Raw genomic sequence first — 72,089 nt, forward strand, 5'->3', positions numbered from 1 at the left:
GGAAGTGCTGGAGGTCTTAGAAAATGTAAGAGAAAATTCGTAAAGCAGAAGTACAAAGGGATCTGGGAGTGTTGGTCCAGGGTTCTCTAAAAGTTAACATGCAGGTAGAGAGAGAGATAATGGGAACTGCAGATGCTGGAGAATCCAAGACAACAAAATGTGCGGCTGGATGAACACAGCAGGCCAAGCAGCATCTCAGGACCACAAAAGCTGACGTTTCGGGCCTAGACCCTTCATCAGATGAAGGGTCTAGGCCCGAAACATCAGCTTTTGTGCTCCTGAGATGCTGCTTGGCCTGCTGTGTTCATCCAGCCTCACATTTTGTTGAACTTGCAGGTAGAGTCCGTGATTAAGGAAGCAAATGTAATGTTGTTGTTTATCTCAAGACGGTTGGAATATAAAAGCAGTGATGTGCTTCTGAGGCTTTATAAAGCTCTAGTTAGGCCCCATTTAGAATACTGTGTCCAATTTTGGGCCCCACACCTCAGGAAGGGCATACTAGCCCTGGAGCGTGTCCAGCGGAGATTCACACGGATGATCTCTGGAATGGTAGGTTTAACGTATGATGAACAGCTAAGGATCCTGGGATTGTACTCATTAGAGTTTGGAAGGTTGAGGGGAGATTTAATAGAAACTTACAAGATAATGTGTGGCTTAGAAGGGGTGGATGCTGGGAAGTTGTTTCCGTTAGGCGGGGAGACTAGGACCCGTGTGCGCAGCCTTAAAATTAGACGGGGTAAATTTAAAACAGAAACGAGACGACATTTCTTCAGCCAGAGAGTGGTGGGCTTGTGGAATTCATTGCCGCAGAGTGCAGTGGAGGCCGGGACATTGGATGCCTTCAAGGCAGAGATCGACTCCAACCTTAGTAATAGATGAACATTTTCTGAACATGTAAAGCTAATAGGCCTTCATTTACCTTTTTATTGTCTCCCTGTGACAGCAATCCTGTCATTCTGATATTCACAGTGACTGTCCCTGTGATATTGGTCAGTTCTGACGTTAATCTGACTTGTATTTCAATACATTTCCTAAATGAATTTTAACCGCAGCTCAGTATTGTGCAGGTGTCCTTTTTAAGAGATATGGGTTGTCTGTAACAGTGGATTATACAGGAGCATCAGATTTAATCAGGAGCAGCTATGTTCCATTCGGCCCTGCAATCTGGTTTTGGTTGATTTGCCTGTGGTCGAGACATCTCAGTCCTCCAGCATTATCCCTGAGTCGTTTCTTTGTGAACATCCTATCTCAATCAGACTGGAATAAAACCAGTAAATCAGTCTAAGATAATAAAATGTGAAGCTGGATGAACACAGCAGGCCCAGGATTCTCCAGAGATGCTGCTGGGCCTGCTGTGTTCATCCAGCCTCACATTTTATTATCTTGGATTCCCCAGCATCCGCAGTTCCCATTATCACAGTAAATCAGTCTGCATGGTTTTCTCGGGGATACAATTCCAAACATTAAGGCCCCTGTGTGTGAGAGAGAAATTGTGATCTCATCTCTGTCTCAAGAGGGAGGCTTCTTTCTGTTAAATGGTGATCCTCATAAAATCATCAATTCGGTCGGCATCCCCCAGCCACTGGGGTTCTGCATGTGTTTCAGTGTGAAAACATTGCTCATCTCGGTCTATAGAGGGAGGTGTGTTTCTGTTGGACAGGGCCCTGATGGTTACTCCCACATAGGAGGAAATGAACACCCATCAGCCCTTTTCCTGTATCGTGAAAGTGTTGTGAAGGTTCACTGTCAGATTGGCTTTTTCTTCCGGATGACCGTGAGCCTGTAGCTGGAGACGAGACTGAAGGTGAAGGTGCAACAAGGTGTAGCCACAGAGATGGCCCTCAGCAAACCCGTCTTGAGCCTGATGCAGGATTTAACCTGCTCCATTTGTCTGTCCCTGTTTGTGGAGCCGGTGCGGCTGGATTGCGAGCACAACTTCTGCAAATCCTGCATCCAGAAGTGCTGGGGGAAGCAGCGCAAAGCGGCGTCCTGCCCGGAATGTCGAGTGGTTCTCCCCAGGAATGGTTACAGCAGTAACAGGGTGCTGGCCAATCTATGTGAGAAAGCCCGGAAGATGGAGTTGAACCCCGGTCTGGAGGAAGAGGGCGAGAGGGCCTCGCACTGTACGGAACACGATGAAAAGCTGAAACTGTTCTGCGAGGACGTCCAGGCTCTGATCTGTGTCATTTGCCGAGATTCACCCGCTCATTCAGGCCACAGCTTCCTGCCTGTGGCAAATGCAGTGAGGAAGTACAAGGTCAGGGGGACTTTATTGTTGTTGCAAGAATGCCCTTTGTTACTTCTCTGTGAGTACGTTGCAAAACAGTTGACTTGCTGATGTTGCAGAAAACACAGTAAAAGATATGGCATTCCTCATTTGAACCTATGCACTGCAAGGTGCTGTAATCCCAATGCAAACAATACAGGTGTGGTGTAGGATAACAAAGTGTGGAGCTGGATGAACACAGCAGGCCAAGCAGCATCTCAGGAGCACAAAAGCTGACGTTTCGGGCCTAGACCCTTCATCAGAGAGGGGGATGGGGAGAGGGTTCTGAAATAAATAGGGAGAGAGGGGGAGGTGGACCGAAGATGGAGAGAAAAGAAGATAGGTAGGGAGGAGATAAGTCAGTCCAGGGAAGACGGACAGGTCAAGGAGGTGGGATGAGGTTAGTAGGTAGGAAATGGAGGTGCGGCTTGGGGTGGGAGGAAGGGATGGGTGAGAGGAAGAACAGGTTAGGGAGGCAGAGACAGGCTGGGCTGGTTTTGGGATGCAGTGGGTGGAGGGGAAGAGCTGGGCTGGTTGTGTGATGCAGTGGGGGGAGGGGACGAACTGGGCTGGTTTTGGGATGCAGTAGGGGAAGGGGAGATTTTGAAGCTTGTGAAGTCCACGTTGATACCATTGGGCTGCAGGGTTCCCAAGCAGAATATGAGTTGCTGTTCCTGCAACCTTCGGGTAGCATCATTGTGGCACTGCAGGAGGCCCATGATGGACATGTTGTCTGAGGAATGGGAGGGGGAGTTAAAATGGTTCGTGACTGGGAGGTGCAGTTGCTTATTGTGAACCGAGCAGAGGTGTTCCTCAAAGCGGTCCCCAAGCCTCCGCTTGGTTTACCCAATGTCGAGGAAGCCACACTGGGTGCAACGGATACAATATACTACATTGGCAGATGTGCAGGTGAACATCTGATTTGGAAGGTCATCCTGGGGCTTGGGATGGTGGAGGGAGGAGGTGTGGGGGCAAGTGTAGCACTTCCTCCGGTTGCAGGGGAAGGTGCCAGGTGTGGTGGGGTTGGAGGGGAGTGTGGAGCGGACAAGGGAGTCGCGGAGAGAGTGGTCTCTCTGGAAGGCAGACAAGGGTGGGGATGGAAAAATGTCTTGGGTGGTGGGGTTGGATTGTAGATGGCGGAAGTGTCGGAGAATGATACATTGTATCCGGAGGTTGGTGGGGTGGTATGTGAGGACGAGGGGGATCCTTTGGGGGCGGTTGTGGTGGGGGCAGGGTGTGAGGGATGTGTTGCGGGAAATGCAGGAGACGCGGTCAAGGGCGTTCTCTACCACTGCAGGGGGAAAGTTGCGGTCCTGGATGAACATGGACATCTGGGATGTGCGGGAGTGGAATACCTCGTCCTGGGAGCAGATGCGGCGGAGGCAGAGGAATTGGGAATAGGGGATGGAATTTTTGTAGGAGGGTAGGTGTGAGGAGGTGTATTCTAGGGAGCTGTGGGAGTTGGTGGGCTTGAAGTGGACATCAGTTTCTAGCTGTTTACCTGAGATGGAGACTGAGGGGTCCAGGAAGGTGAGGGATGTGTTGGAGATGGCCCAGCTGAACTTGGGGTTGGGGTGGAAGTTGTTGGTAAAGTGGATGAACTGTTTGAGCTCCTCTGGGGAGCAAGAGGCGTCGCCGATACAGTCATCAATGTAACGGAGGAAGAGGTGGGGTTTGGGGCCTGTGTAGGTGCGGAAGAGGGACTGTCCCACGTAACCTACAAAGAGGCAGGCATAGCTTGGGCCCATGCAGGTACCCATGGCCACCCCCTTTGTCTGTAGGAAGTGGGAGGAATCGAAAGAGAAGTTGTTGAGGGTGAGGATGAATTCGGCTAGGTGGATGAGGGTGTCGGTGGAGGGGGATTGGTTGGGCCTGCAGGACAGGAAGAAGCAGAGGGCCTTGATGCCATCTGCATGAGGAATACAGGTGTATAGGGACTGAATGTCCATGGTGAAAATGAGGTGTTGGGAGCTGGGGAATTGGAAGTCCTAGAAGAGGTGAAGGGCCTGTGTGGTGTCACGGACATAGGTGGGGAGTTCCTGGACCAAAGGGGAGAAAATGGAGTCCAGATAGGTGGAGATGACTTCGGTGGGGCAGGAACAGGCTGAGACAATGGGTCGACCAGGGCAGGCAGGTTTGTGGATTTTGGGAAGGAGATAGAAATGGGCCGTGCGGGTTTGGGGAACAATGAGGTTGGGAGGGAGGTGGGAGGTCCCCTGAGGTAATGAGGTCATGGATGGTGTTGGAGATGATAGTTTGGTGCTCGGGGGTGGGGTCATGATCAAGGGGGCGGTAGGGGGAGGTGTCGGAGAGTTGGCGTTTGGCCTCGGCGATGTAGAGGTCAGTGCGCCATACTACCACTGCGCCACCCTTGTCTGTGGGTTTGATGGTGAGGTTGGGGTTGGAGCGGAGGGCTGCCCGTTCTGTGGGGGAGAGGTTGGAGTGGGTGAGAGGGGTGGAGAGGTTGAGGCGGTTGATGTCTCAACGGCAGTTGGAGATGAAGAGGTCAAGGGAGGGTAGGAGGCCTGGGGGTGTGTCCAGGAAGAGGACTTGTGTTGGAGGAGGGTGAAGGGGTCAGTGGAGGGAGGGTTCGGCTGAAGAAGTAGGCATGGAGGCGAAGGCAGTGGAAAAACTGCTTGATGTCCAAACGTGACTGGTATTTGTTGATGTGTGGGTGGAGGGGGACAAAGGTGAGCCCCTTTGTATTTTGGTGATGAGGCATTCTCCCAATTGACTGATTACCCTGTGCCCAGGGAGCCATCTCTATCGAGTCTGTGGCAGAGGGATTGAAGGTCTGGATTGCTGCGTCTGGTCACGGTCTGGAACCAGATGCCTGTTCGCCCTGAGGATAACTGTGTTTCCTTTGAACAGGAACAAAGTGTGGAGCTGGATGAACACAGCAGGCCAAGCAGCATCTCGGGAGCAAAAAAGCTGATGCTTTACGCCTAGACCCTTCATCAGAGAGGGGGATGGGGAGAGGGTTCTGAAATAAATAGGGAGAGAGGGGGAGGTGGACCGACGATGGATAGAGGTGAGTGGAGGTGGGGAGGGGATAGGTCAGTCTGGGGAGGACGGACAGGTCAAGGAGGTTGGTCAGTGGAAATGAAGGTGCGACCTGAGATGGGAGGAGGGGATAGGTGAGTGGAAGAACAGGTTTGGGAGGTGGGTTGATCTGGGCTGGTTTGGTGATGCAGTGGGGGAGGGGGAGATTTTGATGGTTGTGAAGTCCACATTGAAACCATTGGGCTGCAGGGTTCCCAAGCAGAATGAGTTGCTGTTCCTGCAACCTTCGAGTGGTATCATTGTGGTATTCTGCAAAGTGACCCCCAAGCCCATTGGTTTCCCCAATGTGGAGGAAGCCACACCGCCCTAAGAGAATCCCCCTCGTCCTCACATATCACCCTACCAACCCCCGGATACAATGCGTCATTCTCCGACACTTCCGCCATCTACAATCTAACCTAACCTCACCTCCCAAGACATTTTTCCATCCCCACCCTTGTCTGCCTTCTGGAGAGGCCACTCTCTCCGCGATTCCCTTGTCCGCTCCACACTCCCCTCCAACCCCACCACACTCGGCACCTTCCCCTGCAACTGCAGGAAGTGCTACACTCGTCCCCACACCTCCTCCCTCACCCCCATCCCATGCCCCAAGATGACTTTTCATATTAAGCAGATGTTCACCTGCACATCTGCCAATGTAGTATACTGTATCCATTGTATCCGCTGTGGCTTCCTTTACATTGGGGAAACCAAGCGGAGGCTTGGGGACCGCTTTGCAGAACACCTCCGCTCGGTTCGCAATAAACAACTGCACCTACCAGTCGCGAACCATTTCCACGCCCCCTCCCATTCTTTAGATGACATGTCCATCGTGGGCCTCCTGCAGTGCCACAATGATGCCACCCAAAGGTTGCAGGAACAGCAACTCATATTCCGCTTGGGAACCCTGCAGCCCAATGGTATCAATGTGGACTTCACCAGCTTCAAAATCTCCCCCTCCCCCACCGCATCCCTAAACCAGCCCAGCTTGTCCCCGCCTCCCTAACCTGTTCTTCCTCTCACCTATCCCCTCTCCACCTATCTTCTCCTCTATCCATCTTCGGTCCACCCCCCCCCCCCAACACCCTTCCTATTTATTTCAGAACCCTCTCCCCATTTCCCCCTCTCTGATGAAGGGTCTCGGCCCGAAACGTCAGCTTTTGTGCTCCTGAGATGCTGCTTGGCCTGCTGTGTTCATCTAGCTCCACACTTTGTTATCTTGGATTCTCCAGCATCTGCAGTTCCCATTATCTCCTGTTCAAAGGCAGGTTGATCCTTTGTCAAGGTGCAGAGTTCTGGCTCCAGGATTGTACTGTTTCACTGTATTGGAGTCAGTTTGATTCCAGTGAGGCTCTGCTTGATGACAACAGTAGTGAAGGACTGGTGTCTCATTAGAGAGCGATGACCTCGCTAGAGGGATTTAACCTGCGGGTCATCAAGGGGTGAGATTGAGAAGGCATGACCTTCATGGTGGCCTCAGCCAGTACAATAATTGAACCCATGTTGTTGGTGTCACTCTGAATCAAAAACCAGCTGTCCAAGCAACTGAGCTGAATATTCATCCATAAGAGCAGAGAACTACTACATTACCCTGAGGAAGGGTCACTCGACCGGAAACATTAACTCTGACTTCTCTCCACAATGTTGCCAGACCTTTTTCTCACCTTTATTCACTCAGAGGATGAGGGCTTCGCTGGCTAGGCAGCATTTATTACCCATCCCTAATTGCCCAGAGGGTAGTTAAGAGTCAGCCACATTGCTGTGGGTCTGGAGTCACATGTAGGCCAGACCAGGTAAGGATGGCAGTTTCCTTCCATAAACAACATTAGTGAACCAGATGGGTTTTTCCCCAACAATGGATTCACAGAAAATGGATTCACAGTCATCATTAGACTCTTAATTCCAGATATTTATTGAATTCAGATTCCACTATCTGCCATGGCAGGATTCAAACCCTGGTCCCTCGAGCGTTAGCTGGGTCTCTGGTATTATCACTGAATTGTTAATCCATAGCCCACCCTGCTGTGCTATTCCGGATATTTCTGTTTTTGTATCTGATTTCCAGAATCCTCTGTTCTTTTAGTTTTTACTTGATTACAATGTTTACGTCAAATATTTGGGCAGTATCTATCCCAAGTTTACATGAAATAAATATACACTTCCATTCTAATCGCTATTGGGGCAGCACATTGGCTCAGTGGTTAGCACTGCAGCCTCACAGCACCAGGAACCCAGGTTCAATTCCAGCCTTGGGCACCTGTCTGTGTGGAGTTTGCATGTTCTCCCTGTGTCTGCCTAGGTTTCCTCTCAGTGCTCCGCTTTCCTCCCACAGTCTAAAAATGTGCAGTTTAGGTGGATTGGCCATGCTAAATTGCCCATAGCATTCCAGGATGTGCAGGCTCAGTGGATTTAGCTTTAGGAAGTGCAGGGTTACAGGAATGCAATAGGGTTCTGGGTGGGATGCTGTTTGGAGGGCCCAAGTGGACTGAAATGGCCTGCATCCACACTGTAGTAATAATACAACACTGTAATGGTTGCAATAATGACAATATATGACTACAGAGACACTTCCATTACATTTTCACATTATGTAACTACATGTGAATTGGTTGCATTATATTCCTTATCTTTGAATGATGAAATGGAATTAGTTTAATTATGATTATCTGTCCAGTACCCCAAGGAAGCCTTCAGCTGTTGGCCTGAGGAATGACAAGAGTTTTGCCTGTGGATTGCTGTCTCCCTTTTAGAGGCATTTGTTCTATTTGAAAGAAGACCTGAAAGCTTGTGAAATCTACCCTCCAGCTGTTCCTGAAAATATGGAGAGAAACTCTGGCACAAACCACTTGAATTTACTGAAAAAGTACTCCATTAATCTACCAGCTTGACTCCTTTTGGTGCATGCTGTGAAGCTGTGTTTGCTGACTTAGTGGGACTACACAATCTGTGCACAGCAGAGAGTGTCAGGCTCTGGCCAAACAAATAAACAGATGCAAAATCAGCCTCATGCGAAAAGCTTAGGCCTTAAAATGATAACTTCTATGAAGGTATAGTTTTGGGTGGGTTCAGAGAAGACATAAGAACTAGGAGCAGGAACAGGCCATTCAGCCTCTCGAGCCTCCTCTACCATTTAATACAATCGGGACGGGTCTTATCTTGTTCTTAACTTCATTTTCTTGTCTGCTCCCCATAATAATAAGCATTTATAGAATACAGTACAGGAACAGGCCCTTTGGTCCACCATGTCTGAGCCGACCATGATGCTATCCCATCTGCCTGCACATAGCCCATATCCCTCTATTCTTTGCTTGCCTCTTGAACATTGCTATTTTATCTGTTTCTACGACCTTCCCTGGCAGCATGTTCCAGGCACCAATTTCCTCTGTGTTTAAAAATTTTCCTCACACATCTCTTTTAAAGTTTCCTTCTCACACCTTAAACCTATACCCCTTAGTATTTGACATTTTTACCCTAGGAAAGAGACTCTGACTATCCATCCTATCCATGCCTCATAGTGTGATATAGTTCTTCGAGGTCACCCCTCTGCAGCCAACGCTGTCGCGAAAATAATCCAAGTTTGTCTAACCACTCCTTATAGCCAATAAACTCCAATGCAGGCAACATCCTGATGAAGAGTCAGCTGGACTCAAAATGTTAGCTTGCTTGCTCTCCATGGATGCTGCCTGACCCGTATTTCCAGCATATTTTGCTTTCAATACAGATTTCAATATCTGTGGTAATTAGCTCCACCATCCTGGTAAACTGCTTCTGAACCTTCTCCGAAGCCTTCGCATCCGTCCTAATGTGAGCTGAGCAGAACTACGTACTGTGCTCCAAATGTGGCCTCACCAAAGTCTTAGTTGCACCATGACTCGCCTTGACCAATGAAGGCAAGCATGCCATATCCCTTCTTTACCACCTTATCCACTTGGATTGCCACTTTCAGGGAGCTATGAACTTAGACACCAGGATCCCCGAGTATACCAATGCTTCTAAGCCCATTTACAGTATTCATTCCTGTTGAAATTGACCTCCCAAAATGCATCAACTCGCATCTGTCTGGATTAAACTCCATCTGCCATTTCTCCACCCAAATTTCCAGCTGATGTATGGCCTGCTACATCCTTTGATGTCCTTCCTTACTGTCCACAATTCCACCAATTTTGTGTCATTTGCAAACTTACTCATCAGTCTGCCGAACTTTTCATCTAAGTCATGTATATTACAAATAACAGAGCACTGATCCTTGAAGAACCCCACTGGTCACATACCTCCCATCAGAGGAACATCCCTCCACAACTACCCACTGTCTTTAATGGCCAAGAAAATTTAGTATCCAACTTGCTGACTCACCATGGATTCTATGTGATTTTGATCTTCTGGACTAGCCTACCAGAAGGGATCTTGTCAAATGCTTCAGTTACACTTCAATTCGTTACTAATTAAAAATCTGTCTACCTCCTCCTTAAATTTATTCAGTGTCCCAGCATCCACTGTACTCTGGGGTAATGAATTTCATAGATCCAAGCCACTTTAAGAAAAGTCACTTCTAGTCATCACTCTTTTAAACCTGCTATCCCTTATTCTAAAATATGATATCTCATTCTAGATTGCCCCACAAGAAGAACCATTCCCTCCACATCTATGTTGTCAATCCCCTTTAGCACTTCATATATCTCAAATAGTTCTTCCTCTCATTCTCCTGAACTCAATTTCTCTTCAGAGGTGCACTGACCCCTCTCAATCTCCCACTCCTGCGTTGTTAAATAGTCATTTAAAATTGAAAATGAGAAGTAATCTTGCCAGTTCAGTATACACTTAACTGTGTTCAGTTTAGTGAGAGAAATAAGCCCAGCCAGATCACTTGATTGAAAAGAGAAAGCATTAACTTTATTGCTAAAACATATTCAGATTAAAATTGAGACCATTATTTTAAAAAATGCTTTAAAATTTCACTGGAATAGGGGAGGTTGAGAGGTGACCTTATAGTAGTTTACAAAATAGTGGGATAGATTTAATGGTAATTGTCTTTTTCCTAAAATGGCAGATTTCAAGATTGGGGAGTACATTTTTAATGTGAAAGAGAGATTTTAAAAAACACAGGAGGGGCAAATTTTTTCCAAAAGAGGGTGGTTCACGTACGAAATGAACTTCCTGAGTAAATGGTAGATGTGTCTACAGTTACAATGTTTAAAAGATATTTGGATAAATACATGAATAGCGAAAGTTTGGAGGGATATCGTCCACGATCAGGCAGGTGGGACTAGTTTAGTTTGGGATTATGATTGGTATAGACTGGTTGGATTGAAGGGTCTATTTCCGTGCTGTATGACTATGACCTTGTACAAATATGTCCAACTCCCTATAAATGAAAAAATATACATGCATTTGTGCAGAAAGAAGAAACTAAAGTTTACAGCATATTAATTGTTTAAACTCCAAATATAGAAGGTGTAAAAACCAGATGATTGTCTGGAGATTTGTTCTCAGCTGAAGAAATCAATTTCCACAGTAGTTGCTGATGCTATGTTTTTGTTCACTGTAGCTGTTGCATGTATATTTCTTGGCTCCATTTTTCATTTGGAGATAGGCTTTAGAATCTGCTTTAAATGCCCCTGTTTGCAGCTAAGTAGAAGTGAAATACTGCAAAAGCTGGCCATCTGAAATGAGAACAGAGTCCTGGAGAAATTCAAGTCTGGTAGCAGACATTCTGAAGAAGAGTCAAAGGACTCGAAATGGTGACCCTGTTAATTCCTCTGGCACATCCTTTTTTTTAAATCTCTGTTTGCAGTGCTGATCTGGGTGGATTGCAGTATTTGATACCCCAGTTAAACAAAACACCTCTGGTTAATCACTTGAACTTCAGTCCTCATAATTTGTAATCTAAAAAATGACATTACATTAATAAGATCTGATTCTACTTTTAGGATCAGCTGAAAACATCCTTGGATTCTATGGAGAATAAAAAGGAGAGTAAAAGTGAATTAAAGCAACAACTGCAGAGGGATATTTCTGAACTGCATGTGAGTATTCCTTTATTTCCTCTCATATCCCATAATTCTTTACCTGCTGTTGAAAATGCTCTCTGTCACTCTTGCAGAAACTCACTGGATCCCTGGAGAAAGACATCTCTGCACAATTTTTCAAAATCCATCAATATCTTGAAAACAAAGAGAAACATTTAATCGAGGAGCTGAGGAGAAAAAGGGAGGAAGATCTGCAACCAATGGAGAGAAAACTAAGAAGAATCGAAGAGGAACTATCGTCACTTGAGGAGAAGATATCAAACCTTTGTGTAGACGTCAAACAGCAGGATAATATCTCCTTTCTCAAGGTGATCCTTTTGTATAACCCAAACCCTAGATTGCTGGTTTAATTGTAAACGAAAATTCACGATATGATCTAAAATTGGTGAACTGAGTGTTGAGTCTAGAGGCTGAAGAGAGCAGAATTGAAAGATAAAACGCTGCCTCACAAGCTAGCATTGAGCCCATTACAGCATTATAGCAGGCCTGGTTCAGAAATATTAGTGTCACAGCAAGGTGGAGAATTAGTGTCTGGAAGCTCAGGGACACTCATGTCTGAATGGGGGTGTTCTGCAAAGTAGTTACACAGTGTATGTTTGGTGTCCCCAGTACAACAGCCTGAACCGCAAACAATATGTTTGAAATTAAAATCAGAACAAAGCAATCACTGTTTATTTGAGGGAGTGTTTGACACATTACTTGGCAAAGGGAGGATGCAAAAGGTAAGTGTTGCACCTCTTGTGTTTGCATGGAAAATTTGCTTTTGGGATGGAAGAGGTGTTGGTGACAACTGAGGAGTGGACCAGGGTGTCTGAGAGGGAACAGTCCGTTTGGAGGGGAGGGCAGGAGAAGCTGTGTTTGCTGGGAGCACCATGCTGGAGGTGGCAGAGGACAGTCCGTTGAATACGGAGTCTGGGAGGTGGGAAGTGACAACAAGGGAAAACTTATCATGGTGCTGGGAGGGCAAGGAAAGGGGTGAGCAGAGATATGAACAATAGATCAGGCATCATGCAGGGCCCTATTATCCACAATGGCGAAGAGCGAGGGCAAACCTCAGTTGAGAAAAACAGGAAGACTTATGGTGGCACGGTGGCTCAGTGGCAAGCACTGTTGCCTCACAGCAGCAGAGGCCCAGCTTTGAGTCCACCCTCGGGTGACTGTTTGTGTGCAAACTGCACACTGCCCCATGTCTGCGTAGGTTTCCTCTGGGTGCTGAAGTTTCCTCCCACGGTCAGAAGGTTAGATGGACTGGCCATGCTGAATTGTCCGTTGTGTCCAGGGATGTACAGGTTATCAATGGGAAATGCAGGGCTACAAGGATGGGGTAGGAACAGTGTGTCTGGGTGGGATGCTCTGTTGAGGGTCACTTTGGACTAAATGGGTCAAATGGCCTGTTTCCACATTCTAGGGTTTCTGTCAGTGTCTTTTACCAGTCAGAAGCAATATTCTGGAAGCTTGTTCTGTCAGGACAGAAGCCACAGACTTGGAAAAAAACTAGGAAATGGGATGTGACAACATGCTGCCAATACAGCTGAGGGAGTTGATTGGCTTATAATGAAGTAGTAGACGTTCCACCCTCAGAAATGGGGACGGAGTAGTTCAGGTAGGGAGCAGAAGAGTCGGAGCTGGACTCAGGTGAAGATGAAACCATGTGGAAATTGTCAAGAGACTTGTGGAGAGAGTTGCAAGAGGCTCTGATCAAGTCTACAATGAGTGAGGGAGGGCAATTTAGGACTCGAATAATGAATATTCAACGTATCTCACAAAATGTTAGGTTTTGCTAGGGCCTGGGCAGATACCCATAGCAACACCTTCCACTGTAGAAGAAGCGAGTGGTGTTGAAGGTGAGGTCGTTCAGAGTGCGAACGAGCTCAGTCAGGAGGCTGATGCTCAATTTTGACTGGTTTAACCTCTGTTGGAAGAAGACACGGAGAGACCTCACTGAAAACAACAAAATTTAGCAATCACAGCAGGCCAGGCAGCATCCAGGGAGAGAGCAAGCTAACGTTTCGAGTCTAGGGCCACTCTTCGCTAGCTCGGAGATGAAGCGTCATCTATAGTCAAAACATTGCTTTCTCTCCCACCAGGAATGCTTCCTGACCCACTGTGATTTCCAGCATTTTCAGTACAGATTCCGGCATCTGCAGCAATTTGCGCCTGTAGAGAGACCTCAAACAACCATGATGGACATTCAATTGTCAAGGGGTTGAATGTCTCCATGGTGAAGATGAAATGGTTGCTGTATTCCTTCATTTAGGTTAAAAGATTGTCTTTTAGTTTTTTTTTGTCCCCGTTCTCCACAATTTCCTTGAGTGAGTGACATGTTACGGGTTCAGTCTGATAGTGACCAGCCATGAGAATAGGTCTTTGTATCTACAATGTCTTAAACAGCAGAGCAAACCCTATCAAATGCGTTTAGGGCAGGGGTAACTGATGTGGTATTAGCGGAGTGTGTCAATTTCGCAGGTCCGCTCTCATTTTACTAAAATCACTGCTTATTCATTTTTATAAGGTGCAACCTAAACAGCATCAAATGTCTATTAATGTGATTCTGATTCTTTATCCTGCAGCAAGTGAAGAGATGGGTAGAAAGGTGAGTATCTAATCTAAATGTATGCCTGAATTTTGCTGTCTGAATCCAACAATGAGTGATTATTCAATCTCATTTGAGCATTATGTAAATCATAAAAGAGTGATGAAAGGAAACATTGGCCTTCTCATCCTCTAAAGGACCAATTTAATAACTGGGAATGAGGAAATAGCCAAGACATTAAACAGTTATTTCGTGTTGGTCTGCACAGTGGAAGACACAAATAATACGCCGAAAACTAATGGCTAGAAGGTTATAGCAGGCGAGGACCTAGAAACTATCATTATCACTAAGGAGGCAGTGCTGGGCAAGCTAATGGGGCTAAAGGTAGACAAGTCTCCTGGCCCTGACGAAGTGCATCCCAGGGGACTAAAAGAGGTGACGGGGAAAATGGTAAATAATTACTAGTTTATTTGCTAAAATTCACTGGACTCTGGGGTGGTTCCTGCGGGTTGGAAAGCAGCCAATGTGATGCCACTGTTTAAAAAAGGAAGTAGACCAAAGCAGGTAACGATAGGCCAGTTAGCCTCACTTCGGTCGTGGGGAAAATGCTTGAATCTATCATAAAGGAAGAAATAGCAAGACATCTGGAGAGAAATTGTCCCATTGGGAACACCCAGCATGGGTTCATGAAGGGTAGGTCATGTTTAAATGTTTAATTTGGTGGAATTCTTTGAGGACATTACTTGTATGGTGGACAATGGGGATTCTGTGGATGTGATGTATCTGGATTTCCAGAAGGCATTTTGACAAGGTGCCATAAGATACAGTTGCACGGTATTACAGGTAATATATTGGCATGGATAGAGAATTGGTTGACCACTAGAAGGCAAAGAGTAGGGGTAAATGGGTGTTTTTCTGGTTGGCGGTGAGTGGCTAGTGGTGTGCCTCAGGGATCAGAGTTGGGACCGCAACTGTTTACAATTTACATCGATGATTTGGAGTTGGGGACTAAGTGTGGTATGCCCAAGTTTGCAGATGACATTAAGGCGAGTGGTAGAGCAAAGTGTGTAGAAGACACTGAAAGTCTGCAGTGGGAAATAGATAGTCTAAATGAGTGGGCAAAAGTTTGGAAGATGGAGTACAATGTTGATAAGTGTGAGGTCATCCATTTTGGTATGAGTAACAGGAAGATGGACTATGTTTTAAATGTTGAAAATTTGCAGCACGCTGCTGCGCAGAGGGACTTGAGTGCCCTTGTGCATGAATCGCTAAAAGTAGGATTGCAGATGCAGCAGTTAATTCAAAAGGCAAATGGAATTTTGTCTGCCATTGCTCGAGGGATGGAGTTTAAAAACAGGGAGGCTATGCTGCAGCTGTATAGGGTCCTGGTGAGGCCACACCTGGAGTACTGTGTGCAGTTTTTGTCTCCTTACTTGAGAAAAGATACACTAGCATTGGGGGGTTGCAGAGGAGATTCACTCAGTTGATTCCAGATTTGAGGGGGTTGGATTATGAGGAGAGACGGAGTAGACTGGGATTGTACGCATTGGAATTCAGAAGAATGAGACAAATCTTATAGAAACATATTAGATTATGAAGGGAATAGATAAGGTGGAGGCAGGGAGGTTGTTTCCACTAGCAGGTGAAACTAGGACGAGAAGGCATTGCCTCAAAATAAAGGGAATCAGATGTAGGACTGAAGTCAGGAGGAACTTCTTCACCCAAAGAGTTGTGAATTTGTGGAATTCCTTGCCCAGTGAAGCAGTTGAAGCTACCTCAGTGAATGTTTTTAAGGCAAGGCTAGATACATTTTTGAACAGTAAAGAAATTAAGGGTTATGGTGAGTGGGCGGTAAGTGGAGCTGAGTCTCAAAAAGATCAGCCATGATCTTATTAAATGGCGGGGCAGGCTCCAGGGGCCAGATGGCCTACTCCTGCTCCTAGTTCTTACGTTCTTTTGAACAGGTATCCGGCCAACGAGGAGGACAGGGAAGATGCCGAGAGCAGTGAAGATGAAGAAGATAACAATAAAAGCCAGGATTCCGAAGATGATGAAGCAGAAGGAAGTGAATGCTCAGCAGGAGAAGGAAAAGAGATCCTTGCATTTTTGAGGAGCAAATACACAGGATTCCGTGGCCCATTACTCTACACAGTGTGGAAGCAGATGAAACAGATCATCTCTCCAGGTAGGAAATCCCACAGATTTGTGTCCACACTCTGGAAAGGTTACTCTTCTCCACTCCCAAACCCATCTACGCCTTTTGAAAGTGCTGTTCTGTTATTGGGTAGTGGTCACCGTTGGCAATATCCACTAGGATCTCTCACTCAATCGGCCATACTTTATGTGGGACCTGAGATGAAGTGATACAACAGTGTTGGGGACAAGAGCAGCTTTGATTTCAGTTTTATGCCTAGACTTTTGAAAGAATTGGAAGTGGTCTGAAATTGAAAGACCTTTCCCAGAACATGGCATTTATCACATTTGTGGGGGTCTGTTCAAGATCCACGTCTGTATTCACAGTGGCTGTGAACATTTAAACTTGTGCTGTTTTTCAGACCAGGTAAGGGCTGGTGCATACCTTACATTGGAATAGTCAGGGAATGCTTTTGAGCCCTAAGGTGCAACTTTGGAATCCTGGGAAAAGTTTTGACGGGGTGTAATGTGCTTAAGTCAAGGTAAAGCATCCACTGTTTGGAAGAAGTGAGACACAGCATTGGGAGAGACCAGGTGCCATTTTGGATTGTTAAATAGAGACAAGCTTTTCTTTTCTTTTATTCGTTAATGGGATGAGGGTGTTGCTGGCTAGGCCAACATTTACTGCCCATCCCTAATCGCCCACAGGGCAATTAAGAGTCAGTGATAATGCTGTGGGCCTGGATTCACATTTAGGCCAAACTCGGTAAGTTTCCTTCCCTAAAGGACATTAGTGAACCAGATGGGTTTTCCCCAACAATCGGCAATGGATTTTTATGGTCATCATTTCCTCTTAATTCCAGATATTTACTAAATTCAATTTCCATCATCTGCGTGGTCCCCAGGACATTATCTGGGTCTCTGAATTAACAGTCCAGTAATATACCAGTAGGCCATCACCTCTCCACATCAATTGTCATTTTGACAATAAACACTGCCATCTAAATATATATTACACCTAGTCTGGGATGCATCTGTACACATTGGAGAGCAGCAATGTATCTAACTGTACACTGGACCTAGTTTGTAAAACAACATAGAGTCATGCGACACGGAAAGAAACCCCTTCGATCCAACCAGTCTATGCTGAATGCAATCCTAAACTAAACTGGTTTGTTTAACCTGCCTGCACCTGGCCCATATCCCTCCAAACCATTCCTACTCATGCACTTATCCAAGTGTCTTCTACCTATTGCAATTGTACCTTCAATGAAGATTTTCTCAGGAAGTTCATTCCACATGCGAACCACCCTCTGTATAAAAAAAAAAGTGCCCCTTTTTTTAACCTCTCTCCTTTCACCTTTAAAATGTACTCTCAGGTTTTGAAATCCCCCGTCCTCGGGAAAAGACAACTGCTGTTAACCCTGTCTTTACTTCAGATTACTTTATAAACTTCCATAAGGTCAGCTCTCAACTTCCTCCGCTCCAGAGAAAAGCATCCCAGCCTTTGTCATTCAAACCTTCATATTGGAGTGTGGTAATATATCTAACTATACGCTGTACCCAGTCTGTATTACATCTGGCCCCTGTACAAATTGGAGCGCACATTAAACCATGTTTTCCCACCTATTTCTGTGCAGATTACTTGATGTGATGTATTTTTTGTTCTTGCAGCCCCAGCCTCACTGACCTTGGACCCAAACACAGCGCATCGTAACCTCATCCTGTCTGAGGACCTGACCAGTGTGAGACACGGTGACACGGAATTACAGCTTCCCGACAATCCAGAGAGATTTGACAGGGCTCCATGTGTTCTGGGGTCACAGGGATTCACAACAGGGGAACACTACTGGGAGGTGGAGGTGAGGGAGAAGGCCGAGTGGGACGTGGGTGTGACAAGAGAGTCTGCAAACAGGAAGGGAAAGATAACACTGGGACCTAGAAGCGGGTACTGGGCTGTGTGGCTAATAAATGGGGATGAGTATGAAGCCACTGAAAGCTCACTCGTCACCCTGGCTCCGAGTGTGAAGCCTGGGACCATTGGAGTTTACCTGGACTATGAAGGAGGACAGGTGAGCTTTTACAATGCTGATGATATGTCTGTTCTCTACACGTTTATTGACACATTCACTGAGAAACTCTTTCCTTATTTCTGTCCAAATTTTTTGAAGAGGGTAAAAATGATGCTCCTCTTAAACTGTGTCAATTCAAATGGTAGATTTTCTGTCTCTGTGATATGGTGCTTAAAGATGAAGTTCTTCCTGTGACAGTGACTGAGGGTGTATAACCAGAGGTTGCTAGGCCAAATCGGTGACTGTGGACATGTCTGTTTCATGTCTTTGCACTGTGTAATTGACAACTGGTGGCGCAGAGACATTTGGAGGTTAATATTACCTTTTCCCCACTGCTCTCCCCACACATAGCGGGAGAGAAAGGATTAGCAGAGTGGGGTGGGGGGGGCGGGGTAGGGGGGACATAAAATGGAAAGCAATGAAACATGACTCCAGCCCTCAGTGTATACATTTGTCTGGTGGTGTCTCATGGGTTTGTCTATATCCCCTACTTCTTGGTACTTTTGGGAACCTGATTGAAACTCTGGCCGGGTGTTAGGCTGGAAACCCAGGAGTTAGGTGGGAACAGTCGAATCAAGTGGAATGTGCTTTGCCAGCTCTGCGTTTTCAGCCAAGAGGGTCAGGAATTTAACCCTGGGAATGATCTGCATTTTTGGAAAAGGGAATGGATTTCGAGATTCTGAATCTTTCTTTCGTGGTTTTTGAGCAGTCCTAAATCCTGCATCATGTGTTGGTGTTGTTCAGTTGTCATGTGAAATTCTGTTAATAGGTAGTACATTTTTTTGTTTTTTGCTGACATTTATTTCCAAGAGGAACCTCTGTGTTAAAAGGTAACTGTTAAATGACTTTCCTGTAGTTTTAGCTTGAATTCCCTCACATCAAATCACCCATAATTATAAGAACAATTATCAAACGATGCCCATCAGAGGGATTGCAACAACAACAACAAAGAAATGAATTAATTAAGTGTTGGAGGAAGAAATAATGCACTGCAACACCTACCTCTCTCTAATTATGTTGAGGCTTAAGGTGGAGTCAAGATGGACATTGCATTGTCCTCTCAAACAGACCTGGGCATGAACATAGCCCCTGAAGAGGGACAAAGCAGTTGGACATCACAAGTGGCTACTTTCTTGGAGTTTTAATAATTGGATTGAAATCAGCAGAAAAAAATGAGTAAGCTCAGGCCACTTTTGTTGTGACTAACCCCTGTGTACAAATTACTTCACGCTGGCCGTGCTGTCAATGAGAATCATGAACCCGCTTGTCGGAGGGTTTTCCAATTTATTGCTGCTGAGATATCAATCAGCATCTTTAAAACATTGATCAATTGATTAAGGAACTGATAGCTTTCTCTTTCATTATTGTTGGAATTGGTTAATTGTTTAGCTTGTCAAATAAATGATTTGGTAACATTAAACTGGTACACAGCACTGACTCCTGCATAGGTTTTCAAATTATTTGACAAAGCTTTAAAACTCAGACATACCAGTGACTGATTCACAGTCCAACTCTGTTCTCAATAACATTCATTTCTATTCCAACTCCCCCGCCCCAACACCAATATTTCCATGTCTCAGTGGAGAGAGAGAGACTGTTCCAGGTTGAACCACTGAACCTAGGTGGCCCAAATGGACAATAATCTGCCAAGATCAATCAGGAAGACCCATTGCAGTATGCTTGTTCCTGAAGCAGACTTACAATTCGTCCTGTCAGCCCATACAGAAATGAGCTAGGAATGGGTGAAATGAAGCCTGGAGGCTGGAAGTTCAAGAGAAACTCACACTGTGAGGTTCTATTCCCCCTCTCCTTCCCTATTTACTTCAGAACTCCCTCCCCTCCCCCCCCCCCCCCCCATCCCTCTATTTCTGAAGAAGGATCGAGGCCCGAAACGTCAGCTTTCCTGCTCCTCTGATGCTGCTTGGCCTGCTGTGTTCATCCAGCTCCACACCTTGTCATCCCACCTTCCTGTGAGATATGTGTGACTTCAAACAATGTGACTTCCCTCTGATTCCACACAATGTGGAAGGCCGAAGGGTCTGTACTGCGCTGTAGTGTTCTGTGTTCTATGTTCTATGAAAGTAAAGTGAGATACAGCAAACGAGATGGCCACCTGTAAACCGAATTTATACCTGACTGAGGATCTAACCTGCTCCGTCTGCCTGTCTCTGATGGTGGAGCCGGTGTGGCTGCTCTGTGATCACAACTTCTGCAATGTGTGACTTCCCTCTGATTCCACACAAATTCCATTTGGCCAGGGTTCTTTGATACTATGGACAGCACAATGCTGCATTGATGTCCAGTGCAGTCAGTCAGTCAAAATTCACACAAAGACTGACCCTGTGATACCAGTGCTGTCATTCTGATTTCACGCAGTGACAATCCCTGTGGTATCTGTGCTGTAATTCTGACATACACACATTTTCTGTCCCTGTGATATGGTGCTTAAAGATGAAGTTCTTCCTGTGACAGTGACTGAGGGTGTATAACCAGAGGTTGCTAGGCCAAATCGGTGACTGTGGACACGTCTGTTTCATGTCTTTGCACTGTGTAATTGACAAGCAAGAAAACTAAATTGAGCCTTGACCAATGATATTGCTTGGGGCCTCTGACCCTTTGGAGAGGATGGATCAGGCAGTGAGATTCGACAATGAAACTTGAGAAATGATAGAGACATACAAAATGATCAGAGGATTAGATAGGGTGGACAGTTGAGAGCCTTTTTCCTCGGATGGTGATGGCTAGCATGAGAGGACATAGCTTTAAATTGAGGGGTGATAGATACAGGACAGATGTCAGAGGTAGGTTCTTTACTCAGAGAATAGTAAGGGTGTGGAATCCCCTGCCTGCAACAGTAGCAGAGTCACCAAGATTAAGGGCATTTAAATAGTCATCGGATAAACATATGGATGATAATGGAATAGTGTCAGTTCGATGGGCTTCAGTTCAGTTTCTCAGGTCGGTGCAACATCGAGGGCCGAAGGGTCTGTACTGCGCTGTAGTGTTCTGTGTTCTATGTTCTATGAAAGTAAAGTGAGATACAGCAAACGAGATGGCCACCTGTAAACCGAATTTATACCTGACTGAGGATCTAACCTGCTCCGTCTGCCTGTCTCTGATGGTGGAGCCGGTGTGGCTGCTCTGTGATCACAACTTCTGCAAGATCCTGTATCCGGAGGTGCTGGGGAAAACAAGGGGGAGATGGTGCTGTGCCCGGAATATTGCGCTGTCCTCCCCAGGAAAGGTCACATCGGTAACAGGGTGCCGGCTAATCTCTGTGAGACAGCCCAGCAGCTGGAGTTGAACCCGGGTCCTGAGGAGGAGCGGGCCTCTCACTGCCTGGAGCACGACGAGAAGCTGGAACTGTTCCCCGAGGACGACGTGGCTCTGATCTGGGTCATCTGCCGAGATTCATCCGCTCACTCAGGTCACAGCTTCCTGCCTGTAGCTGATGCAGTGGAAAAGATCAAGGTAAGGGAGCGCGAGAGAGAGAGAACAGTGACTCGCTGCTTGTGTGGAGCCATCGAGTCATACATCACAAAAACAGACCCTTCGGTCCAACCAGTCCAGGCCGAACATAATCCCAAATTAAACTAGTCCTGTCTGCCTGTTCTTTGGCCCATATCCCTCCAAACCTTTCCCATTTATGTACTAATCCAAATAACTTTTAAGCATTGTAATTGTACCAGCATCCACCACTTCCTCAGGAAGCAAACCTGCCTCTGTTTTAAAAAAAAAATGCCCCTCATGTCTTTAAAAATCTCTCTAACCTTAAAAGTATGCTCCCTGGTCTTGAAATCCCCCATCCCGGTGAAAAAACAAAGACCATTAACTCTACCCGTACCGCTCATTAGTTTATACATTTCCATCAGGCCGCCTCTCAACCTCCAGTGAAAAACGTCCCAGCCTGTCCAACCTTTCTCAAACTCCACATCCGACAATATCCTGGTAAATCTTTTCTGAACCCTCTGCAGCTTGATGATAACCTTCCTATAGCTGGGCGACCAGAACTGGACACAGTATTCTAGAAAAGGCCTAACCAATGTCCTGTAACAGCATAACATGACTTCACAACTCCTATACTTTTAGGACTGAGCAATGAAGGCTAGTGTGCCAAATGCCTTTTTAACCACCCTGTGTATATGTGACGCAAACTTCAAAGAATTATGCTGTTGCACCCCGAGGCCCCTCTGTTCGATAACACTACTCAGGACCCTACTATTAATTGTATAACAAGGTGTAGAGCTGGATGAACACACAAGCCAGGCAGCCAGTTCAAACCAGCGCCCTGAACATGATTGCTGGTGCTCAGTGTGAGGGACATGGTCAGATACTGTGGTTTGTGCATGTGTATGTGTGGGATGAGAGTTGTTTTAATTTGTTTAATGTGGAGGGAATAACAGATTTGTTACAGTGCAGAAGGAGGCCCGTCGGCACACTGAATGAGAATTGTGTCTCCTGTCTTTGCCCATAACACTGATATTGTTTCTATTTAAATAAACAATAAATGCCCTTGTAAATGCCCCAATTGAACTTCCCCTCTGCCATTGGCTGCTTTATTAACTGCACTCCCCTCCCTGCAATTGCACCTAAATTGGAAGGAGACTAATATACGGATGGGGGAATTTGCTAGAGCCACATGGGAGGATTTAAATTAGTGGGGTGCGAGGGGTAGGACCATGATAGACAGTGAGAAAAGAGATCAGTCTGAGGCTGGTAAAGTTGGGAAAAGGAGCAAGTCAAAGTCAAGACAGACAGGAGCAAAGTAGAGAATGATAAACTGCATTCATTTCAACGCAAAAGGCCTCACAGATCAGGCAGATGAACTCGGGAATAGTTGGGATCGTGGGACTGGGATATCATAACGATTGCAGAGACGTGTATGGGATGGACAGGACTGGCAGCTTAATATTCCGGGGTATAGATGCTATGGGTGTGGTGGCAGGCATGCAAGAGAGGAGAGGGAGTGGCATTTTTGATTAAGGATAACATTACAGCTGTACTTAGGGTGGATTTTCTGGGAGTACATCCAATGAAGTTATTTGGGTGGAACCAAGAAATAAGGAAGGGTTGATAGCCTTTTGGGAGTGCACTATAGATACCCCAATAGTCAGAGGGAAACTCAGAAACAAGTTTGTAAGGAGATTTCCGTTATCTGTAAGAATAATAGAGTAATTGCAGGGAATTTTAACATTCCAAACATAGACTGGGATCGCCATACTGTTAAGGGCATAGATAGAGAGGAATTTGTTAAGTGTGTACAGGAAAGTTGTTTTATTCAATATGTGGACGTATCGACTAGAGAAGGAGCAAAACTTGACCTACTTCTGGGAAATAAGGCAGGGCAAGTGACTGAGGTGTCAGTGGGGGAGCACTTTGGGGCCAGTGACCCTAATTTTTGAAATAGGAGTTTTGAAATAGTGATAGAAAAAGATAAACCTGATCTAAAAATTAAAATTCCAAATTGGACAAAGGCAAATTTTGACAGCATTTGGGAAGAACTTTCAAAGTTGATTGAACACATTCATTCTGAAGTAAAGAGGTGGCTGGAAAATGGGAAACCTTCAAAAATGAGATAAACAAGAGCCCAGAGACAATATGATAGCAACTACCATAGATGCTGGAGTCAGAGATAACACAGCAGGCCAGGTAGCATCAGAGCAACAGGAAAGCTGCAGTTTCGGGTCAGGCCCCTTCTTTAGAAATGTGAGTGCAGGTAGGCAATGGTCAGGATTGGTCACTGAGGTCCCCTACGCAGATGGCCTAAAAGCCCTATACCTCTTCCTGTCCCGCAGGCCCAACTAGTCCCTCTCCACCGACACCCTTGTCCGCTTAACTGAACTTGTCCTCATGCTTAACAACTTCTCCTTCAACTCCTTCCACTTCCTACAAACTAAGGGGGTGGCCATGGGCCACCACATGGGCCCGAGCTATGCCTGCCTCTCCATAGGATGCATAGAACAGTCCCTCCTCCCTAACTAGACTGGCACTATCCCCCACCTGTTCCTCCGCTATATCGATGACTATATCGGTGCTGCTTCGTGCTCCCACAAGGAGCTTGAACTGTTCATCAACTTTACTAACACCTTTCACCCCAACCTGAAATTTACTTGGACCATCTCCGGTACCTCCCACCCCTTCCTGTTTGCATCTCTTTTGACGACCTTGTAACCAACATTTATTTCAAAACCACAGACTCAAGCCTCCTGACGTGAAATGTCAGCTTTCCTGTTCCTCTGGTGCTGCCTAGCCTGCTGCCTTCCTCCAGCTCCACACTATGTTATCTCCAGAGACAGTACACTCATGTAATGGTGAAGGGTACAGTTGGTAGTTGTAGGGGATACTGGATGACTAGAGAAACTGAGGTTGTGGTCAAAACAAAGGAAGCATATGTCAGGTATAGACAGCAGCGATTGAGTGAATCTCTAGAAGCGTATAAGGGCAGTAGGATTATTCTCAGGAGGGCAAAAACCGGACATGAGATATAGCTTTGGCAAATAGCATCAAGGAGAATCCAAAGGGATTCTGCAAATACATGAATGACAAAAGATAACTGGGGAAAGAGTAGGGCCCCTTAAAGATCAAAAGGCTGCCTATGTGTGGAACTGCAGAAGATGGGTGAGATACTAAACTAATATTTTGCATCAGTGTATACTATGGAGAAGGATATGGAAGAAAGAGAACTTGGGGCATATTACAGAAGAGGAGGTGCTGGAGATCTTAAAACTCATAATTGTGGTTAAATCCCTGGGAGCTGATCAGTGTACCCCAGAACTTTGTGGGAAGCTGGGATGTGATTGCTGGGCCCCTTGCTGAGATATCAGTATCATTGGTAGCCATAGGTGAGGTGCCTGAAGACTGGAGACTGGCTAATGTGGTGCCATCATTTAAGGTAATTAGGAAAAGCCAAGGAACAGTCAACCAGTTAGCCTGACATCAGTGGTAGGAAAGTTGTTGGAGGGGATTCTGAGGATTAGGACTTCCATGTATTTGTAAAGACAAGGACTGATTAGGGATAGTCAACATGGCTTTGTGTATGGGAAATCGTGTTTCACGAGCTTGGTTCGGCCACATTTTAGAGTACTGTGTACAGTCCTGGTCGCCACATTACCAAAAGGATGTGGAAGATTTGGAGAGGGTGCAGAGGAGGTTCACTAGGATGTTGCCTGGTATGGAGAGCGCTAGCTATGAAGAGAGGTTGAGTAGATCAGGATTATTTTCATTGGAAAGACGGACATTGAGGGGGGACCTAATTGAGGTCTACAAAATCATGAGAGGTATAGACAGGGTGGATAGCAAGAAGCTTTTTCTCAGAGTGGGGGACTCAATTCCTAGGGGTCATGAGTTCAAAGTGAGAGGAGGAAAGTTTAAGGGAGATATGCGTGGAAAGCTCTTTACGCAGAGGGTGGTGGGTGCCTGGAACGCGTTGCCAGCGGAGGTGGTAGACGCAGACATGTTAGCGTCTTTTAAGATATATCTGGACAGGTACATGGATGGGCAGGGAGCAAATGGACACAGACCGTTAGAAAATAGGTGACAGGTTAGACAGAGGATTTCGATCGGCGCAGGCTTGGAGGGCCAAAGGGCCTGTTCCTGTGCTGTAGGTTTCTTTGTTCTTTGTTCTTTGAACTTGATTGAGTTTTTTGACAAAGTGGCAAAGAAGATTGTTGAGAGCAGAGCAATGGACGTGGTTTATACAGACTTCATTACATTCCGCATAGTAGGCTGGCTAGCAAGGTTAGATCACATGGAATAGAGGAAGAACTAACCATACACAAAATTGGCTTGAATGTAGGAGACAGAGGGAGGTGGTGGAGGGTTGCTTTTCAGACTGGAGGCCTGTGACCAATGGTGTGCCACAAGGCTAAGTGCTGGGTCCACCTCTTTTTGTCATTTTTGTCATGTCAGTGATTTGGATGTGAACATTTGGAGGTTTGGCTAGTAGGTTTGCAGCTGACACCAGTTTGGTGGTGTAACGGATAACCAAGAAGATTACCTCAGATCAGATGGTGAATGGGCCAAAGAGTGGCAGATGGAGTTTAATTTAGATAAATGTGAGGCATTGCATTTTGGTAAGACAAATCAGATGTATACACTTAATGGTAAGGTCCTTGGGAATGTAGCCAAATAAAGAGACCTTGGAGTGCAGGTTCCTAGTTCCTTGGAAGTGGAGTCACAGGTAGACAGAATAGTGAAGAAGGCATTTGGCACACTTACTTTTATTGGTCAGTGCATTGAGTATAGGAGTTGGAAAGTCATGTTGTGGCTGTACAGGATATTGGTTAGGCCACTTTTGGAATAATGCATTCAATTCTTGTCTCTCAGCTGTAGGAAAGATAAACTTGAAAGGGTTCAGAAAAGATTTACAAGGATGCTGCCAGGATTGGAGGTTTTGAGCAATGGGGAAGGGGGATGGGCTGGGGCTATTTTCATTGGAGCATCAGCGTCTGGGGAAAATTGGATAGGGTGAACAGTCAAGGTCTTGTCCCAGTGTAGAGGAGTCCAAAACTAAAGGAGACAGGTTTAAGGTGAGATTTAAAAGTGACTAAGAGGCAACTTTTTCATGCAGAAGGTGGTGCATATATGGAATAAACTGCCAGATGAAGTGGTGGAGGCGGCACAATAACAACATTTAAAAGGCATATGGATGGGTACATGAATAAGAAGTGTTTAGAGGCATATGTGCCCAATGGTAGCAGATAGAGTAGATTAATTTAGGAGTCTGGTCAGCATGGACAAGTTGGACCAAGGTGTCTGTTTCCAAGCTGTGCACCTAGAGTCATACAGATATACAGCACAGAAATATACCCTTTGGTCCAGCTCATCCGTGCCAACCAAATATCCTAAATCAATCTAGTCTTTTTTGATACCATTGGGCACATGTGTCTAATGTTTTAATAATATTTTATTATGTTGACCCTCATGTTGACCTTTGGAGAAACGCACCATAAACTCCTCCAGGCCAAAAACAACCACTCACCACAATGTTCCTGAATACCTTGAGTTTTCTGTTATTCCAGCCCCATTTATGTTATCACCATAACATATTCTAACCATATTTTATAGGTGCACCATAGTAAGCATGCTATTCGGATGCATGACAGCTTGGTATGGCAACTGCTCTCCCCAGGGCCATAAGAAACCACAGAGAGTTGTGAACCAGTCCATCACACAAGCCAACCTTCCATGCACTAACTCCATCTACACTTCTTGCTGACTTGGGAAAGCAAGCAACATCACTAAAGAACCCTCCCACCCTATTTACAGTCTCTCCCAACCTCTTCCATTGGGCAGAAGGTACAAAAGCTTAAACATGTGTACCAACAGTTTGCAGGACAGGTTCTTCCCCGCTGTTATTAGATTTCTGAATTGACCTCTCAAATTTCAAGTTTAATGTTGATTTCACTTTCTGTGTGCCTACTCTGCAGCCGTAACTTTGTACTCTTTGCTCTGTTCTATCACCCTGATGGACTTTATTTGGTATGATCTGCTTGCAAAACCAAACTTTTCATTGTACCTAGGTACATGTGACAACAGTAAATCAAACCATATTCCCCTGTGTGGCTTTATGTGCTTTTAACTCACTTTAAATACCACATTCCATGCATAGACAGACGACCAAATTTTAGCCTTGTGACATTTTCTCTTATTCTCATCCCACTGCAAATGTTACTAATTCTTTTTCCATTGCTTTCTGTCTCTTTTCCTATTCTTTTTGCCTCTTACTTTACCTCCTAAAACTTCCTGATTTGCTGTTAGTTTAAATCCTTCCAATTGCATGAGCTATCAGTATTACAAGAACATTTAAATCAGTTCTCTTCTGTTAAAGCCCAGTTGGACTGTGCAGTTTCCAGCTTGAGTGAATTGGTTATAACATTTGGAAAATCTAAAACCCTCCATCTTCTCTCCAGCAATACATTAATTTACGATATCCAGCATTTTGTGTATTCGCTATTATTTCTAATGGTTCTGGCAGTAATCCTGAGATTACAATGTTTGAAAAGACTGTTTTTATTTACACATGGGATGTGTGTGTCTCTGGCTGGGCCAGCATTTATTACCCATTCCTAGTTGCCTCTTAAAGTGTTGGAGAGCTGTCTTCTTGAACTGCTGCATCCCATGTGCTGTAGGTTGACCCACAATGCCATTAGGGAGGGAATTCCAGGATTTTTATCCAATGACAAAGAGGAAATAGTGATAAATTTCCAAGTCAGGATGGGGAGCGGTTTGGAGGGGAACTTGCAGGTAGTGTTGTTTCCACGTATCTGAAGCTTTTGTCCTTCCAGATGGAAGTGATCATCAGTTTGGAAGGTGCTGTCTGAGAATTATTGGTGAATTTCTGTGGTGCATCTTGTAGATAAGGCACACTGCTGCTGCTGAGTGTCGGTGGTAGAGGGACTAGATGTTTGTGGATGTGGTGCCAGTTAAATGGACTGCTTTGTCTGGATGGTGTCAAGCCTCTTGGAAGCTGTTGCAGCTGCAGTCATCCAGGCAAGTGGGGAGCATTCCATCACATTCCTGACTTGTGCCTTGAAGAAGGTGGGCAGGCTTTGGGGAGTCAGGAGGTGTGTTACTCACCGCCAATGTTCTAGGCCTGGTCTGCTCATGTAGCCATTCTAAGTGTGTAGGGTATGTTATTATTTGAACATGACTGCTTTAGCATCTGAGGAGTTGTGAATGCGCTGAACATTGAGCAGGCATTGGCAACCATCCCCACTTCTGACCTTTCCCCAGATGGGAGATCATTAAAGCAGCTAAAAGAACAGGAAGGGTCACCAACCCAAAACGTTAACTCTGATTTCTCTTCACAGATGCTGCCAGACCTGCCAAGCTTTTCCAGCAATTCTTGTTTTTGTTTTTGTTTCCCATTCTCCGCTGTTTCTTCCCAAATTATATTTTTAAAAATACTAATATTCTCTTGTATCTGTCCGGTTTGTGATATAAAAGTTGAAATTGCAAAGATTGATGATGAGATCTGATGCCATTTTTAGAATGAACTGAAAGAGATCTTAACTTCTGAGAAAATTGATATGCAAGTAATAAATGAATTCAAACAGAAACCGACAGAAGAGATTGCCAAGCTGGATGTAAGTGTTACTTCAGCTCCCTTTAAGCACAGCAACCCTTTAGCAACCTACCGTTTAAATGATTTTCTGTCACTTTCTTAGCAATTCACAGCACCCTTGGAGTAAGACATCTCTGCAAAGTTTGCCAAAATACATCAATACCTCAAAGGCAAAGAGAAGCATTTAATTGATCTGCTGAGGAGACAAAAGGAGAAAGATCTGCAACGATTGGAAGAGAATATGAAACAAATAAAGTAATTTGCTGCATTTGACCTGGTTGTGGACAATGAGCAGAATACTGGCACTTCCTTTCTCAAGGTGATTTTTTTTTTAAGGTAGCCCAATCTCTGAGTTTTTGCTCTTAGCGTACTATTTTACAACAGAGCTTAAACCCCATTACAATGATGCGTAACATCATCTTGGACAAAGAAGAGTCAGTCTGGATTGGGCTTGAAGTATGGGTGAGGCCACCCCGCACTGTTAGTGCCTCATATTGGCTGCTCAGAAGCTGGACCCTGAGCAAAGGCGAATTACTGAGCCTCCTGCAGTTCCCCTCAGTGTTTTCAATGTTGGCAAAGAACTGAGGTGATGAAAATAAACACTGAAACGGACACTGAGAACCCAGATAACATCTTCAAACACATGCATGTTGTGCTGGCTTCTCCCAGCTTGAGAGCAACATGTTGTCAGCAGTATAACTTTGATCTGTGTGCACAAATGTTAGCAGAGAGACATACAGCACAGACTCTTCGGTACAACTTGTCCATGCCGACCAGGTTTCCTTAACTGAACTAATCCCATCGGCCCATATCCCTATTAAAACGTTCCTATTCCTATACCCATCCAAATGCCTTTTAAATGTTGTAATTGTACCCACCTTCCTCTGGCAGCTCATTTCATACATGTACCACCCACTAATGAAAAAGTTGCCCCTCAGGCCCTTTTTAAATATTTTCCCTCTCACCTAGGCCCTCAAGCTTTGGACTCCCCTACTTGGGAAAAGGCCTTATCTATTCACCTTACCTGTGCCCCCTCACAATTTTATAAAACTCTGTATGGTCTCCCTCAGCCTCCAACAGTCCAGAGAAAACAGTCCTAGCCTATGTGACCTCTCCTTATAACTATCCAGTCCTGGCAACATCCTTGTATTTTTTTTAATGCATCCTTCCTATAACAAGGTAACCACAATTGTACACAGTATTCTAAAGTGACCTCACCAATGTCTTGTATAGCTGTGACATGATGTCACAAATTCTGTACTCTGACCAATGAAGGCAAGCATGCCAAATGTCTTCTTCACCACTTTGTCTCCCTGTGACATGACTTTCAAGGAACAATGTACAGATGTTACCGGAATTATGAACTCATTGATACCAGAACTCACTCTATGTTATCCAGTCAGAATGACTGAATGAGGGAGAGGTATTCATCTTGACCTTCCTCTCTCACCTTAATCCTCACTGGCTTTAATTCCTCAAGTCATCGCTAGATTACTATATTCAATCAGTCTCAAGTATTTCCAGTGGGGTTGCAGGGGCCATTGTTTGGGCTGTCTGCATTCAGATTTCCTCCCTATCCCCTTAATTTTAAATGAATGTGAAATGGAAGTTCAGTCCCACGTGGGTTACCCTGGCAGAAGAAATGTGTTTGGATTCATGAGACTAACCACCTGAGAACAGTCACATGTTGGAAAGGATCAATAAATTCTCAATTGAAAACTAAAAGATGGAGTAAATCAGAAACAATAGCAGAAATTGCTGGAAAAGCTCAGCAGGTCTGGCAGCATCTGCGAAGAGACAATCAGAGTTAACATTTTGGACCCAGTGACCCTTCCTCAGAACTCAGTAAATTCTCATTGTGTTGAGTAGCAGAGGAAAACCTGTCAAGTACAGTCAGGGATAATGGGATCCCTGGTGATCCCTGCTCTCTGACGAAGGGTCTAGGCCCAAAACGTCAGCTTTTGTGCTCCTGAGATGCTGCTTTGCCTGTTGTGTTTATCCAGCTCCACACTTTGTTATCTAAGTACAGTCAGGTTTGGGGTAGGGAAAAGAACAGGAAGTGGGGTAACTGATGTGATTATCACATCCAGACCCTGGTCAGTGAAACCTCCATCCAAAACCTTTCACATTTTCCTAGAAGTACTGAGTAATCTTTAATAAATAAAAATACAATCAAAATGTCATGATATATTTGTTAAAATGCTTCTAATTCTCTCTCTTGCAGAAATTGCAAAGAATGAAAGAGAAGTGAGTATCTTATGAAAACTCATATACAGTATTACACTTTGATCCTAGTTTGTGTCCAGTAGCAAGTGATTAAATTAATCCCACTTGAAAAGATACAAAGACAAAGTGAATGAATGGGCAATTTCAGAGAGCAGCAATGATGTGAACCTAATGGTGTTTGAGAGAGGGAAGTACATAGGATTTCAAAGTCCGTTACTATATGCAGTATGGAAGGAGCTGAAGCCAATCATTGCTCCAGGTAAGAAGTGGCATGGAGGAAGAGAGGGGTTGAAACGAAATGGTGAGATGGGGGGAGATATGGTCAAGCAAAGGGAAACAGAAAGGTAATGTAGCACAACAGCAGTTTGGGTAATGTTTGCAAACGTAGTGTGGCAGAATGGGTCGGAATGTAGCCATTTAAAAAAGCGTCAGCAGGTGAAACCAAAAATAAGGAATGAGTTCAAGGCCCTATCTCTGAATGCATGCAGCATTCATAACAAAAGGGATGAATTGCTAACATAGATGGAGATGAATATGCATGACCTGATAGGCATTGCAGTGACGTGGTTGGCTGTGAGAGTAGGCCACTCGGCTCTTCAACCCTGCTGTTCCATTCAGGGAGATCAGATTTCAATATCAACTCTACACTCCTGCATATCTTTGATAATCTTTCATCCCCTTAGTAATCAAGAATCCACTGACTTGTGCTTTAAAAATATTTAATGATTCTACATCCATTGCAATTTGAAGAAGGTAATTCCAAAGACTCGATCATTTGAGGAATAAAATAATGTTTATCAACCCTGTCTTAAATAGATGACCCTATATATTTAAAGTATGATCCTTAATCCCAGAAAAAAACATCCTTTTAACATCCACCCATTCATGTCCCCTTGGGATCTTAACTGGGCTCAATCAAACTAATATTCAAAATTGGATGCTGAATGTTGAAGGGCATTTGACATATCAGAATGACTTGAAGCTAGGAAAAGATGGTAGGCTATCTCTGTTAAATAAGAATGACATTAGTTCAGCACTGAAAGATTGAAAAATTGAAAGATCAAACTTTATGAAATGCAAGAGCTCAGTTATGGAAGTTGTTTACAGGCTTCCGAAACAGAAGTTACACTGTAAGACTGGGCATAGCGAAGAAATAAATGGGGTGTGTGAGTAATGCACTGCAAAAAGCATGGTGTAACTTAATCTACACGTAGTTTGAGAGAATCTGATTGTCAAAGTTGCCCCAGAAAATGTGTTTGTAGAGTATTTTCAGGACAACTTCTTGCAGCTGTAATTAAGGAGCAAGGCTTCCTAAAACAGGTAATGTACAATGGGACAGAATTAATCAATATCATCATGGCAAAGAAGCCTTTAGGTAATAGTAATCACAACATGACAAAACTACACCTTCAGTTTGCAAGAAAGAAGTTTGGGTGCAGGACAAATACTTTACATCAAAATAATGGTAATTATGAGGTACTAAGGCAGAACTTGTAAGGTGAAATAGGCAATTAGCTTAAAAGGTAAAAGCAAGACAATTAGAAACTATTCTGAAGTCTCACAAGGACAAATATGGCTTTGTGAAAGAAAATTTGCATTTAACTAACCTTCTAAAGTTTCTGATTAAGTAATGTTCACAGTGGATAGTGAGGAACTGGTAGATGTAGTGTGTTGGATTTCAAAAAGCTATTTGCTAAGGGATCACCTTAAAAATTGCTGCATGAATGAAAGCTTGGTTAACTAATTACAAGGAATGGATAAGGAAAACTGGAATTTTCACGTTTTGGCAAGCTGAAACTAGCAGAGGTAGACATCAGAATTGGCTCCTCAACTATTTACAACCTATGCTAAAAATTTGGATAAGGGGACTGAACGTGTGGTAGTCAGGTTCACTTTTCACACCAAGCTAGATAGGAGAATAGATTGTCGAAAGGAGGTGGAGAGTCTGCAAAACAATCTAGACAGGTGAAGAGAGTTGGGGGAAAAAGAACTAGCTGTTGAAGTTGTAGTTCAAGGTGATGTCGGTGGTAGCTATGATGTGGAGGTGCCGGTGTTAGACTGGGTTGAACAAGGTCAGGAATCACACAACACCAGGTTATAGTCCAACAGGTTTATTTGAAATCACAACCTTTTGAAGCCACTTCACCTGAAGAAGGAGCAGCGTTCCAAAAAATTGTGATTTCAAATAAACCTGTTGGACTATAACCTGGTGTTGTGTAACTTCTGTCAATTTTTAGCAGAACAGAAAAAGTGGTATGCTGCTATAGTGCATTAAGATTGCAGAACTTAGCATCCAGAGGGATATGGGATCCTGGTACAAGAATCACATAAAGTTTGTTTTCATGTACAGGAGGTGATATGAAATACAAATAGAATACTATGTACTTTAAGGGAAATATAAAAGTGAGTAAGCATCTGTGCCATATGTTGGTGAGACCACATCTTGGGTACTGTACACATTTCTGGTCTCCATATTTGAATAAAAGGTAAGATATAATTAATCCAGAAGTTATTCAGAGCAAACAAGGTGTAGAGCTGGATGAACACAGCAGGCCAAGCAGCATCAGAGGAGCAGGAACACTGACATTTCCGGCCTAGAACCTTGTTCAGGAAATTTATTCTGAAGAAGGTTCTACACCTGAAACATCACGATCCTGCTCCTCCGATGCTGCTTGGCCTGCTGTGTTCATCCAGCTCTACACCTTGTTATCTCAGATTCTCCAGCATCTGCAGTTCCTACTATCTCCTGAGGTTATTCAAAGCAGGTGCCCTTCCTGGGATGGAGGCCTTATGAGGAAAGGTTGAACTGTCAGGTTATATCTACTGGATTTTGGAAGAGTGAGAGGTGATCCTTTCGAGCATGTGCAATGCATACAATCATGTAGAAACCAGGAAAATGTTCCCTCTTGTGGGCAAGATTAAAATTAGGCGACATGTTTTACAAATAAGAGCTATCTCTTTAAGACAAAGATGAGAAAGGTTTCTTTCTCCCAAAGCATCATTATTGTGTGGAATTGTATTCCACAGAAAGTTGTGGAGACTATGTATTTCTTCGTCGGATTGAGGCTACAACTAGATCATGCCATGACTTTATTGAATTGTGGAGTAGGTTTGATGCCCCAAATGGCCTAGCCCTTCTCCTATATTCCTTAAAGCAGCACCTCTCTGTGTCGACTTTTTGTAGACTGCACACAGTATTCTGCCAAAACTGCACACAGTATTCGACATGTGGCCTTACCACATTCCTGTATAATTGCCACAAGATATCCTTGCTCCTGTACTCAAATCCTCTCACTCTGAAGGCCAACATACTCTTTGCCTTCTTGGCCCACTGCATTCCATTGACTGATGTACAAGGACACCCAGGTCTCTCTTAATGTATAGTCATTCAGGTAATAATCGAGCTTGCCATTTTCCATTTCCCAAAGTGGATAACCTCACGTTTATCCAACACTATATTGCCTTGGCAATGCGTTTGCCCACTCACTCGATCTATCCAAATCATGGTTAGGAATCGCTGCATCCTCCTCATAGCCTACCTTCCTACCCAGCTTTGCGCCATCAGCAAATCTGGGGATATTACATTTAGTTTTCTCATCTAAATCATTAGTGTATATTGTGATTAGCTGGAGTCCTGGCACTGATCCCTGCAGTACCCCACAATTCATGCCTGATATTCGGGAAAAGAACTATTTATTTCCACATAAAAACTGAAAGAACTTGGATACTGTAAATCAGAAACAAAAACAGAATGTGCTGGAAAAGCTGAGGAAGAGTCACTTTGACCCGAAACGTTAACTCTGATTTCTCTCCATGGATGCTGCCAGACCCGCTGAGCTTTCCCAACAATTTCTGTTTTCATTTCTGTTTATTTCTCCTCTCTGTTTCCTATCTGCTGACCAGTTTTCTATCCATTTCAATACACTACCCCCAATCCCAGAGCACTTCAATTTTATACGTTAGTCTGTACATGGGATCTTATCAAAAGCTTTCTGAAAGTCCAAATAAATCACACTCACTGGCTCCCCTTAGCAACTCTACAAGTTGCATGCTTGAAGAATTCCAGTAGATTTGTCTAGCATGATGTTGCTTTTGTAAATCCATGATGACTCTGTGTGATCTTGCCACTGTTTGCTGAGTAAAACTTAAATTACTTTAACTTTCTCTAGATGCAGCCTCCTTGACCCTGGACTCAAACACAGCGCATCCAGGCCTCATCCTGTCTGAAGACCGGACCAACATGAGACACAGTGACAGGGAATTATGGCTTCCTAACAATACAGAGAGATTCAACACGGTTCCATATGTCCTGGGATTGCAGGGATTCTCTTCCGGGAAAGATTCCTGGGAGGAGGAAGTCAGGGATAGGACTGAGTGGAATGTGGGTGTGGTTAGAAAGTCAGCCAGTCAGAAGGGAAACCTAACACTGGGTCCTAAGAATGGATACTGGACTGTGTTGCTGGCAACTAGTGAAAGTCCATTAGTGCCCCTGACTCCAAATGCAAAGCCCAGGACCGTCGGAGTTTACCAGGACTATGAGGGAGGACTGGTGAGATTTTACAATGCTGATGATATGTCCATTCTCTACACATTCACCAACACATTCACTGAGAAATACTTTCCTTTATTACCTCCTGGATTGTACAAAGCAGTACCAATGTTACCCCTCTTAAACTCTGTCATTTTGGACTGTAGATTCCTCACTTCTCGTCCGAGCAGAAAGAGATAGATTTGTGATGATAACCCCAACAAGGTGTGGGGAAGGGTTCAACTGACATTTCATGAAACATGATCTTGGGGCTGAGTAGAGAGTAGGTAAGCAGAGCAAAGCAACAAATGTTTTCCCAACATTTGCTGTGAGCCATGGAAGTGGGAATTAAACCCTTATCCCAAATTGTTCTTTCCCTCCAAGCAAGGTGCTGTGGGTAACTCACCACAAGTTACCTTTAATTTGGCTACTTATTAAGTAATCTCTCAAACAGTTGAGGACATAAATAATGATTTAAGCATTATAGCATGTAACAACTGAAATAAGACCCCACAAGGAGGCAAGTTAAGCCTCACAACTTAACTTGGCTATTACCAAAACTGACAGAAGTGGAATTTCTTCTGTCAGAGGGTTGTGAGTCTTTGGAACTCCTTGCCATAGAAAGCTGTGGAGGTAGAGTCTTTGTGTATAGTTGAGACTGAAATAGATAAATATTTGATCAGTCGGATATTCAAAGTTTGTGGGGTAAAGGCAGGAAAGTGGATGTGAGGAAGTCAGATCAGCCATAATCTATTGTAGCAGGCTTGAAGGGGCAGAAAGGCCTACTCCTGTTCCAATTTCTTATGTAAACCCTTCTGGATGGGCTGAAGCTGACCATCTCCCTGTTACCAACAGAGGTTCTGGGATGCAGGAAATGATTTTTACACCAGGGGTACTTTCATGTTGCAGATTATTTAAGTCTCTGAGTGCAGGAACCAGGCATCGCTACTGCCCACCCAACCATGACCTCAGAGATGTTGGTAACTGATGTTTTTACAAGGAGCATGGCCTCTGGACTGTTCCTCTGTCAGTGCTTCCAATGGATTGCTAGATTTTCTTTTTTGGAAGCCGGTTTAGGGGTGTTATTACACACCCCTGGAGCAAGTGGACTTGAACCTGGGCCTCTTGGATCACAGGTACAGACAGTGGAGTGATGACCCTAGCTGATCTCCCAGCAACACCGCTTAATGATCTGAGCCATTAATGTTCAATGCTGACACACTATTGTTTTCCATTGTTTTAATAAATGACACTTCTGACAAAAAAATCCAATAGATTAATAGTAAGTGTGCATGTGGAGGGGTATTTTCTACTTCTTTTATCAGTGCTTGGGGCATGAAATCAGATGAATCCAGTAAATTTAACTCACTCTTCATGTAACTGTACCCCTGGTGTAAAAATCATTTCCTGCATCCCAGAACCTCTGTTGGTGAAAGCGTAATGGTCAGTTTCAGCCTGTCAATGAGGGTTTACAAAGTAAATGTCTCTGAATCACAAAAGCACCAGTAGACATGTTGACAATATTTCCATTTTTTTAAAAAAATTAATTTGTGAAGAAACAGATTGGTACGCACAATTGAAAGAAGTGCATAATTCGATTTCGGGTTCCACATTATTTGCAGAGTTTTTAATGTGCAGAAAATGAAAGGACCTGCTTAAAGCTCCAATTCTCAGCCTTGCAGTCCTTGAGGGGACGACTTAGACCCATCTTTGAAGTAGACTTTGAGTGCGTGAAATTCCCAAATTTGATCATATGTTTCAAAGGGATTACAGTCAGGGAGCGGGGAGCAGGGATTGGTTGTGATCCCAATCTAAATTCAGTCACAGGGTTGTTAAAGGTGATACATATATGAGTCACATAAACTTAGCAGAAAGCACAGGTTTAAGGTATGAGTTCTGATGCAAGATCCCGGATATGGAACACTAAAGCTATTTTACTCTCTGCTGTTACTGCCCAGACCACTTTCCTGTTTTGATTTCAGATATCCAGCTTCTGCACTGTTTTGCCTGGGAACATAAGGAGGTATGGTTAGGGGAAACCATAGAATAGTTGGGTCTGGGAGAGAGAGATTGGTAAGTATTGCGGGAGACTTTTGATTTCAGGTCAAATATTACCTTTATATTTAGACATACCAAACTCTAGTGATAAACGATCTGTTAGCTCAGTTGGCAGGCTTAGTAGGAACTGCCGATGCTGGAGAGTCTGAGATAACATGGTGTGGAGCTGGATGAACACAGCCTGAAGAAGGGTCCCCACCCAAAATTTCAAGCTTTCCTGCTCCTCTGATGCTGCTTGGCCTGCTGTGTTCATCCAGCTCCACACCATGTTATCTCATTTGGCAGGCTCTCTGGTTTGTGACGTTCAGTGATACCAACAGTCTGAATTCAATTCCGACGCCAGCTGAGATTACCATGAAGGATTCTTCTTCTTAACCTTGCCCCCTCCCATTATCCCAGTGTTGATGCAAACAATCTCATTCACATTCATCTGAAAGTCGTATTTAAAATGGATCAAAAGAAGAATGGCGAACTTGACATTCATATTTAATGTGAATTTTTCAGAAGGAGTGGGGAGCCACAATCTACTGCACGATGCTATACATAAAGGAGCAAGTACTCACACAGAAAATAATCTACAGACAGCTCCTCGGTTTAAATATAACGTTTAAAGATCTGTTGTTGGAGCCTCAATCTACTGGGAGTCCAACCACTGGCAGGTCAAATGGAGTCTCCGTGTCAGCGAGGGTGCAGGTATAGATTGGAACAGTGCCAGTCCAGATAGATTCTCCCTCACACTTGAAGAGGGCACTCTCCAAGCGCACAAATGGAATTTTATCCTCTCAAATGCTTTATTTTTCAATCATCCTCTGCCAATGTGGTTCCTGGGCAAAGTGGGAGATGTAAGGATGCAGGGCAGCAAGGTAGGATGTCTCCTACACCGTGTGGAGGAATACAGCAGGCCAGGCCGCATTAGAGGGGAAGGAAAGTTGATGCTTTGAGTCAGGACCCTTCTTCAGAAATTCCTCTCTCTCTCTCTCTCTCTCGCTCACACACGCACACATACTCACAGGCACACTAACTGAACATAGCCAGCAATCTCCATACACCTCACCACATCCCCCTTTCGGGTTCATTAATTCTTCAGATGTAACATCCCATCACCCCCAAGTATCCCCTTCACGCTGCAGTATCCCTCGCTGTAGTGGTACAGCTTTTACGAAATGCTCATGCATTAACCCTTGCGCCTTTTTCTGTTTCAGACAGCAAGGAACGTTTTTGTACTTTTCTAATCCTTACACGCGCGCTCTGCCCCATATCTGCGAGGGAAGCAATGTTTGCCGCAGTTTAAAGCAAACTTTTTTTACGGAAAGTAAACAGAAATTGTTGGAGAAACTCAGCAGGTCTGGCAACACCTGTGGCGAGAAAGCAAAGTTAACGTTTCAGATCCGGTGACCCTTCTTCAGGGTCTGTCGATTGTTTCAGATTTGCACTGTTCGTTGTTTATCGTAAAGTGGTCACGTTTCTTTCTTTTCTCCAGATACAGTTATTTCCCAAACATGTCCGTACTCCGTCTTTCTGTTAATATTTACGGCAATTTTGCTCAGTGCGGGGCAGATATTGAATTCCTGATGATCGCCCAGACTGCAGTAGGGTGATGTCACATGACTTCCATCTCAATAGAGACAAACTCGGGATGATGCGGAGGCCTGAACTGGGATTCAATTATCCTGAAGCAAAAGATACGCTGTTGGAACCATGCAGTGACGTTAGATTTCAGCAGAAAACCCTCTTGTGCCTCAATCTCCACTTCGTAGAAACCTGGTGTGGTTTCTGACACAAATGTTGGATTTTCAATCTGACCTGTGTTGACTTGGCGCAGGCTTGGACTACACCCATCTTGAACCGTGAGATTTCTTTGACGTTAGATGGAGAGGGAGAACCCAGGATTTCTGACAGGCCTTCTGGCTGTTCTGAGCGGCTGGGTTAGTTTTGCTCCTGCCCCGTCTGTGAGGTAGTGGCTTTCATGTGATCCACGTGTTTGCTCTGGACCGCGTCACCTACCCAGACTTTGAGGGTCACTGGACCTGACTTCACATCAACCGTGTCTCTTACCCATGCAGGGCTGTTTCCGTGGTTCTGGCCCGAAACTTCGTCCTCTGGAGAACACTGTCTCTATCCCCTAGAGTAGTCGAGTCTAGCTTTGGTATTCCTGGTGTTGTTTCAACCCCCTCCCTGGCCTGGGAATATCAGGTTTAACCGGGTGCAGAACCTGGTAGGATCTATGCCAGACTGATGAGGGACAAAGCTGAGGTACATGCTGGGGCCTTGTGCAAAATCGATTGCATCCTCTTTTGACCATACTCGAATGTCCCTTTCTAATAAACCACGTCACACGGTGAACCGCGTTTCATCATTCGCGTAAGAAAGCATGTGAATCAAACACACACCAAAACGATGATTACATTTTAATCGCAGACAAGTTTTTTTTACTCAGAGGGTGGTGAGGGCCTGGTATCTGCAGCTACAAAAGATGGTGGTCTCTGTTTAATGTCTCAGCCGAATAGTATTGAGAAATATTTGCCTGTACCTGGCATCCTTTAACTTAAACGTCACTGCTCCTAAAGTCATTTGTCTCGGGGATCTTGCACACTCCGTGGTTGACCATGCAGACATATGACTCAGGACAAGTCAAGTGTAAGATTCAGTGTAAAATTTTGTGGCAGTGGAGGACTGCGTGCTAGCTCTCCCCTGGTCATCAACTTTACCAAATGTCAGGGGAGAGCTAGCACGCAGTCCTCCACTGCCCCAAAATTTTGCAGTCGACTCTCCCACATTTCAGGACATCACAGGCGCCAGCATGCCCCGGAGTGCAATAGCATAGCCTCAGCCGGGGAAAACTTTTTTTTATTTGAAAAAATATACTTTATTCGTAAGATGTACAAAAAAAAACATATTTACACACCTAACCAGTCATGCAAGCCGCTCCGGGTTACCCAGGGGGTACATACACCAACTAAAGGAAAAAAAACAAAGCAAAGAAACCGCCCCGGCAGTCGTCACCTCGCACAGTCCCCGTTGGCCCCCTGACCAGTTGGGGAAGGCGCCAGCTGGGCCCAGTTACCAGATGGGGTTCTTTTTTCTATTCTGGACGAGGGGTTTCTCAGCCGGGAAAAACTTTTTTTTAATTTGAAAAAATATACTTTATTCATAGAATGTACAAAAAAAATTTATACACCCACCCAGTCATGCAAGCCACTCTGGGTTACCCAGGGGGTACATACACCAACTAAAGGAAAAAAAACAGAAAAAAAACAAAGCAAGGAAACCGCCCCGGCAGTCGTCACCTCGCACAGTCCCAGTTGGCCCCCTGACTAGTTGGGGAAGGTGCCAGCTGGGCCCAGTTACCAGATGGGGTTCTTTTTTTCTATTCTGGACGAGGGGTTTCTCAACCGGGGAAAACTGCCTTACTGATCACAGTCGGTCCCTTGCCAGGTGAATACATAGAACATAGAACATAGAACAGTACAGCACAGAACAGGCCCTTCAGCCCACAATGTTGTGCCGACCATTGATCCTCATGTATGCACCCTCAAATTTCTGTGACCATATGCATGTCCAGCAGTCTCTTAAATGTCCCCAATGACCTTGCTTCCACAACTGCTGCTGGCAACGCATTCCATGCTCTCACAACTCTCTGTGTAAAGAACCCGCCTCTGACATCCCCTCTATACTTTCCACCAACCAGCCTAAAACTATGATCCCTCGTGCTAGCCATTTCTGCCCTGGGAAATAGTCTCTGGCTATCAACTCTATCTATGCCTCTCATTATCTTGTATACCTCAATTAGGTCCCCTCTCCTCCTCCTTTTCTCCAATGAAAAGAGACCAAGCTCAGTCAACCTCTCTTCATAAGATAAGCCCTCCAGTCCAGGCAGCATCCTGGTAAACCTCCTCTGAACCCTCTCCAAAGCATCCACATCTTTCCTATAATACGGCGACCAGAACTGGACGCAGTATTCCAAGTGCGGTCTAACCAAAGCTTTATAGAGCTGCAACAAGATCTCACGACTCTTAAACTCAATCCCCCTGTTAATGAAAGCCAAAACACCATATGCTTTCTTAACAACCCTGTTCACTTGGGTGGCCATTTTAAGGGATCTATGTATCTGCACACCAAGATCCCTTTGTTCCTCCACACTGCCAAGAATCCTATCCTTAATCCTGTACTCAGCTTTCAAATTCGACCTTCCAAAATGCATCACCTCGCATTTATCCAGGTTGAACTCCATCTGCCACCTCTCAGCCCATCTCTGCATCCTGTCAATGTCCCGCTGCAGCCTACAACAGCCCTCTATACTGTCAATGACACCTCCGACCTTTGTGTCGTCTGCAAACTTGCTGACCCATCCTTCAATCCCCTCATCCAAGTCATTAATAAAAATTACAAACAGTAGAGGCCCAAGGACGGAGCCCTGTGGAACCCCACTCACCACTGACTTCCAGGCAGAATATTTTCCTTCTACTACCACTAATATACGTTCCAACTCTTCCCTCGCTCACACCCCACAACACCTCGTTCCTCTTACAGTCACACTGGCTGCTTCTTCTAAAATCGAAAATTCGTTTTCCGAAATTTCCTCACGTCTAGAAGGGCCCAATACCTCGCAGGGATCACAGAATATTCGGAAGGCTCATTGTCTCACTCAATGCGACACTCACTTGGGGTAGCTCTGCTGCGTTGCGTTTCTCCCTCAGAACGAAACGCTCCGCCCCTGCTTCATTCAAATTGCTTCCTGGTTCGCGGAGAGAAATCCTCAGAAGCGTCCAATGTCCCTGAACTGAAGTTTGAACTTCACTCTGGTTTCAAACACTGTTCAGAATGCGAACAAAAGCAATTTTCAAGCTTTGGTACCAATTGATCAAATCTTCCTTTGTTTAACCGGAGCTTTGTGATCTTCCACCCTCTGTGATCGACCGTGTAGTTACATGACTTTAGAGCAAGTCGCGTATAAAATTAAGTATGCAGGGTGCACGTAAATATTTCCCAACATTGTTTGGATGAGACATTAAGCTGAGACCATCGCCTTCCCTGGCTGCACATTCCGGGCACTTGAGGCTAATAATGAAACTTGGTTTGCCATGAGACATGATTTATTATCGTTGAAACACAAAGTTGTAAATATATAGCAACTCTATAAAACCCGTCTAACATCGAGAGTAACTTTGCAGTTCTTAATGCCAGTTCCCTCATACTGGTTTACAGCCTGCTTTGTTACAGAGTTTTTGTTTAATTTCGAAATCATATTTTATTCATAAAATTATATGTGAATCACAGATATTTTCTACATATTATGTACATATAGTCACAAATGCAGTTCGGTTCTGCACAGTAGCATATCACCGAAGCGAACAAACACTGGAGTATCAGAGATAATGGGAACTGCAGATGCTGGAGATTCCAAGATAATAAAATGTGAGGCTGGATGAACACAGCAGGCCAAGCAGCATCTCAGGAGCACAAAAGCTGACTGGAGTATGACTGTCCAAACAACTGAACGCCCATTTGCTGGGATGCAAGAGCAGCGCTTCGTCATGACGGAGAAGTTTCAACATGAGTTTTTTTTTATTGTTGAAGCATAAAGTAGGCAGATTTATAATAACTCCACAAATCCCGTTTTCCCCTCGACCTTCCAGAGCATCTTTACGGTTGTTACAGATCCCTCACAATCTGCCTAGGGCGATCAAGAATTTTTTTTATTTCAAAAACATGCGTTTTGTAAATAAATTCGTTTGTATAGAGCAGCATAATAAGGTAACGTTGGATTTTGACTCACTCCAGAAAACAAACCAGAGGCATCTCTTCTGAGATGGTAGGAACTGCCGATGCTGGAGAATCTGTGACAATACGGTGTAGAGCTGGAAGAACACAGCAGGCCAGAAAAATGAAGTGTCCAAACCCGCCTGAAAGTCAGCTTCCCTGCTCCTCTAATGCTGCCTGGCCTGCTGTGTTCATCCAGCTCTACACTTTGGTTATCTCACAGGCATCTCTTGCTTTTGCTTGTGCACGGTGGCTCAATCGTGCTGCTTCCCAGCGACACCGGCCTGGGTTCGACTTTCCGGTCCGGCAACCGTATGTGTGGAGTTTGGACATTTTTCATGTGTCTGGGTGAGTTTTCTCCGGTGTCCTTCCACAGTCCGAAGATGAGCAGGTTAGGTAGATTGGCTATGCTAAATTGCCCATAATGTTCTGGAATGTGTAGATTAGATAGTTTGGGGAAACAAAGTCAGAATTCTGTGGTTATATTTGCATAATATCATAATTTAACATTCGAATATGATGGGGAGGAGATGGCCTAGTGGTATTGCTGGCCTACAGATGCAGAGACCCTAACAATGTTTTGGGGGCCTGGGTTCGAACCCTGCCATGGCAGATGGTGGAATTTGAATTCAATAAATATTTGGAATTAAGTATCTAATGACGACTATGAATCCTTTGCTGATGGTTGCAAAAAGCCCATCTGGTTCACTTATGCCCTATGGGGCAGGAAACTGCCATCCTTATGTCATCTGGATGAAATGTGACTCCCGAGAAGCAGCAATTTGGTTGAGTCTCAACTGCCCTCTGGGCAATTAAGGAAAGGCAATAAATGCTGCCTGTGACTGGTGCCCTCATCCTGTGAATGAGTAAACACAGAGATGCTATCCCAATTATAGTGGGTTGAACTGAAGTTGATGCTGTTCTTTCTGCTCTCGAGCTTCCAGCTTCTTGGTGCTGATGTTCTCTCTGGAGTATCTAAGGAAGCCCGCTGATTTGAGTGGCTTCTTTTAACTAGTTATCTGGGTCATTTTCGAGTACTGTGGCTTTGCAGCCGTTTCATGTAGCAATATAATTAGCATATTTTATCACTTGATGTTAATTGATTTCCTGTGTCAGGAGGTTTTGCAAAACGTGGTGTTGGATATTGTAATTTCCCTGTTGATTGAGCCGACCCCAGGAGCCAAACTGTCTCACTAGCAGTTCTACTGAAACTCAGATTCAATGTTCCACCTGAAGCCTTGCTGCAGTGTCCTGTCAACACGTATCCAATCAGTCAAGGTGAATGGTCATGTATCTGTCTCCTTACCCCATCTGCCTTTTGTAAGGACCTCTCTCTGCACTGCACACTCTCCAGCACCCCCGGATCTTTCCCTGCAACCGCAGGAAGTGCTACACCTGCCCCTACACCTGCCCGACCTCCATTCAATGCCCAAAACAAATTTTCCATATTAGACAGGGGGTCACCTGCACATGCATCAATTTGTTCTTCTGTATCCGCTACTCCCGATGTGGCCCCCTCTACACCAGTAAGATCAAGTGTAGACTCGGAAACCAAGATAACAAAGTGCGAAGCTGGATGAACACAGCAGGCGCAGCAGCATCTCAGGAGCACAAAAGCTGACATTTCGGGCCTAGACCCTTCATCAGAGAGGGGGATGGGGAGAGGGAACTGGAATAAATAGGGAGAGAGGGGGAGGCGGACTGAAGGTGGATAGAGGAGAAGATAGGTGGAGAGGAGAGTATGGGTGGGGAGGTAGGGAGAGGATAGGTCAGTCCAGTGAGGACGGACAGGTCAAAGGGGCGGGATGAGGTTAGTAGGTGGGAAATGGAGGTGCGGCCTGAGGTGGGAGGAAGGGATAGGTGAGAGGAAGAAGAGGGTAGGGAGGTGGGGATGAGCTGGGCTGGATTTGGATGCAGTGGGGGGAAGGGAGATTTTGAAGCTGGTGAAGTCCACATTGATACCATTGGGCTGCAGGGTTCCCAAGCGGAATATGAGTTGCTGTTCCTGCAACCTACGGGTGGCATCATTGTGGCACTGCAGGAGGCCTATGATGGACATGTCGTCCAAGGAATGGGAGGGGGAGTTAAAATGGTTCTTGACTGGGAGGTGCAGTTGTTTACTGTGAACCGAGCGGAGGTATTCTGCAAAGCGGTCCCCAAGCCTCCGCTTGGTTTCCCCAATGTAGAGGAAGCCACAACAGGTACAGCGGATGCAGTATACCACATTGGCAGATGTGCAGGTGAACATCTGCTTAATATGGAAAGTCATCTTGGGGCCTGGGATGAGGGTGAGGGAGGAGGTGTGTGGGCAAGTGTAGCACTTCCTGCAGTTGCAGGGGAAGGTGCCGGGTGTGGTGGGGTTGGAGGAGAGTGTGGAGCGGACAAGGGAGTTGTGGAGAAATTGGTCTCTCCAGAAGGCAGACAAGGGTGGGGATGGAAAAATGTCTTTGGTGATGGGGTCTTCTGATGAAGGGTCTAGGCCCGAAACGTCAGCTTTTGTGCTCCTGAGATGCTGCTTGACCTGCTGTGTTCATCCAGCCCCTCACTTTGTTATCTTGGATTCTCCAGCATCTGCAGTTCCCATTATCTCTAGACTCGGAAACTGCTTTGTTGAGCGTCTGAGCTTTGAACACAACAAATGACAACACCTTCCAGTCGCCAACCCTTTTAACTCCACCTCCCACTCCCTGGGTGACAAGTGCATCCTGGGCCTCCTCCAGTGTCACAAAAACACCACCTGCAAACTGGAGGAGCAGCACCTCATATTCCACTTTGGAAGCCTACAGCCTGATGGCTTAAACATGGAATTCAACAGTTTTAAAATTTCCCTCCCCCAGCCTCATCCCATGTCCAACACTTCCTCTCATCCACCTTCATGACCTCACACAACCTGTTCATCTTCTCTCCCACCTATCCACCCCTCCCATTCTATTGACCAATTCCCATCACTCCCCCCTTGCAGTCACCTGTCACTATCCCACTTACCTTCCCCAGCCCCACCCCTCCTCTTTCTATTTATTTCTGTGCTCCCTTTCCACTCCCCATTTCTGAAGAAGGGTCCCGATCTGTAACATCAACTTTCCTGCCCCTCAGATGCTGCCCGGCCTGCTGCGTTCTTCCAGCTCCACACTGTGTTATCTCTGACTCCAGCATCTGCAATTCTTGCTATCTCTTGCCTATCTGTCTGGTTTGATCCATGTGAATGCTGCAATCTTCTGGGCTTACTATCTCAGTTCAACTGTCTCATTAACACCCATTCAATCTATTCAATCAGGGTAACAAAGTGTGAAGCTGGATGAACACAGCAGGCCAATCAGCAATGCTCCTAAGATGCTGCTTGGCCTGCTGTGTTCATACAGCTTCACACTTTGTTATCTTGGATTCTCCAGCATCTGCAGTTCTCATTCTCTCTATTCAATCACTGGTTTGCATATCTGTTTGTCTGGCCTGATCCAACTCCCATCCACTTCACCAACCGGTACATTGATGACTGTATCGGCGCCGCCTCTTGCTCCCCAGAGGAGCTCGAACAGTTCATCCACTTCACCAACACCTTCCACCCCAACCTTCAGTTCACCTGGGCCATCTCCAGCACATCCCTCACCTTCCTGGACCTCTCAGTCTCCATCTCAGGCAACCAGCTTGTAACTGATGTCCATTTCAAGCCCACCGACTCCCACAGCTACCTGGAATACACCTCCTCCCACCCACCCTCCTGCAAAAATTCCATCCCCTATTCCCAATTCCTCCGCCTCCGCCGCATCTGCTCCCACGATAAGACATTCCACTCCCGTACATCCCAGATGTCCAAGTTCTTCAAGGACCGCAACTTTCCCCCCACAGTGATCGAGAACGCCCTTGACCGTGTCTCCCGTATTTCCCGCAACACATCCCTCACACCCCGCCCCCGCCACAACCGCCCCAAGAGGATCCCCCTCGTTCTCACACACCACCCTACCAACCTCCGGATACAACGCATTATCCTCCGACACTTCCGCCATTTACAATCCGACCCCACCACCCAAGACATTTTTCCATCCCCTCCCCTGTCAGCTTTCCGGAGAGACCACTCTCTCCGTGACTCCCTTGTTCGCTCCACACTGCCCTCCAACCCCACCACACCCGGCACCTTCCCCTGCAACCGCAGGAAATGCTACACTTGTCCCCACACCTCCTCCCTCACCCCCATCCCAGGCCCCAAGATGACATTCCACATTAAGCAGAGGTTCACCTGCACATCTGCCAATGTGGTATACTGCATCCACTGTACCCGGTGCGGCTTCCTCTACATTGGGGAAACCAAGCGGAGGCTTGGGGACCGCTTTGCAGAACACCTCCGCTCAGTCCGCAACAAACAACTGCACCTCCCAGTCGCAAACCATTTCCACTCCCCCTCCCATTCTCTAGATGACATGTCCATCATGGGCCTCCTGCAGTGCCACAATGATGCCACCCGAAGGTTGCAGGAACAGCAACTCATATTCCGCCTGGGAACCCTGCAGCCATATGGTATCAATGTGGACTTCACCAGTTTCAAAATCTCCCCTTCTCCTACTGCATCCCTAAATCAGCCCAGTTCGTCCCCTCCCCCCACTGCACCACACAACCAGCCCAGCTCTTCCCCCCCACCCACTGCATCCCAAAACCAGTCCAACCTGTCTCTGCCTCCCTAACCAGTTCTTCCTCTCACCCATCCCTTCTTCCCACCCCAAGCCGCACCCCCAGCTACCTACTAACCTCATCCCACCTCCTTGACCTGTCCATCTTCCCTGGACTGACCTATCCCCTCCCTACCTCCCCACCTACACTCTCTCCACCTATCTTCTTTACTCTCCATCTTCGGTCCGCCTCCCCCTCTCTCCCTATTTATTCCAGTTCCCTACCCCCATCCCCCTCTCTGATGAAGGGTCTAGGCCCGAAACGTCAGCTTTTGTGCTCCTGAGATGCTGCTTGGCCTGCTGTGTTCATCCAGCCTCACATTTTATTATCCCAGAATGCTGTTCAGTTATCAGCTTTCCCAGCATGTCATTCAGTTGGCCAATGTTGCTTTCAGTGTTCTAAAAGATCTGTTATTTCATTAAAAAGGAACATTTCACTACCTACAAACGAGGATACAAAAGATTTTGTCCAAGCCCGCAGAACTTTGCTCATGTCTCCCTCAGCATTCTGGGATAGAGCCCATCAGATCCTGGGGATTATCTAACTTAATGCTTTTTAAAACACCCAGCACCTCCTCCTTTATTCCTTTCCCAAAACTCACCATAACCTGTCCTTCTCCTTTGTGGATACTGATGCGAAATATTTGTTAAGGACCTCACTCACTTCCTTCAGCTGCAAGCATATGTTCCCTCCTTTGTGGATCTACTCTTTCTTTAGAATACCCTCTTGCTTCTTATGATATTGCTTATCACGGTCCCTTTTAATTCTCCTAATTCCCTGTTACAAAAGACGGTGTTGGATAATGATGTCTCCGTAAGCCAACTAACCAGTCCTCCTAATTTCTCATATAAATCATTTACATAAATGACAAATAACAATGCACCCAACACCGATCCCTTTGGCACGCTGCTGGTCACAGGCCTCTGAACAGCAACGAATGTCTGTCTTCAACTTCCAAGACAATTTTGTATCCAGTTGGTCTGTGATCCAACAAGTATTGTTGAGGGTTAATCTTGAGGGCTGTTGGAGCTTGCTATAAAAATACAATGGCTTACAGAGCAGATCAGAGGCTAGGAATCTTGCAATGAACATAGAATCCCTACAGTGAAGGTAGAGGCCATTGGTCTATCAGGTCTGCCCAGGCCCTCTGAAGAGCATCCACCCAGACCCAACAGCCCACCCTATCCCTATAGGGATTAACCATGGCTAACCCACCCAGCCAGCACATCCTTCAACACTATGGGCAATTGAGCATGGCCAATCCACCTTACTTGCACATGTTTGGACTGTGGGCGGAAACCAGAGCACCCGCAGAACCCACGCAGACGTGGAGAGACTGTACAATCTCTACCCCGACAGTTAACTGAGGCTGGAATTAAATTTGAGTCCCGGGTGCTGTGTGGCAGCAGTGCTAACCACTGAGGTACTTTACTGCCTCAGATCACCTTATGACTCCCCAAAGCTTGTCTACAAATAACAAGCACAAGTCCAGAGTGTACTGGAATACTCTCTACTTACCTGGCTGGCTGTTTCATCATTCTCCAAGTCTGACACCACCCACAACGAGGTAGTCCACTCAATCAGCATCCAATTGAACATTGCAAGCATTCACTCCCTTCACCACTGATACACAGTGTCTGCCAGTCACAAGATGCACTACAACTTACCGAGACTCCTTTGCCAGCACCTTTCAGACCCGGAACATCTGCCATCTAGAAGGACAATAGCAGCAGATGCATGAGAACACCGCTCCCTGCAGGTACCACTCAAGTTAGTTCACTGACCTGTTCCCTAAGTGTCAAAATTCTGAAAATCCCTCTCTTAAATCACTGTGGGCTGTAACAGCTCAGGGAAACAGCTTGGTGCTGCTGCTTCTCAAATGTGAAACTAGCATGTTCAAAACCCTAAAAGAGTTTTCACTTCAGAATTGACAGCAACTGATAACAGCAAGATATTCCCTGTCACAGAAACAGACAACTGTGTAAAACCACTGAGCAGATAGAGGAGAATCATTACTTCTCTAGATGCTGCATTCAGAGAGAGAGAGAAAGACAGACACTGTCTTATTCAGGGGACCTGAAGCACGTCAGCCTAATTAGCCAGACACATTCTTCCCTTAACAAATCCACATTGACTGCTTGACCGCTTCTCAATCACTCTGATTCCAACAATTCTGTCATTATCTCACTGGTTATTAATGATGGAGTAATACTTCCAACATTTTAACCCAAGACACAATTCCACGATCTCTTAGTAACATTTTCCTGAGCATTCAATCAGACAACATAATGTGAAGTAGCACTATAAAAAAAATCACAAGGACCTAACTTTGTCATGGATGTGTTGATGAGAATGATTAGCACAGGCAGGTTGAATAAAGAAAATGCTGTTCTCACAATTGCTCCTATTTGGCAATTAGTTAGCTTTTTCCATTTCAGTGCAAATGTTCAAATGCTACAGTTATAGAACACAAAGGCCTTTTCAACATTCACCAGAGTGGAAAGTGAGCAATATCTATTCACTCCAGTGTACAGTAAAATTAGTGGATCTAATGGACAGCTTATTCAATATCACTGAAAATCACTCAGAGTTAAAATAATCCCTAGTGTCTGTTGGGAGAAGATGTCCCCTGGACTTCTTCAAGTACTGCAGTACATCCATCTGAGAAAGCAGAGTTGGATTCTATACCCACCATTAAACTGACAATGCAAAATATCCTCAGTGCTGAAAGGAGTGTTGGACTGAAGAATTCTTTCCATCTTCAGTAGCCCACAGACTTGGATTCAGGAATACATCTGCTGCTTTAGCACAGCAGTGTTCAAAGATGGGTCATCTCAGAGACCAGGAAAATATCCATTGCCCTCTCAATTTTTCTTCACTCACTGGATGACTGGCAGATCCAGAATGCATTGTCCATCCCTAGCTGCCCTTGAGAAGGCAGTGGCGAGCTGCTATCTTTAACTTCTTAATCTATTTGCTTTACTTGCACCCACAATGCTGTTAATGAGGGAATTTCAGGATTTTGACCCATGGACAATGAAGGAATAATAATGTATTTCCAAGTTGAATAGTTACAAGATTATTTTAAAAAATCAAAAAGACTTAATCTTGGCATGGATCCGCTGATGAGGATAACTAAAGCTGGCTTGGAGGGGAACTTGCAGGTGATGATGTTCCCATATCTTTGTCATGGGCTTGGAAGTTGATATGTGAGGAATCCTGGTGAATTTTTGCAATGCATCTTGTAGATAGTATACACCAATTTCGCTGAGCGCTAGCAGTGGACAGATTGAATTTTTTGGATTTAGTGGGCTGCTTTGTCAAGCTTCTTCAGCATTAATGTGGAGGTGCTGGTGTTGGACTGGGGTAGACAAAATCAGAAGTCACATGACACCAGGTTATAGTCCCACAGGTTTATCTGAAATCACAAGCATATGGAATGCCGCTCCTTCACCTGACAAAGGATCAGTGCTATGAAATCTTGTGATTTCAAACAAACATGTTGGATTTTAACCTAATGTCCTGTGACTTCTGATGCTCTTCAGTGTTCTTGGAGCTGCACACATCCAGGCAAGTGGAGAGAATTCCATCTGATTTTTGCCTTGCAGAAGGTCATGGGAGAAGATGGTTGTATCTTCAAATGAATTCATTGGGCATCATTGCACAGTGGCCTGTGGGATCTTGCTATACACACATTGGTTGCTGCATTCCCCAGTCTGCAATAGTGACCACATTCAAAATGTGGCTGTTAAGAGCTTTGAGAGATCACACCATCTTGCAAGATGATGTTTCCTTGCAAGAATTTTGCTTTCTTTTAAAATATCCTGCATGATTAATAGCACTAGTTGATAAGAGACAATTTCATCTGACTGATTTCCTGGAGTTTTCATACCATTTCAGAGCTCCAGCAGCCTGTTGAATGAAGCACCATCAATGCCAGCATGACCCAGCCATGACCTCTAGTCCCAGTAACTCACGACCACTTAGTTATCAAGACTGTAGGCCTGGGATTGCTGTTAGTCGATTTCATGTTGAGACAAGATGAAGTGTTTAAGATGGAAACAATGCCAGTGGGTAAGTTTTTTTTCAGTTGGAATGTAACTTGGCAGATAGAACTGCCCCTGCACTTTGATGGAAACCAGAGCCAATGGGAACTGCAGATGCTGGAGAATTCGAGATAACAAAGTGTGGAGCTGGATGAACACAGCAGGCCAAGCAGCATCTGAGGAGCACAAAAGCTGACGTTTCGGGCCTAGACCCTTCATCCTTTTTTGACGAAGGGCCTAGATCCGAAGCGTCAGCTTTGTGCTCCTAAGATGCTGCTTGGCCCGCTGTGTTCATCCAGCTCCACACTTTGTTCTCCTTGATGGAAACCAGTGGCTTTTCACTGCCCAAAGAATTTTTTTTTCAGAAATAAAATGCTAAACTTTTTTCTGTAATTTTCACATCATTATAACAATCCAACATAAAGTGAACAAATTGTACCTATTCTCCAAACCAAGATATGCAAGCCTTTCCCTGCTACTTGAGCCATCTGCTAATAATTCATGTACTTTTCATGTTCAAACATAATTGCATATTAATCCTGCCACACAGAGGTTCCTGTTTGTTGAAACACAGTCTGAGCTTCAAACGTGGCAGCTGCACTGAATATTTGAAGGATGATACAAGCAGCGATTTCAATTATGGGAAACAGAAATTGTTCTTGGCAGATGCTCAAATCATTCCTAAATCATGGGGAGGAGTTGGGGGAAAACAAAGAAAATAGCAAAATATATTTAAGTAGTGCCTTTCACAACCTCAGACCGTCCTACAGCTCTCAATGGTCGATGTTAGAGACAGAGCCTTGCTGTAAATTAGAAAACATGGGAGTGAAATGTGCACAGAAACCTCCCACGCTCTTCTTTGAAATAGTGCCTTGGGAACTTTCACGTGTACCAGACAGGCAGACGGGGTATTGGCTTAACAGCTCAACAAAAAGACACTACTTCTGACAGTGTAGCATTCCCCACGTGCTGCACTGAATTAAACAGCAGAGACTCCTGCACTCAGATTTCTGGAGGGGGAACGGAAGCCATTGTGGCTGTTACCAATTAAACCACAATTTTGGAACTGGTAAAACAAAGTCTCAGGGGAGCATTCAACGGAATCACATAGCTGGGTTTTACACGCCCACGCTCTTCTGCTAGCAGTGGGGAGGGTTACAGAAAACAGGATGTGTGCCCATCAACTTCCATCAGCTAACCCCGATGACATGGCAGCGGGCAGCTCTGAAATAAATTAACCACTGAGGGTCAATCGAGATTGTTAGAACCTCAATGTTCTCATCCCATCCGATAATTGGGTTGGTGATGGTGGAAGTGAGTGCTTGTTTTTTGAATCTAACAAATGGATTTTTGATGGGCAGAAAGCATGGGTACTCGGTATTTTCCCTCCGTAAATCCAGGTTGCGTTGACAACTGAGCTCAGGCACTGCTGGGAGATTTCAAAAGTTACCAGCCTGTAGAGCGTTACCCGACTCCAGTGAGGGGTTGGTAGTCCAACTCTGCTCTTTTTCAATGCTGCCCAACATGTGCTAAGGGTACAGGGCTGGCATTCCTTCCACCAGCCTGAAATGGACTGGTCTTTAATTGCAGAGGAGAGGGGGTGGGTGACCAGTTTGCACCCAGCTCTCCCAACCCCTCAAACAATTTCACCTGGAAAGTCTCCGTGGTGAATAGTAGTCTGTCAGTCCATTGCAGCCTGGACTGATTGGGAATGGTAATGCCTGGGGAGAATGATTTACCCAAATACACCAGTGACAATTTCAAATAAAACGAAATGGAGACCACAAGTTTCAGTGGCTGTGCCAGTATACACAAGGCGGACAAGGGAGGGGAGGGGAATATGTGTCCCTTTTCTGCCATCCGCAGGGACCGTTCCCTCCGCCACACCCTGGTCCATAACTCCTTCACCCCCAACACCTCCCAACAGCCCTACAGCACCTTCCCCTGTAACCGGCGAAGCTGCAACACCTGCCTATTTACCTCCTCCCTCCCCAGTATCCAAAGGCACAAACATACCTTCCAGGTGAAACAACGCTTCACCTGCACTTCCAAGAATCTAGTCTACTGCATTCACTGCTCACAATGTGGTCTCCTCTACACTGGGGAAACGAAGCGTAGACTTGGTGACTGCTTCGCACAACATCTACATTCTGCTCACAAAAAAGACCCTGAAGGGTCTAGGCCCGAAACGTCAGCTTTTGTGCTCCTGAGATGCTGCTTGGCCTGCTGTGTTCATCCAGCTCCACACTCTGTTATCCCGAACTACCTATTTCCTGCCACTTCAATGCACCACCCTGCTCCCTGGCCAACATCTCTGTCTCCGGCTTGTTACAGTGTTCCAATGAAGCTCAGCACAAGCTGGAAGAACAACACCTCATTTTCCGCTTGCGGACCCTACAGCCCTCCGGACTCAATATTGAGTTCAATAATTTTAGGGCCTAAACTCCCCCATACCCCACCCCACACACCAGACCTTGTTACCACATACACTGCCATTACACACCCCCCTGTTGTTAGTCACTAACAGTCCCCATTAACAACTATTCACCCTCCCAGCCTGATCATTAGCAGCTCCTTTGTCTGTCCAACCGTCTTTCTCTCTCTTTGGGCTGTATCCTATCATTTACTCCCCACACCACCCACCTCACTCTTTTCTGCAATTAAACTGACATTTTCCCAGCCACCATCAGTTCTGAGGAAGGGTCATGGACCCGAAACGTTAACTCTATTTTTTCCTCCACAGGTGCTGCCAGACCTGCTGAGCTTTTCCAGCAACTTTGTTGTTGCAACACAGACTAGTCAGGCAACAGCCTAACACAGTCATACTCACAGAATCACACCTTACAGACAATGTCAGATACACCACCAGCACCAATATAATGGAGGCAATGACCTAGTGGCATTATCACTGGACTGGTAATCCAGAGGCCCGAGTAACATTTGGGGGACCCAGGTTCAAATCCAACCAGGGCAGATGGTGGATTTGAATTCAATAAAACAAGTTCCGGAATTAGGAATCCAGTTACGACCATGAAACCATTGTTGGTTGTTGGAAAAATCCATCTGGTTCACTAATGCCCTTTAGGGAAGGAAACTGCCATCCTGGTCTGGCTAACATACGTATCTATTCAAAAGCCATTTTCCAGCACTTGGCCCCTAGCCTTGCATGCCATGAGGACAGGCAATAAATGCTGGCATAAACACTGATGCCCTTATTCTGTGAGTGAATAAAAATAAAATTATCCACGAATATATCCTGCTCCACTGGCAGGACAGACCCAATAGAGTTAGAAATGCAGTGGTATACATTCAGGAGAGAGATGACCTGAGAGCCCTCAACATTGACTCAGTGCCCCATGAAGGCTCATGGGTAATGAAACCTCTTGCTAATTACCATATACCGCTCTCTCGCCACTGATAAATCAGCACTGGTCCATGTTGAACAACGCTTGGTGGAAACACTGAGGGTGGAAAGGGCACAGAGTGTACTTTATGAGGGGGATTTCAATGTCTACCATCAAAAGTGGCTCCCCAGCAGCACCAATCGAGCTGACCGGGCCCTAAAGGACATAGCTGCTAGACTGGGTCTGCAGCAGGTGGTATGAGAAAAACATAGGGGCACTTGACTTCATCCTCACTAATCTGCTTGCTGGTGGTGAATCTAGTCCATGACAGTATCGGTAAGAGTGACCATTGAACAGTCCTTGTGGAGATGATGTTCCATCTTGAATACCCTCCATCATGTAGGGTAGCGTTATCACCATGCTAAATTGGATAGACGTCAAACAGATCCATCAACTCAAGACTCAGTATCCACGAGGGGTTGTGGGCCATCAACAGCAGGAGAACTGTACTCCAGTGCAATCTGTAACCTCATGGCCCTGCATATCCCCCACGCAACCATTACCATTAAGCCAGGGGATCAACCCTGACTCAATGGAGAGTGCAGGTGGCACACCAGGAGCAGTACCGGGCATACCTGAAGATTAGGTGTTTACCTGGTGAAGTTAACAAAGCGGACTGCTTGCACACCAAACAGAGAAAGCAACAAGAGAGAGACAGAGCTAAGTGATCCCATAACAAATGGATGAGACCTAAGCTCTGCAAACCTGCCACTTCCAGTCCTGAATGCTGGTGGACTCGTTGGAGGAGGAGGATCCATAAATACCCCTACTCTCTGTGATGGGACAGCCCAACATATCAGCGTGAAAGATAAGGCTGAAGCATTCGCAGCAACTTTCAGCCACAAGTGCCGAGTGGATGATCCATCTTGGCCTCCTCTAGTGGTCCCCAGAAACCAGTCCTCAGCCAACTCAATTCAAGAAAGGGTTTGAGATCCCTCTTTCGTCATACCTTACCGCTGGACCAGGGAGCCCAGGTTCAAGATAATAAAATGTGAGGCTGGATGAACACAGCAGGCCAAGCAGCATCTCAGGAGCACAAAAGCTGACGTTTCGGGCCTAGACCCTTCATCAGAGAGGGGGATGGGGAGAGGGAACTGGAATAAATAGGGAGAGAGGGGGAGGCGGACCGAAGATGGAGAGTAAAGAAGATAGGTGGAGAGAGTATAGGTGGGGAGGTAGGGAGGGGATAGGTCAGTCCAGGGAAGATGGACAGGTCAAGGAGGTGGGATGAGGTTAGTAGGTAGCTGGGGGTGCGACTTGGGGTGGGAGGAAGGGATGGGTGAGAGGAAGAACTGGTTAGGGAGGCAGAGACAGGTTGGACTGGTTTTGGGATGCAGTGGGTGGGGGGGATGAGCTGGGCTGGTTGCGTGGTGCAGTGGGGGGAGGGGACGAACTGGGCTGGTTTAGGGATGCAGTAGGGGAATGGGAGATTTTGAAACTGGTGAAGTCCACATTGATACCATATGGCTGCAGGGTTCCCAGGCGGAATATGAGTTGCTGTTCCTGCAACCTTCGGGTGGCATCATTGTGGCACTGCAGGAGGCCCATGATGGACATGTCATCTCGAGAATGGGAGGGGGAGTGGAAATGGTTTGCGACTGGGAGGTGCAGTTGTTTGTTGCGAACTGAGCGGAGGTGTTCTGCAAAGCGGTCCCCAAGCCTCCGCTTGGTTTCCCCAATGTAGAGGAAGCCGCACCGGGTACAGTGGATGCAGTATACCACATTGGCAGATGTGCAGGTGAACCTCTGCTTAATGTGGAATGTCATCTTGGGGCCTGGGATAGGGGTGAGGGAGGAGGTGTGGGGACAAGTGTAGCATTTCCTGCGGTTGCAGGGGAAGGTGCCGGGTGTGGTGGTGTTGGAGGGCAGTGTGGAGCGAACAAGGGAGTCACGGAGAGAGTGGTCTCTCCGGAAAGCTGACAGGGGAGGGGATGGAAAAATGTCTTGGGTGGTGGGGTCGGATTGTAAATGGCAGAAGTGTCGGAGGATGTTGCGTTGTATCCGGAGGTTGGTAGGGTGGTGTGTGAGAACGAGGGGGATCCTCTTTGGGCGGTTGTGGTGGGGGCGGGGTGTGAGGGATGTGTTGCGGGAAATACGGGAGACGCGGTCAAGGGCGTTCTCGATCACTGTGGGGGGAAAGTTGCGGTCCTTAAAGAATTTGGACATCTGGGATGTGCGGGAGTGGAATGTCTTATCGTGGGAGCAGATGCGGCGAAGGCGGAGGAATTGGGAATAGGGGATGGAATTTTTGCAGGAGGTTGGGTGGGAGGAGGTGTATTCTAGGTAGCTGTGGGAGTCGGTGGGCTTGAAATGGACATAAGTTACAAGCTGGTTGCCTCCTGCTCAAGAAATCTGCAATAACACCTCTGAACAGATTGTTTAGACAAAGAGAAGTTGAAGGCACAGTATCTCGCCACCCTTTCAGGGTTAAAATTTGGGACAACGAACGAAAGTGAAAGAGCTTGTGGAGTTTTTTTTGGAGGGAATTCTGCACTTAGATCTGCAACCGGGGCGGGAAGTAGCTCAGACACAGCAATGGCATCCAGCCGCGAGGTGCGGAGCCTGATGGAGGAACTGACCTGCCCGATCTGCCTCTCGCTGTTCACAGAGCCCGTGAGGCTGGAGTGCGAGCACAATTTCTGCCGCGGCTGCATCACGGAGTGCTGGGGCCCGGACTGCGCCGCGCCAGCGTGTCCGCAGTGCCGGTTCCTCTCCCCGGGCAAGGCGCTCAAGCCGAACCGGGTGCTGGCTAACCTGGTCGACAAGCTGCGGCGGCTGGGAGAGCAGGAAGAGCTGAAAGCGAGCGGGGAGATGCAGTGTCCCGAGCACCGGGAACCTCTCAAGATCTTCTGCCGGGACGACCAGGAGTTGGTTTGCTTGGTGTGCAGGGATGATCCCGGGCATTCACAGCACAGTTTCTTGCCTGTGAGGCAAGCTGCATCCCTCTACAAGGTGGGCTATCCCGTCGGAGAAGTTCGCGGCTGGGAGAGAACTGGGGAGAAGCTGGGTCGGAGATTAGAACTGAACGCTCAGGGCACGTATCTCATTGCATGTGACCCCCACCCCGGATCAGTCAAGTGTCTCCATGAAAATACAAGCCGCGAGGGTCCAAACAGCACGGGAAGCGGCAAACTAACAGTTAAGAGAAACTTATGAAAGAACCAGAAACTTACTGAGCCGAAATGACAGTATCTTCGGTGATGATGCATCCTAGCGCCTGTCCTAATTAATCTCGTTTCCCTTTTTTAATTTTCAAACATTAATTTAATTCATAAAACAAATCTTTGGATATATACCTAGTCACAAACACAGTGCTGCTCTGTACAGTAGCATATAAAGGAAACAAAATAACATTGGGGTTTAACTCTACACAAAGAAAACCCAAAGACCTCTCTTAAATATACAATACTAACATCTGAGGCACTGGAAGGGTCCAAAACCATTTTCCAGTCTTGTATGCCATAGCTCTTCAATTATTCAGCGGAATGCTTATTTCTGTTAAGAAGGCATACAGTGTTTTAGCTTTTATTAATAGAGGGATCGAGTTCCGGAACCAAGAGGTTATGGTGAAGCTGTACAAAACTCTGGCGCGGCCGCACTTGGAGTATTGCATACAGTTCTGGTCACCGCATTATAAGAAGGATGTGGAAGCTTTGGAAAGGGTGCCGAGGAGATTTACTAGGATGTTGCCTGGTATGGAGGGAAGGTCTTACGAGGAAAGGCTGAGGGACTCGAGGCTGTTTTCATTAGAGAGAAGAAGGTTGAGAGGTGACTTAATTGAAACATATAAAATAATCAGAGGGTTAGATGGGGTGGATAGGTAGAGCCTTTTTCCTAGGATGGTGACGGCGAGCACGAGGGGGTATAGCTTTAAATTGAGGGGTGAAAGATATAGGACAGATGTCAGAGGTAGTTTCTTTACTCAGAGAGTAGTAAGGGAATGGAACGCTTTGCCTGCAACAGTAGTAGATTCACCAACTTTGGGTACATTTAAGGCGTCATTGGATAAGCATATGGACGTACATGGAATAGCGAAGGTTAGATGGGCTTGAGTTCGGTATGACAGGTCAGCACAACATCGAGGGCCGAAGGGCCTGTACTGTGCTGTAATGTTCTATGTTCTATGTTCAATGTAGCGAGATTCCCTGCCTCCAGGGCCTTTGAGGTAGTCAGTTTCAGATTACCATCACTCTCGGGTGAAAACATACTACATTAATCCTGTGTTCCCACCCACCGCCCCCCCGTAAAGCAGGGGATTTTTTGTCTCCATCTCTATGCTCACCACTGCCTCTATGTATGTAAATGAGGCACAACTTTCTCCCTCACCACCACTCTCCCCCCTTCCCCGAAGTCTTCTCTGCTCTAAGGAAAACAACCTCAGCCTCCCTAGCCCTCCTTCATAGCTCAATCCTTCCAGTCCAGATAATAGCCTGGTATGTCTGCCCTACGTGTTCTCTAGTGTCATCGCAGCCTCCCTGTAATGTGGGTGTACAATTCTATGTCGGAACATTGCTGCGGTGTAAGAATTGTAAGGTCTAAATTGTTTGAAGTGTAAAATCCTTGTGGAATGTAGGATTGTGGGTGGTACGGTGGGCTCAGAGCTGCCTCACAGCACCAGGGACCTGGGTTTGATTCCGCGCCCCCCGGGGCGAATGCTTGCGTGGAGTTTGCACATCATTCCCGCGTCTGCACGGGTTTCCGCCGGGAGCTCCTGTTTCCTTCCACAGTCTAAAGATGTGTAGGTTAGGTGGTTTGGCCATGCTAAATTGCCTGTAGTGTCCAGGGATGTACAGGTTAAGCGGATTAGCCAAGAGAGATGCAGGGTTAGAGGCATGAAGGTAGGCTGCACTTCGAAGTGTCGATTTGGACACGATGGGCCGAATGGCCTGGTTCCTCACTGTAGGGTTTCTATGATTGTGTTGGGTGCAGTGTAAAAATGTGTGATGTAAATATTTCAGGTGTAATATTTTGCTGGTATAGAATTCTGTGGAAGGTAAATGTTGCGGCTTTAGAATGTGCTGTGTAACGTGTTGCCAAGTGAGTAGTGGGACAGACAGGAACCTGCGTGAGCGAGCAATCAGGCTGCGCTTCAACCCGTGTAGCCTGTAATATCATTCAGGGAGCCACCTTTACTCTAGGCAGTTAGTAACATTGAAGAGATCTCCTTCCACCACTGCAGGGGTCTGCAACATTTAAAGGGCCCCCTAGACATCCATCACTTCTGAGATTGCTAACAATTAAAGTAACTCCTCTCCCAGCATCGCTCGAGAGATTGAGGAACATTTAAAGTGATCCCCACACCCAAGTATCTCTCCAAAGGGTTAGGAACAGTTAAGGAAACTTCTAATAGCACTTCAGTTGTCGTTATCAGTTTACATTTGTTCTTGGTAATTATTGGCTAAATGCCTGCTGGGAAACTGGAAAAGCTTATCCCAGAGGCATTCCCTATTTGGCCTGACTCACCTGACCTTTCCTGTTGCAAAACCTCGTCATCGGTTCATGTAGATGATGGACATTCTCTGACTGCTATCCCCCATAGAACACCATATTATTACCCTCCCCTGACCCATTCCTCATAATAAAATCACAGAAATGTTATATGGTCATTTATCCCATTTTGTCTGCACCGGGTTTATTACCTCATACCGAGCTCCTGCCTTTCATCCATGTCCCTGCATTATTCCTATCCACATAATCATTCAATGCTCTCATCAGTACCTGAATTGAAGCTGCCTCCACTACATTTCCAGGCAGTACTTTCCATGCCCTAACTACTCACTCAGTGCAAAGCTTTTTCACCCTTGCTTCACTTGCACATCACTTTAAATCTATGCCATCCAATTTTTGTTCCTGTTGCATGCAGGAACTACTTCTCGATATCTACTCTATTCAACTCATTCATGATTTTGAAAGTGCGTATCAAACTGCCTTCCCTCAAAGGAGAACAGTCCCAACTTCTTTGATCTGTCTTCAGAACTGATGTTACTCATCCCTGGAACCTTTCTCATAAATTGCGTCTACATTCTCTCTAATGCATGCACATCCTTCCCATTGGTACATAACGTTTGAATGGTGGGCGGGCAAGGTGACCACTAGCCAGCCTGGTCATAGGTCTCTTTGGCAGAGTTGACTGCCCAATTACAGGATGATTAAGGGTGGATTCCTTAATGTGCTGCTGTAATATGGTCAACACTGGTGGGCGGAAGAGAGTGGGCAGACTGTCCTTTCACCAAATGTGATAAAACAGGAAGGAAGGTGTCTGGGCGGGCGTCAAGGCGGTGTTGCTCTAACAAGTTACAGGACAAAGGGCCTTGTGCCCCCTCTCTGGGCATTGTCCATCAGAGCCAGCTGTCCTGGTAGTGCTACGCTGTCAGTAGCCAGACATTCAGGTGGCAGCCTCGGATCCTTGAGGAAAGGGGCGATGGTTAGGTTGGCGGATTTGTTCAGGGAAGGTTCACCCAACTGAGTGGGAGGGGAGCAAGAAGGGACAGGTTTTTAGGGAGCAAATTCTCAAAAAGCAAGGAATGGTGTACTGTCCCTGAGGAGTTGATGCTTCCAAATGGAAAATACCATTCCTTGTGGAAATTAAATAATTTTCTTTACATAAGACATACCCACTCCTATCTAGTTGCTCATGCTACTGGTCTGATGGCTTGGGCCGGGTAATATCATGGCTAGTTGAAGTTTTACCCCGCAAAATTGACCTTTACTTATTACGTTCAGCCCCGAGCGAACATGGTTCTGCCTGCAGTCCCTGTGACGGCCACTAAAGAGCTGTGGCATCACTGACAGCTGCCAGATGACCCGACCAGTGGGCAATTTTCAAAAGCCTGCTCACTACGGGGTGAAAGTGCCACACTGAGGCTTATTAAGGGGTTCTTGTAGTGCAGTGGTCGTGTTCCTACCTTTGAGCCAAGACACAAGGGTTTTTTTTGCCACTTGCTTTAGAGGTATGTCATAACGTCTCTGAGCAAGTTGATATTGAAGGTATTTATGATGAAATACGTGCAGGGGAGATGCTATTGTGGTGGTGGTGTTACTAGACAAGAAGTTTAGGGATCCAGGCTCATGTTCTGGGAGCATAGGTTCAAATCCTATTAGTTGAATTGAATGACATTTGTTGTGCATTGCTAATGTCCCTGTCTCTGAGCCAGGCGATCTGGACTCAAGTCCCAACTGCTGCACAGGTGCAAGTGGATATTGATAATGTAATGATGGTGTGGGTGGCTTCTCACTTAACATTTATTTTGTTTCAAACTGGTATACAGTCATAGAGTTATACAGCACAGAAACAGGCCCTTCGGTCCAACACACCCATGCTGACCAGGCATCCCAAACTGAACTATTTCATTTGCCTGCATTTGGCCCATGTCCCTCTAAACATTTTCTATTCACGTATCGTCTAAATGTTGTAATTGTACCTGCCTCTACCACTTTCTCTGTCAGTTATTTTAATACAGATCCCTCAATGTGAAAAAGTTACCCCTCAGGACGCTTTTAAATCTTTCCCCTCTCACCTTAAACCAAATGTCCTCTAGTTTTGCGCAACCTTACCCTTGGAAAAATACCTTGGCTTTTCACCAAATCTATGCCTCTCATGATTTTATAGTCTTCTACATGCTGTAGGGGAAAATGCCTTGGCCTGTCCAGTCTCTCATAGAGTCGTACCGCACCTGAACCTTTTCCGATCATGACCTTGACCAATGTCTTTTAAATGTTGTAACTGCACCTGCATCCACCACTTCCTCTGCTTATAACCTTCCTGTCCTGGTAACATCCTTATAAATCTCTTCTGTACCCTTTCTAGTTTAACAACATCTTTTCTATAGAAAAGATAGAAGGGTGAGCAGAATTGTGTGCAATATTCCAAAAGTGGCATAACCATTGTCCTGTGCAATTTCACCATGACCCCACAACTTCTGTACTTAATGCACTGACAAATGAAGGCAAGCTAACCAAACACCTCCTTGGTGGGGCAACAGAGGGGCTGGAACAAATGATACAACACTGCTGAGGAGAAAAGACAGTACAACTGGTGAACCTCAAAACGAAGTTCTAACATGACCAGCGCACTTACTCACAAATGTTTCTGTTCTTTTTAGCACTTACTCCCCTGTGGATCCTCTTTTGTAAAATATATCCTTGAGAATAATACGACCAGTTAGCTCTCTTGTCACGCGATAAGGCAGTCAATAGGTATTCACATTGGCCTGGGTCTGCTGTCACATGTGGTCAAGGTCCAAAGAATGTGAGTGAACCAGATTAAGTGTTTCAAAATAAAATCACCAGGGCTGAAGAATGAAATACATTGAAGGTAAATCCGAGGCTGCAGCTCTTTAACGTTGCCTTCGTGTCCCTCGCATTAGGACAGCCTTTGGACACACACTTTATCTTGACCTTTGATGTGTGTAGAAATTGTTTAACAATGCATTTTGGCCTTCTTCAGAATCAGTTGAATGAGCTTCTTGTGGTAGAAGAACTGAAACAGAGGAAGAGGAGTCTGCTCATCACTCAGCAACAGGAGAAGATTGCTGAGCTGCAGGTGTGTTCAGCTCCATAGTGCCACCCTCCTGGGTAAGAGGCAAGTTCTAACTCCTGCTGAGGGAGTGGATAACGAATGTAATGGATCGGCCACACATATCCATTATACATCCTGCTCATAGGGCTATAGAACGCATTCCCAGCTTCATGTCCAGAAAATAATGGCTATTTAACAATTAAAATTCAACCTGATTTCATCTCCTTACTCTTAATAGGCAGTGGGTGGTAAAGAGATTTTGTAGTGGTTAGCACTGCTACCTCATAGCACCAGGGACCTCGATTTGATTCCACCCTCGGGTGACTGTCGGCGTGGAATTTGCACATTCTCCCCATGTCTGTGCGGGTTTCCTCCAGGTGCGCTGGTTTCCTCCCATAGTCTAAAGATGTGCAGGCTCGGTGCATTGGCTATGCTAAATTGCCTAGCATTCATGATGTGTCAATTAGGCAGGTTTATAGGGGGATGGGCCTGTTTCCACACTGTAGGGATTCTATGATCTATGATTATGAATCATATATTTTGTCCAAGGTAATCATCCTGCACTCGTCAGGGCAGTGTGCAAGAATACCAATTTATGTTGGGTTTATCATTTACCCCGCTTGAAAGGAGAGTGCTGTTTGGTTGATATGCAGACTAAGATTAGAAATAACATTGCCATGAAAAATGCAACAGTCAATGATGATTCACAGGTAATGGCCAGAGTTGGTTTAAATTTTAAACCAAAAAGGTTCAACACAGCATAAATATTGTTTTCTCCTTTAATTGGTCCTGTTCAATGCAAGGCGAAAAGCTTTGATAAAATATCTCTTATTCCTCACTTCAGCTCCTTCTGTTACCTCTTCTTGGACCTTGGAGGCTGCACGAATATTCTTTGACTCAATTGAATAGTTTCTCAAATTAAAATCACTTTAAACACTTCCCTCTGGGTGGAGCACAAATTGCAGTCAATGCCTCTGCATTTCTATTTTCCTTTCCACTTGTCTTTTTCTTAAATATTTAGTTCCATTTGTACAGTGGTCTTTGCACTGTTCATTACAATAACAATCTTCATTCACACCTCTGTCACTTCCTGATTATTTCAATATCTGACTGACTGCTCTCTCTTATCCTATCCTCTGTAAATTGGAGGCCACCTCGAACGATCCATCCCATGTCTTAACGTGCGTAATGTTCCGGTTGCTTACTCCCTTGTCTGTGCCCATGGACCTACTTTGTCTCCCAGCCAAGTTATGTCTTCATTTGAATCTTCTTGTCCTTGATTTCAAAAGACCTCACTATCTCTGTTATTACCTCCAGCGCCACATCTTACGTGATATCTGCACATCTCGAATGCTGGCCTCCTGCGCACTGCCAATCTTAATTCCTGTACTATTGATGCCTAAACCTTCACTTGCCTAAGCACCAAAGCTGGTAATTGCTATTCATCTGCTGTTCAAACCCTCCAATGGTGGCAACATACTTGTATAATTTTTCTGCATCCTTCCAAGTTTAATAACATCCTTCCGATAGCAGGAAACCAGAATTGAATGTAGTGTTCCGAAAGTGGCCACTTTTACTGTTGCTATTTTTCATCATTTAAGTTCCCATTTCTACTACACTTAAGTTTGGAATAATGAATTCACATTTTCTATGCAAAATTTGAATGGATATTTCATTCAGAACCACATTTCTGATCTTTTACATACTTCATTCCCTGACTTGTTGTTCCCTTTGGGCTGTCACAAGTTTAAATCAGAGTTTAATGTCCTGTACTTTCAGCCATGTGGGTTGGTTTTGACAGGAGCTAGGGCTGATGGAGGAATGATCCTGTATCTCTTCCACAGGAAACCTCTGAGATGCTCTTGCATCACATCTCCTCGGAGTTCTCGAATATGCACCAATTCCTCATGGAGAAGGAGCAGCATTGGACCAAGGAACTTGAAGAAGAGAAGGAGCAGTGCCTGCAAATGATGGAGGAGAACCTGACTGCAATTGAGACGGTCTGGTCAGCCACAGAGCACAATCTTTTCCAGCTCCGTGCGGGAATCACTCAGCAAGCTGACTGCCTGTTTCTCAAGGTGACAAGGCATTATTGTGTGCAGGGCTCCCAGCACACCACAGCTGTGAAAAAAAAAACAGCCTGGTACTTAACAGGCTCTTAACCTGACATTTCTCCCTTTCTGAGACAGTGGGAACAGCAGATATTGGAGAATCTGAGATAATGTGGTGTAGAGCTAGATAAACACAGCTGGCCAAGCAATATGAGAAGAGCAGGAAGGCTGACGTTTCGGGCCTAGAGCCTTCTTCAGAAATGGGGGAGGGGAAGGGGGTTCTGGAATAAATAGGGAAAGAGGGGGAGGTGGATCAAAGATGGATAGAGGAGAAGATAGGTGGAGAGGAGACAGACCAGTCAAGGAGGTGGGGATGGAGCCAGTAAAGGTGAGCGTAGGTGGGGAGATAGGGAGGAGATAGGTCAGTCCAGGGAGGACAGACAGATCAAGGGGGCAGGATGAGGTTAGTAGGTAGGAGATGGGATTTAGCTGGACGTAGGAGGAGGGGATAGGTGGGAAGAAGGGCAGGTTAGGGAGGCGGGGACAAGCTGGGCTGGTTTAGGGACCATTGCCTCTGCCTGCTCCTACCCCCACCGAACGTATCTCCACCTATCGGGACTCCATTTTCTCCCCATTGGGCCAGGAACTCCCTACCTACATCCATGACACCACCCACACCCTCCACCTCCTCCAGAATTTCCAATTCCCTGGACCCCAACACCTCATCTTTATCATGGACGTCCAGTCCCTATCCACCTGCATTCCCCATGCAGATGGCCTAAAGGCCCTCCGCTTCTTCCTGTTCCGCAGGCCCGACCAGTCCCTCTCCACCGACACCCTCATCCGCCTAGCCAAACTTGTCCTCACCCTCAACAACTTCTCTTTCAATTCCTCCCACTTCCTACAGACAAAGGGGGTGGCCATGGGTACCCGCACATGGGTCCAAGCTATGCCTGCCTCTTTGTAGGTTATGTGGAACAATCCCTCTTCTGCACCTACACTGGCCCTAAACCCCACCTCTTCCTCCGTTACATTGATGACTGTATCGGCGCTGCCTCATGCACCCATGAGGAGCTTAAACAGTTCATCCACTTCACCAATACCTTCCACCCCAACCTCAAGTTTACCTGGACCATCTCTGACACCTCTCTCTCCTTCCTGGCTCTCTCTGTCTCCATCTCTGGCAACCACCTAGAAACCGATATCCATTTCAAGCCCACCAACTCCCACAGCTACCTCGAATACAACTCCTCCCACCCACCTTCCTGCATTCCCTATTCCCAATTCCCAATTCCTTAGCCTCCGCCGGATCTGCTCCCAGGATGAGGCACTCCATTCCCGTACATCTCAGATATCCTCATTTTTCAAGGACCACAACTTCCCCCCTCAGTGGTCTAGAATGCCCTCAGCTGTTTCTCCCACATTTCCCGCAACTCATCCCTCACACCCCGTACCCGCAATAACAACCAAAACAGAATCCCCCTTGTCCTCACGTACCACCCCACCAACCTCCGGATCCAACACATCATCCTCCAACACTTCCGCCATCTGCCAATCAACCCCACCACCAAAGACATCTTTCCCTCCCCACCCTTATCTGCTTTCCAAAGGGACCACTCTCTCCGCGACTCCCTTGTCCGCTCCACACTCCCTGCCAGCCCCACCTCATGTGGCACCTTTCCCTGCAACTGCAGGAGGTGCTACACCTGCACCTACACCTCCCCCTTCACTCCCATCCCAGGCCCCAAGAAGACTTTCCACATCAAGCAGAGGTTCACCTGCACATCTGCCAATGTGGTATACTGCATCCACTGTACCTGCTGTGGCCTCCTCTACATTGGAGAAATCAACCAGAGGCTTGGGGAGCGCTTGCAGAACACCCACGCTCGGTTCGCAATAAACAACTGCACCTCCCAGTCGCAAACCATTTCAACCCCCCCCCCCTCCCATTCCACAGGCGACATGTTCATGCTGGGCCTCTTGCCGTGCCACAACGATGCTACCCGAAGGTTGCAGAACAGCAGCTCATATTCCGCTAGGGAACCCTGCAGCCCAATTGTATCAATGTGCTTCAAAAGCTTCAAAATCTCCCCTCCCCCCACCACATCCCAAAACAAGCCCGGCTATCCCCACCTCCCTAACCTGTTCTTCCTCCCATCTATCCCCTCCTCCCACTTCAAGCCCCGCCCCCCATCTCCTATCTACTAACCTCATCCCACCCCCTTGACCTGTCCGTCCTCCCTGGACTGACCTGTCCCCTCCCTACCTCCCCACCTACACTCACCTTTACTGGCTCCATCCCCGCCTCTTTGACCTGTCTGTCTCCTCTCCGCCTATCTTCTCCTCTATTCACTTCCATCCGCTTCGCCCTCTCTTCCTATTTATTTCAGATCGCCCTTCCCTTCCCCCATTTCTGAGGAAGGGTCCAGACCCGAAATGTCAGCCTTCCAGCTCCTCTGATGCTGCTTGGCCCGCTATGTTCATCCAGCTCTACACATTTCTCCCCTTCTTGCCATTTTTCCCCCATGACCGCTCCACCATGATCAACTGTGTGTGATGCTTCATTCTGTCCTTCAGGCAAGGAGATTGATGGAAATTCTGGAGAGTTGGAACCAATTTCGAGCAGTTTTCTCCATTTCTCATTGGTTATAGTGGGAAATCCTCATTTTCACATGCCAACTCCTCCGTGTCCCTGCTTCTTCCCCATCTCTGCAATCTCGTCTGACCCCACAACTGAGAGAGGTATCTGCTTGCTTCTAATTCTGGCCTCTTGATCTTCTCGCTTTCTGACAGTATCTGCACTGGAGGCCCTGCCAACAGTGATTCTGCAAACTGAAGTCTGACAAAGCAAGCTATTGGTCCCTTGTGTCCATATGGGCTCTCCAATGACAATTCCCTTACTGCCAATCTCCTGTTTTTCTTTCCCTCCATGCTGTCGCTTATTGTTTCTAACAACTCTTCAAACATCCTCTTGAACCAGCCTCCACAACCCCTCCAGGCAGTGCATTCCACACCTAAACCACTCATCATGTTAAGAAATATTTTCTCACGTCCCATTTGCTAATTTTGCAAATAATTTTAAAATTTCTACCCTCTCGTTCTCAATCATTTGCTGAATTGGGAGCAGTTTCTCCTTCTATCCATACCACCATGATTTTGAACACTTATTGAGTCATGGTGTCATACTGCACAGAAACAGGTCCTTCGGTCCAACCAGTCCATGCTGGCCATAATCCCAAACTAAACTAGTCCCACCTGCCCGCAATTGGCCTATATCCCTCCAAATATTTCTTATTCATGTACTTATCCAAATGTCTTTTAAGCATTGTAACTGTACGCACATCTACTGCTTCTTTTGGAAGTTCATTCCACACATGAAACACTCTCAAAGAGTTGCCCTTTATATCTTCTACCAGATTTCCAATTAGTTTTCTTCTTTCCTAGGGGAACAGTCCCAACCTCGCCTAGGCCCCAAGCTCTCAAATTTCCTTCCGAAACCTCTCTGTGACACTCCCCCACTGTCTTCCTTCCTTCCTAAGATGCTAAAATATACCTCATTGAGTAAATTTTTGGCCATGTGTCCTAACATCTCCTGTGTGGCTTAGTGTCATACTGAGCTTTGTGATGCAGTGTAAATATTGGGATGTTTCATTACCTGTAAGGTGTAATATGCATATATAAGTAATTGTTAAGGCCACAAAATCCTGTGAAATTGGAGGAGGAGTCGGTCATTCAGCCCCTCAAGCCTGGTCCTCCATTCTGTAGATCACAGCTAATCTGACATTCCTCACATCTACTCTCCTAACCTTTCTTGTAACCTCTGATTTCCCTAATGAATGTCAGCCTCAAGTATACACAAGGACTCTGTCCGCAGCTGTCTGTGATAAGGAGTTTAAAGACTCTCCGTGCCCTGAGACAAGAAATTATGCCTCATCTCAGTCTTAAATTTGTGCCGCTTTATTCTGAGACTGTGCCCCTGGTCTGAGACTGTCTCATTAGAGGAAACAACCTCTCAGTATTTATCCTGCTAAGTCCCTTAAGAATCCTCTACGTTTCGATGAGATCATCTCTTGTTTTTCTAAATTCTAGTGAGGAGAGTCCCAACCTGTTTAGCCTTTTTTCATAAAACAATCTCTCTGCACCGGGGTTCATCCCAATGAACCTTCTCTGAACTGCATCCATAAAATAATATCTTTCCTTAAATAAGGGGACCAAAACTGCCCACAATACTCCAGATGTGGTCTCCCCAGCACCTTGTACAGTCGACTTCCCTACTCTCCTCCAACCCCCTTGAGATAAGGGCCAATTTTCCATTACTGAATTACCTGTTGTACCTGTGTGCTCGCTTTCTGTGTTTCCTGCACAAGTTTCCCCAAGACCCTTTATATTACAGCTTTCTGCATCATTCTCACTTAAATAATACTCTGTTGTTGTTAATCTGAAGCCACCTCTTACAAGAGGTCTGGAGATGCATTGTGAACATTTAAATTTGGTGCACCCAGTTATACTCCTGACATAAAGAATTTTTCTGGATATTGAGCTTTGTTTTACAAGTAGATACATAGTATAGGATGTGAATGATGTTTGAAAACCACAAATTGAATGAATGTTGAGCAGTATTATTCTGATTGAGAATAGCAAATACCAATATACAAGTATACATGTGAGGCTCTGCAGATACTGGAGAAAACAGAACATGCTGGAGATATTCAACAGGTCTTTTAGCATCAGTGGAGAGAGGAACAGTTAACATTTGAAGTCCAACATGACTCTTCTTGAGAACTCTTCCTCAGTGAAATCAAACTTGAAAATTTCTTTCCACAGAAGCTGAAATGTTAGATGGAAACAAAAAAATACTGGAAACCACAGTCAGTCAAGCAGCATCTGTGGGGAGAGAGCAAGCTAACATTTTGAGTCACCTGACTCTTATCAGCTTTACTGGTTTCCTGGTCAATATCTATCTCTCTATCAGCATCTAAAAAAAGGCAGATCACCTAATTGTTATGATGGTGCTAATTGTGTGATAGATAAAGTACCACATTTTGCAAATTACAGCCGTGATTCTGGTTCAGAACTACATACAAACTTCACTGGAGAATGTTTTAGATTGTCCTGACTTTATGATAAGTCCTGGATGATTTCAAGTTTATTCTGGTCAGCATACAACACTGGGAAATGCCTGGAACAATCAACTATTATGTACCAATGCTAAATGTAGGTTATGGACAGTGAGAATTATTAACCATTGTGTTTCTTTTAATTGTACACAGGAGCTGAAAGGATTAAGAAAGCGGTGAGTGTGCATTAAAAACTGTGACTTACCCATTCACAGTTGGTGTATTTAGTTTTAACTTTTTTACTTAATATTTCAAGCAAATATGTTTTTAACCTGTTTTCCCAGGTTCCAGGAAATGGAACAAAAAAAGGTAGCGAGTGTTGTAAGCAAAAGCCCGGGATTGGGAATATTCAAGGGACCCCTACAATATACTGTCTGGAAAGAAATGCTAAAAGCCCTCTCACCTGGTAAGTAGCCTATGGATTTGTTACAATTCTCTGTCTGGTAAATATTGATAGGTTGACTGCAATTACCTTTTTGGTAAATACAGATGGATTTATTGCATTCCTTTTACTTTCTCAGTAAAACCAACAGATAGCTATCTTGTACTACTATCACATTAATTCGTAATATGGTATATGGAATT

At 45.6% G+C, this 72,089-nt stretch overlaps 2 protein-coding genes and 1 pseudogene across 2 annotated transcripts in view; all 3 read left to right on the top strand.

Moving 5' to 3' along the window:
* The first annotated feature begins 1,696 nt into the window (after positions 1-1,696).
* On the top strand, positions 1,697-19,509 carry LOC125446643 (zinc-binding protein A33-like). Its single transcript, XM_048520369.2, has 6 exons — positions 1,697-2,257; positions 11,236-11,331; positions 11,409-11,642; positions 13,905-13,927; positions 15,832-16,052; positions 17,675-19,509. Exons 1-6 carry the CDS (start codon positions 1,835-1,837, stop codon positions 18,265-18,267), a joined length of 1,590 nt encoding a protein of 529 aa, XP_048376326.2. The 5' UTR covers positions 1,697-1,834; the 3' UTR covers positions 18,268-19,509.
* A 1,585-nt stretch (positions 19,510-21,094) lies between these two features.
* Positions 21,095-36,277, top strand: LOC125446647 (nuclear factor 7, ovary-like; annotated as a pseudogene).
* Positions 36,278-58,338: 22,061 nt separating this feature from the next.
* LOC125446645 (zinc-binding protein A33-like) overlaps positions 58,339-72,089 on the top strand; it is a 20,246-nt gene continuing 6,495 nt past the window's right edge. The window contains exons 1-5 of the mRNA XM_048520372.2: positions 58,339-58,770; positions 64,265-64,360; positions 66,181-66,414; positions 71,658-71,680; positions 71,789-71,910. Coding sequence (XP_048376329.2) covers positions 58,354-58,770; positions 64,265-64,360; positions 66,181-66,414; positions 71,658-71,680; positions 71,789-71,910 — 892 coding nt within the window. The 5' untranslated portion in view covers positions 58,339-58,353. The remainder of the gene's footprint in view (positions 58,771-64,264; positions 64,361-66,180; positions 66,415-71,657; positions 71,681-71,788; positions 71,911-72,089) is intronic.

This window comes from Stegostoma tigrinum, chromosome 34, assembly GCF_030684315.1.
Source record: "Stegostoma tigrinum isolate sSteTig4 chromosome 34, sSteTig4.hap1, whole genome shotgun sequence".
Classification (NCBI taxonomy): domain Eukaryota; kingdom Metazoa; phylum Chordata; class Chondrichthyes; order Orectolobiformes; family Stegostomatidae; genus Stegostoma; species Stegostoma tigrinum.

What these genes read in the sequence shown, in the direction of transcription:
- LOC125446643 (XM_048520369.2), top strand. Translation starts at nt 1,835, where the DNA reads ATGGCCCTCAGCAAACCCGTCTTGAGCCTGATGCAGGATTTAACCTGC. An exon ending in GTGAAGAGATGGGTAGAAAG is followed by an intron (nt 13,928 to 15,831) that starts GTGAGTATCTAA and finishes TCTTTTGAACAG; the next exon opens with GTATCCGGCCAACGAGGAGG. An exon ending in GAAACAGATCATCTCTCCAG is followed by an intron (nt 16,053 to 17,674) that starts GTAGGAAATCCC and finishes TTGTTCTTGCAG; the next exon opens with CCCCAGCCTCACTGACCTTG.